The following is a 72089-nucleotide window of genomic DNA, read 5'->3' as shown; positions in this document are numbered from 1 at the left end:
CATTAAATGTAGAATTGTGTATCATCAATGCTGACAGCGACAAAGAGACATGATCCTTAATTTATCAAAATTTACAAACATGTGTTTGGTGCTTTACATAATTGTGTACCAGTTACTGATCTCAGGTTGTTTTGGTTATCATTTCACAGAGCACCTGTGCAACCAGGACACGTCTGCATTAATAAGGACCTAAAAGACACTTAATCAGAACATTCATTTTAAAGGTAAGGCAGCTGAGGCACAGGAAAGACATATGACTTCAGCAAAGTCACACAGTTGGTGAGTAGAGGCCTGCAAATAAAACCTGGATTCTCTGTCTCTATGTCAAGTACACCCTAACCCCAGCTGTCTGCCAGCAGCGAAAAGAAACTTTCAAAATAATAGGAAACTGTTGTTTTACCATATATATGGTAATGGACTGAGACAAATTCTTGGAAAGGCAGTTGTTCATAGTTCTAACAAAAGAACAGGTTTTAGACCTAAAAATCACCATTCATACAATTCTAAAACTTGTCCTCGTGGCACCTGTTTCTGTTTCATTTTTTCCTAGATAGAAAGAAGTTAATGTATAAAAGAAGCAATTCAGTAGCCTCAGGTAATGATAAGGTCTATATCTAAGTGATCTTTGTTATGTAATACAAACCAGACTGTTCAACTAATATGGAGCTCAGCTGTTAGTTACTTATCCAAACACCACTCACCAGAATTCAGAAATGAAAATCAAAAAGAGAAAGATGGATTCAAGCTGAACACATCTAGAAAAGGGCAACAACTGTACCCACTGTTGCACTGGAGTTTAGTGGATGTTAATACAGTTATTCTGTGAAAACTAATTTGGGTCCACAAAATCAAATGTACAAGTACATCATTTGTATTCATCCCTAACCAAAATTAATTTCCAAATCAAGGTCACAGACTCCCAGGTGACAATACTTAATCTTCATCCAATTATGACTCCCTACCAGGGTTGCATCTAAATTTCAGGGTGGGAGTGGCTGACAAAGTACTGGACCTCAATGGGTGCCGTGCATCGTGGTTATTGATCCACACATCTTTCTGCCACACCTGTTGCACACTGACCATCAAGCTACTTGAGGTCTTCCAGCTTTCTGTGCCATATTTGCACTATTCTTAGCAGCATGGGAAAATGGCCTCCTTCTCCTCATGCCACGCTGAGAGGTGTGGGGATCCTGGGAGTCTACTGCCTGAACATCGCTCATGACATTTCTTCTGTTCCTGAGCCATGCTGCTTCCCCCAGCCTTGCTCAGGAAAGGTGGCTCCAGGCTCTACTGTGTCTCAGGTTTCCAGCCTCTTCTGGGTTCTGGGCCGTGGGCCAAGGAGTATGGGCAGAAGGGTTTCCAGGGAACAAGTCATCCTCTACTGTTCTCACCTCCCCAAGCCACATGCCTCCCGCAGTCCAGACTCCATAATTGGGAAAACTAACCCTGGCCAATTAAAACTTCTTTCAAACTTTGCCTTATGTTTTGACCTTAACTATGAAGATCCCCAAAGCCAATAATTTTACTTTTTTCTGCTGTTCTTCAATACTAATGGATTAGTTACTAGACTGGAGAAAGTCACAAAATAATAACTGCAACAACTAAAAAGGCAAGAAGAGCAAATTTCAGTTTTTTGATTTGTAATGTGTGGGACCCAGACCCAAAAAGCAAGATGGCAGCAAACCTGGGACTGGGTGCAGTTACATTTATTTAAGTTGTGTGTTTGCTTTAATTAGTTTATTTTTCTCGTTTTGACTCATTGGGCCATGCTGATACCAGTGTTTATCAGAGACTTGATCCAAGTGTACCTTAAACTGAAGTAACTCATTCTTGACTTCTTTAAGAGAACTAGGTAGCCTCTTGGTAGATGAAGACATTAGATTGGAACCTGAGAAAATTTTATTTGAAATTTGTGGGAAGACATTTTTCTATTCAGTATGCATCAGCATTCAGTGGGCAGAGTTAGTTTTCCTATAGATATAACAATCTTATTTAGCAAGAGAGCGTTTCTTAGAAAATAATTTTTAGACTAGAGACAGAATTTTAATTAAGTAAAAACCATTCAATATAATAGAATCTACAAATAACTGCTCTGTGGATATCCTTCTCTGGTCAAAAAAAGTTAGTATAACACCTTCCTGAAATTATATCCATTTTGGGTCTCACTACATCACACAGTTGAAAGCTAAATGAAATTCTGATTAGTAGCCTGCTGCTAAATGGTACAACATAAAAGATTAAATGCCACATAATTGATAAGAAACTGAAAACCCAACCAGTCTGTATACCTTAAACAAATGAATATACTTCAAAAACAATGATGTGATATTTCATCATTAATCTCAAAATTACACTCTAGCACATTGAACGTGCTAATTTTTTTTTCCTTTGTGCTCAAATGCCCCCCTTATCAACTTGAGGAAAGGCTTATTCTCTCTTATTAACCAGTGTTTATTGAGGATCTCCTTGGGATGAGTTACCATTATTAAGCTTTATGGGTTCTTAAAAGGGACAATAAAAATTGTCCCTTTCTTCAAGTAGTTTACTAAATATTTGTTTTAAAAAAGATGTGTAAAAAAGTGCTAAATTTTTAAAAATAAGTTCTGGACATTAGAAAGAGCACCTTGATAAAAGTGAAAGTAGCCAACTCTCACAGGCATCTTTTCTCCTGATGTTCCACTTCTCCTTGGCAGCCTCTGGCTAGCAGTCATTGTCACTGCCATTTTGGGTGGAAAAACTGTTTCCCCTTAGCTCAATGACCCAATTATGGTCATCTTTTCTTTAATAGAAGAACCAAAGTTAAGATAGATAGATAGATAGATAGATAGATAGATAGATAGATAGATAGATAGATAGATCGATCGATCCTATTAGTATCTAAGGGATACAAATGGTTGATGTGTGTGTGGCACAAGATCATGTAGCTTAGAACATATAACATATTTATCTTCAGTGAGAGAAGTTGTCTCCCTGGTTAGCTGTTAGTCTCATTCTATCTGGAAGAGGCCACCTTGGGAGCACACTCAAGGAATTCCAGATTCAGTGAGCAATGAAAAGTATGATCATGACCATGAGCTTTAAGATCAGCTAGATATATGAATTCAAATCCCAGTTTGGCTACATATCTGTGTAGATTTAAACCAGTAAATATCTATTATCTTTTGGAAAATAGCATTAATAATGTCTTCCTCATTGGGTTCTTTGGGGAATTAAAGGAAATAACAAGTACTTAGCACACTGCAGAGCATAAGTGTACAATAGATGGTTATTATTATCATCATTATAACAATGATCATTTAAAAGCCATAAAAGATAATAAAACTCAGAGTGAATGGAGTTCCCTCTACTTTCCTCAAGACTGACATCTCATTTTTCATTTTCTGTCTTGGGATCTTCTCATCCTAACCAACTGACTCCAGGAAAGTCCAAATCCTACATAACATATACATTTACCGAGTGGAGATAATTTAGTTACAAATACATAAAAGATTGAGCAATAATTAATGTAAGAGATAGTTCAAGGCTTCACATGATTAATTAGCAAACACAAAATATATAGAACAGGTTTGAGAGAGAGGAGAGAGAGAGACAGAGAGGTGTTGATAAATGTTATGCTTTTGAAGAAGGCTCTTTGGTCAAGTTGATGTGATGGTCGTGTCCTGGCTGAGCCCAAGAACAGTAGTGAAATGAGGCGTAACAGAAACAGAGCCTGAGGCAAGGAGATAACAGTTCCATGCAGGCCTGCATGGGCAAGCAACAGCCCAAGTCCTCATACCTAAGGACAGGTGAAGTCAGCTGACTCTGAAGTTGGCTGCCCCATCTAAGGGGTCCTTTTAAGGGGGAAGCCCAGCAACAAAAATTATTCAAAGGTAAAGAAGATTTGGGTTAATATTCATAAGCCTCTAGAAAATAATATTAGCAATGCTATTTTCAATATGATTTATTAACAACTAAGGGATAACAAAAAAGAAATACACACACAAATCATGGCACACACTGGTGTGGCTTACGTGGTACTTCTGGGAAGCAGTGTCTTTCTAAGTGAATCAGAACCACAGCTGTCAATTTTAGCCTGTCCCAGCCCCATCTCCACCACCCCTAATGATTACCTGCCATCTGTGTTCTCAGCTACACCCATCTGGGCACCAGTGACTGACTCAGCCTAGCAGAATTAGAAGCTTTGCCCCTGCCCACTTGCAAGTGAGGTCTGGAAACGGTCCATAGCTGTCGTAAGTCATAGAGCCTAGAGGCTGATGGAACCCTCTGTGCCAGAAAGAATATTACTTTTCAAGTTCCCTAACTAAACCCTCACTGTCAAAGCCAGCCTGTCTAACTGCAATGTTCGGTTTCTCTTGAGAGTATCTTCCTCAAGGTGGAGAATCAGGAACTTGACCCTGAACACCAGCCAGCCAATTCAGGGGTTGGAACTTTCTCACCTAGCAGGGAAAAGTAGGAAGATGGGAGAGGATAGGAGAATTTTAATCCCCAAGGAGAAGGAGGCAGATAAGGGGAAACAGTGCATTTGGGAACTTAGCAGACTGTGGTTTCAGGCAGGGTCCCAGTCACAGTGAAGACCTGAAAAGTAAAAACACACACTACAAAAAGCAAAAATTAGAAAATCTAAGCTGAAGATTGCGAGGAAAGCCATAGTTTAGTGAGCCCTTGGATACCTGGGTGTTTTATCTAGACATGTCAGTCACCAGGCTGAGGTCTATAGTGAGGAAGCTTTTGTTATACTTGTTCCTAGGGCAAGGGATCAGGCAGGAAGCAGGTGTAACTGTGTTCAGGGGTGGAGATCCTGGGTACGTTTGAAAAGAACTGGGTCAGACTGGGACTGACTTTAACAATTTTGTGGTATTAAAACAGCAACACTTGCCATTAATTATTCTTTGAATTTTAACATGTTTTCTCTCCTACTTTTGGCATATCTATCTTCTCACTGCTTTTTCACTGTGGTGACTAATGCACATAATGGTTAGAAGAAAATCATAAAACTACACAATGCTGGGTTAGTTTTTATTGCAGCCTTGACATTTTTTTTGAAGTTTGATGTAATAAGACTATCAGTCACGGGCGTGTGAAATGAGTGCCTGACAGACATGGCACAGTAACTGAATCACCAACAGTTCCTGGTCCTAGAAAAGGGGTTAAGCTATGACCTGCTTTGCCCCCACCCCTCCCATAATGCATCCTTCAGCACTTCCTTTAGCAGTCTCATGGTTCTAAGCTTTTCATTTTTCTATACCCTTCTTCAGCCTTCATTTCTTCCTAAGTCTTCCAGAATTCCCCTTTTGCATACCTTCCCCCTCACTCACTCACCTGCTCCCAGTGCATCATGGCCTGGCCCTATGCTCTCTTTGAGCAAAAGTTTATTACATTGTGTGTGTGTGGCGGAGGGGGGGTGGCTGGAGGAGGGTCCTGCTTTCAAAGCTTTTACTGTGTAATAGAAATGCAAGAGTTGACGTTTCCTAAAATAGCAAACGTTTGCTATTCACTGTGCTGGGTTATCTATACCAGTTACACCACTTAATCTTTTACGTTTTTTAATAAAATAGATATTATTATCCCCGCTTTGGAAATAAAAATAAAAGATAAAAACCTCAACAGAGAAAGGCTAAATGACTTGCATCATCACATAGCAAATGTCAGGGAGTGCTTTTGTTTTGGACCCACGTTTGCCTAAATTTTCTCAAACAACTCACTTCCCCACCACCACGTCCCATCTTTCCAATCCATCCTTAGTGCACCTACTCACTCAATCCTTCAGCTTCCCTCAAATTGACAATCCATTGATCCCGCCACTTTTTCACTCTCCTCCACCCCTCTCCATCCCTCCTTACCCAGTTTAAAATCCATGGTCAATCACAGAAACACTCCTTCACAACACCTCCGGTTTCCCCGTGCTTTGCTTCCTCTGCAAGCTCACTTGGTAAAACTCCGACCCCGGTTCAACCTAACACTCCACCTCTTCTGTGTCTGCTCCCTCCCAGCTGCTTGTAGTTGGAGAGAAATACACAGCCAAGGGGACTGGTCTCTTATGAGATGCAAACTTCAGGTCAGCCCTAATATGTTGCTGCAACATGTGTTTATATGACTGGCTACAACAAAAAACTGAACGAATTAAGTACTACAACTTCTCAACTGCTCCCCAAAATGAAGCTTCGCTTATACATAGATTATTAGTCATTGGCTGTAATTGTATTAATTGACAAACGCTATTTCTTCTGCTTTCTGAAGCTTTCTTTGTTCTTCCTGGTAACATGTGAACCTTACTTTTAGAACCAATGTCCTCACCTTTGCTGAAAAACAAAAAGAGAAACTCAAATGGCTATGACAGAAGTGTAAATTGTCTTTACCTTGCCTAACAGTGTTGCATACAAGTGTCATCAGAAAAAAACTGGCTGACTGCCTCCAGCTGTCTTCACATCAAAAACGTTTTCGCTCTCTGTCTCTCAGGCTCAAATTTTAACATTCTCAGGGGCTAAGAACAAATACAGTCTCTCAGTGTAAACTCACAGTAATAAAACTCACAAACAGATGTATAAAAACAGAATCCAACTACAAACAGACCTATCACAACGTTCCCAGTATTGAAATTGGTAATAATCAGGACTCCTCCCCTACATAGGAAGCCAAATCATAAGTAAAAGTTTGGCTTGTGAGCTTGTAATCAGAGGAAGAGAAATTAATTGAGTATAAAATGGCCATAGTTTAAGGTAGCCTGAGCACCCAGTGTCACGATGGGACTGAAAGTCTGATTTTCAGTGCCTTCCTCCTCAGCACAGTGCTCAGATGAACACTTATAAATATTGTCCTCAGATCCTCCACACTTCCATCATTTTTATAATGATAAAAATATCTTTAATAACATTAATTCATTCAATCTGGCTACTGTTAAGTCTCACAGACGTGAAAAACTTTCTGTCTAACTTGCTCTAACTCTGAGTTTTATTTATTGATTTCATAGGTAAATTCTCAGGGTTGAATTTTGTATCACATATTTACAAATTCTTGGGGAATCCCTCTCTGTAGCCTCCACACGACTTCAGTGGGGGATTCCCACTGAATAAGTAGGAGGAAAGTGAGACCTGAGGTCTATTTTCGAAGATAAAAACAAATAGGCAGGATGTTTATGATATTTCATCTCCCTTCTTCACCTATGCATAGGGCTGGTACATTTTATATGTGCCAGTAAATGATTACAGAGGAAAATTCAATTAATGATAGCAAAGATTCCCCCAAATTGCCCATGCATCTCTGATATTTTTTCAAAGAGTTATTATTATAGAAAAATGCTACTGTTTATGTCATCTCTGTGTACCAGAAAATCTGTAACAACAAGGAAACTATTTTATCTTGTCTTCTCAATTTAAAACAATCTAAACTGTCTCTGTCATCAAAAACATTTGTGATATCCATTTTACTACAGTGTAATAAGCAAGATATCAAAGATATTGTTTTCTCTGCTTTGTCTTTTCTGCACTCTCTTTGAAATCTGGTCAAAAGAATGTAGCTCACTGCCTCCAAACTCATTATTAGCACAATAAGATAATCTTCACAGAATACAGTAACTGTGGATGAGATTCAAACTACTGATGTCTATATTAAGATCATATTTTTCAACTAAAGTAGTCTCTTTTAAAATTAATTACAGAATACCAGTTAATTCTTCTGAGCATTTAGATTTTTTAACATAAGTAATTAACTCATCTGACCCTCCCTCATTTTTATAACCGTATGAACTGTGCTTTCTTATACTTGCCACACACAGATACAAATCTCAGCCACAGTACTCTGATTTCTAAATGCAGATATACATGACTCTGCTGAGATGCCCCTTCTCACTGGAGACTTCCTGCACACAGGGTCTGATGCCTGATGGAAATGCCACCAAGGTGATTTTCCCCATCTGCCCAGCGTTTCTGGGGAGGCATCATGGGCACATTCTGGAAGGAGGGGGAGTCGATGTTTCCCTCATGTTGGTCTGTGCTATTTTTTCCACCCACCCAGCCAGTAAGCTGCACAAATCCCTGGCATACGGCCACTTTCAGTTTTCTCTAAAGCCAAGAGAGTGGTTCCCCTGTGTTTTAAAAAAGGCAAATGCTGCCTTATTCAACCTAATCTTTACTTAGAAAACAATGGCAAAGAATCAAGCCCACTGCTCTTTACGCCTAAAGAAAAAGCTTAAAGATCATTCTAAATGCTTCAACTTCTCTTTTCCAGAGGACAAAAAAGCAGTATAGAGAATGGGCTTTCCTCCAGGGAAGCCACCTACCTTCTGACACTCTGAGTACAAGAATGTGCTATTCCTACCTCATCCTGGAACTCCCAAGCAGTCTGTGACCAAACCCTAGTACTAAGTGGCCTTCCTTGAAAAATACGCTTTTGTCATCTGTGTGTAACAGGATGCATTCACTTATAACAGAAGCAGATCTGAAATTGTTGACTATTCCTTCTGACACCTGTGACCTGGGTCCAGGGCTGATGATGAAGTGTAGGCATTTGGAGGAAAGTCTGGATGTGGTATAGAAGCAGGAGACTGGGACACCGACCTGGAGGAGGGCTTGGGAGAGAACTCTAGGAGCAAGGAAAGAAGTTCCAAAGGAGGGTGAACAAACAAGAAAATAAACCTTCTACTGGGGGAAAATTAATGAAAATTCCCTTTACAATGGATTTAGGTGGTCAACAGTTGCAATGCTTTTTTAAAATGATACTATTAATATTACATTTTAATTTGATCTGCCCCAAATAAAGTTGTTATCCACTCTCATTTCCGAGACATAATTTGTTAATTCATTTCTTTCTTTAAAGAAAAAAACTGTATTGAGTGACTACTCTTTGTGAAATACTTTGCTATATGCCATGGCAGATGCAAGATTAATAAAACACTACACATTTTATTAATAAAACAAGATCATTAGAATATGATAAGAATACTCAACCAGGAATGAGAAAATAAAACAATTTTTTAGGGCAATTGTTTGCAATTGCAATTTTCAAGCCTTGACTTCTTAATCTAGCAAATGAGAAAGTATGTCAGGGTGTCTCAAAATGTGTTTACAATGTTAACATTCCTTCATAGGTCTTTATTCTCTTTTGCTAGCTCTGCTTTCTTTAGGGGCATTTTTTTCTTCTATGCAACACTTTCTCTTTCTGAATCAGTGTTATTTCCCTAAGCAACTTTATCTATTCCCATGGTTTAATTTTCACTTATACACATATGATTCCCAAATGTAAATAAATAGATGATAGATTGATAGATATTCAGCTTTCTACTAAATGTTTCCATCTATATGTCCTAAATTCATCTCCAAATTTATGTGTAAAATTAAAAATTCTCTTCTGTTTTTGTACCTCTCAAGAAATAATAATACTGTCTACTCAAGTACTGAAAAGAAAAACTGGGAAATGAAAAACAGAATTTTCCTGAGTAGCTTGTATCACCAATTCAATTGGTACTCTGAACAATCCATTCTTTCTCTTATATCCTTATGCCTCCAAACCATGTTCAAGGCTACAAGCAAAGTGACCTTTCCGAATTCCAACAGTATTAATCCATTCCCTAAGTTTGAAACATTTAACCACAAGTTTGTGGCCACCACCACCATCTTACAGTCCACCAGTGGTTGCCCATCACCCAGTTTTGCTTCTCAATCTCGAATACACATTCCCTAGGAATCTTGGCAATGTGCCAGGGGAATTGAAAACCCCCGGATAATATTGCTTGGAAATTCAGTTTTACTTAATAGCAACAAATCTAAAATATTATTTTAGCATTGAGACTAGTAGAATGCAGAGTAGAATGCAAAATATGAATGGAAACTTCAAATAAATTTTTCACTTGTGATGGCCCACTTCAGGATATGCACCCAAATCTATGGTGGGGGGCAGGATGTATTTCTTTCCTGTTTGGAATATTTCAGAAGAGACAAAATGTTTGAGAAGTACTGTGAGTGCAGAATAGAACCAAGACTTCTTTGAACAGTGTTTGCAATTCATCTGGTCCACATCTAATATCTCAATGTCCTCAGCTTTTTCTCCAGCTTCCCTCCCACCCAGAGCTCCAGCCATAGCAGGTTACCTGTATCTGAATATGCTGTGTTGTTTCATGCACAAAGGCATGAGTTAGACAAGGGTATAGAATATGGGGAAGAATGAGTAATTTGTGATCATGTAAGGTTAGAGGATCTGGTTGGAAGTAAAAAGAAATCAGTTTGGAAAAAGATTGGAGAGCGTAATTGGGGCCAGTTTGTGAAGAGAACTGTTCCCCACAGTAGGACTTAATCTGGCAGGCAATGGGGAACCTCTGAATGTTTTAAGTAGAGGAATGACAAGATCATCTTTCTTTTAGAAATAAAAGCTCTAAGCTACATTATAATACCTCTGTGTGTGGGTCAAAGACTGGAGTGGAGACTCCGAGTAATGGTCCAAATGAAAGAAGAAATTTTTAAAAATCACTGAAGAGTTGACCTGTGGGAGTAGAAGTGACACATTTCACTCTAGGGGTTTGAGGTTAAAAACAAAAAATTCAACCACAACAGGAACTGAGATAGTGATTCATTTGGTAAACATCCTGTAGTAGATGTTACAGATACCTATATTAGTGAAAGCATGTTCAGTTTTTCTAACTCCAATATGTAATTTAAATACAATGAGACAGAGCACAAGGCACTTGGTGTACTAATTTTAGGCCTCTTGGCATTGCATGCACATTCTATTCCCATTGATTAGGATGCCCTTATTATGCCAGGCCCTATTCCAACTATGGAAACTTTAACTGTATTTCAAAATTCAGGTCAAAAGATACTCCTTCAATAATGCCACTGCCACCCAGGAGCCTCCATCTCTATGTACCCAGAAGTTCTGTGTATGCATGGCTCTCATGGCCTCTCCTCTCTGTAATATAATTATGTTTTATCTCCCGCTGTAGACTGGGAGCTCCTTGAGAGTAAGGCCACACTTCTTTCCCTTTGTATCACCAGCAGACTGTCCAAGGCCTGGCACATGTTAAACATATTAGTTATTAGATGAGTATATTAAAGAATTAAAATTCATAAAGAAACAAGCCTCACTACTTTGTTACACCTTATGTATACACATATATGTCAAAAAAACTACAAAGACATGTCAACTCATTTCAAAGAAATGCCTATTTACAAGATTAAAATCTGTTCAACTGATATGTACTTCCTATGAGTAATAATATCATTAGCTAACATTTTATATTATGTAACATGAATTTAAATGCCTCTGTGATTTATGGCATATATCAAAACAAGAGGAATAAAAGCCCAAATTTTAATCAATAGGGTTATGATATCCTCTATGGCCCTGAAAGCTCTGACATGCATCTGCCTTTATGAGTTTGGTAAAAACACTACCAGTTACCGTCTCATTAAAAATTGAGGAAGAAATGATCATTGAATCCATTTTGGTTTCGTGCATCCTGGATTATAGTATGTCACAATTTAAACTTTATATTTAAAGTATAAATATAAATACATAGATATATATGTATACCCTGTAATACTCAGAAGAGGACTGGAGAACTACCTCTAAGTCTCCAACATTACATACCGTAAATGTAAACTTTTTCACAAACTAAAAAAGTTGAAGGGGAATATGGTCAATAATATTGTAATAACTTCACACAGTGACAGATGGTTACTAGACTGAATGTGGTGATCACATCATAAAGTATATAAATGTTGAATCACTATGTTATATACCTGAAACTAATATAGTAGTGTGTGCCAACTATACTTCAATTAAAAAAAAAACTTTAGAAAAAGAGAAACATATTTCAACTGAAATCCAAAATACAAGATATTGATACATATGTGTGTGTGTGCATATGTAATGTGTGTGTGTATATCTTGAGCAAGGAAAAGATATTTTAGGACAATATCTCTGAAGCATTTTTCAGAATTATGAATGAGTAACAAAAATCTGCAAAGCTTAGGTGGATAAATCTTCTGAATAATCTTAGACCATATGTGTAGCCAAATTAATGACTTTTCCTTTTTTTGCATAATGATTTTTACTTTTCTCCAATAACTTTCTTATTTCGGGCATAATTCTGTTAGATTTTGAAACTTAGACAGCTTTTAAATGTAGCTTTATATATTAAGCATTGGCTTTATTTATTAAATGTAGCTTTATATATTAAGCATTGGATACTATTGGTTATTGGACATTTACAGTGTCCATTAGCATTTTATGTAATTTGCCAATATAAACTCATTTTAATGAGGTGGTTATTCTTATCCATGTTTTATAGAGGATAAAATAAGGTTCAAAAAAATAAAGCCATTTGCTTCTATTCATACAATTTTTATAATTTACAGAGGTCAAATTTCAACCTAGATCTTTCTGATTCTAAAACCCGAATCTTACCCATTGTGTTTTGCTGTTTCTCAGAGAATTATCTTAACATGTACTATTTCTTAGGATGCATTTTAATCAATGTGTTATATTTAATACAGCAGCATTCTGACTTATATATTCCTTAGATGGCACTTATTTTTAATAGACTTTTAAAAAAGCAGTTTTAGGTCTTTTGAAAAATTGAATGAAAAGTATAGAGAATTCTCATATACCTCCTCGCCACCTCTCCACCTTAATTCCCCCATCACTAACAACTTGAACTAGTGTGGTACGTTGCTTACAACTGATGAGCCAATATTGTTATTTTCATCAGAGTTTTGTAGTTTTCATCATATAGATCTTATACATATTTTGTTAGATTTATAGCTAAATATTTCTTTTGTTGTTGTGGCTAACATAAATGGTATTATGTTTTTAATTTCAAATTTCAGTTGTTCATCATTGGTGTATAAGTAGGCAATTAACTTTTGTATATTAACCTTGTATCCTGCAAACTTGCTATAATCTTTTATTACGATGATATTTTTAGTATTAAAATATATCCTTATCATATAATGATCCAAAAATGCCCATAAGGTGACAAGGTACCTTATTGTAAAGGACCCTCTGTTTTTTACATCTAAAGGGTATATTCTAGATTCAAGATTAAAATTATTTTACCCATCTGTCTTCAAATAGAATATTTAGTCAGCTGAAGGATCTCTATATATTTTCTAAGTTATTTTTAGTTGAATATTATCATGCTTTTCCAAACTATGATACATAGAAATGAAGGAATTGCATTTAATTGTTACAGATGATGAATCTGCATGGGCAAATATGCTTCTGGAAGAACTGTCAACAATAACACTTTTTCCATTGCTTACAAAATTCCCTCCCCTATGGCACTGTCATGTTCTTCTTGCTGTATATATGTGGAATAGGCTTCTGTAGGGACAATTGCCTATTGCAGAAATACTTTTGAGGGTATGTAGTGGATAGAGCAGGTCAGGGTTGCCAGACTGAGGGATCATAATGACCAGAGAATCCCTGAACAAAGTGCAGTGTCTTGTGCAAAAAAGTCTTGTCTCACTGATGACTGTAGTTATTCATGTAAAACCTATGAATACCAAAAGAGTAGCTTCATCAAAGTGTGAGCCTGTGATTTGTTCATCTGTTTTGTTTAATGAGTGATTTCTTATCTATAAGCAGTGTTGGTTCCCAGTGGTCCGGGCAAGAACTCGGGAATCAAAGCTCCTTAAGGCTAAGCAGAGGAGCCCCATTATCTTTGACAATGACTTTGATGAGACTGTGTATTCTGTCATTTTCACCTGCTCCTAGAAAGAGAACATATGATTATATTGAAATTTTTGTCAACCAACCTGGAATGGGACAAAAAAAGTTTTAATGTCATGCAGTGGATGCCCCTATACCTTTAAAAACATTTTTTTGAAATCGTATGTGAAAATACTTTGTGACTTTTATTCTCAGAGGTTAGAAACCCTCAGACCTAAACAGAACGCTCTTCTTAGAATGTATAGTAAATTTCTCAAAAACATTTATTGAGCATCTTTTAGATTTAGAAAATTATTTAGAGAAGTGGGAGCTTGTTATGTACTATGAATACATAACATAAACAAAAGTTTCTTATCACAATCTCATTCAAGCAATAGGACAAACTTACTTGAAGGAGTAAACTATCAAGGTCAACTTTATGCGGCAGAAACAGAAACTGCTAACGGTTTGGCATGACAGAGGCAGGATGCTAACAGAGTCAGTTACAAAGAATCATGAAAGTCTCCTTGACCATGGCTGTCAATTTAGAAAAAGAAAAGCTGTTCAAAATGTATTTCAATGTCATCTTATTTTCCCGTATACTTTGGAAATGTAGAGTTTTGTTGTTGCTGTTGTCACTTGTTTTTGTGGTTTAATGACCCATTCTCTAGGAAGCACATAATGAAATTAACTCTGACTCTCTCTCCTCTTTCCCATACTGCCATACAGCCTTTTTCAATGCTAGCTTTGGTCTGATGGAAAATGATTATTTACAAGGTAAATTAGTTTGTTATTCCCAGATCTTGTTATGAATTTATCTAGTAAACACAGCTTCTAGAATTTTAACTTCAACACTTTATATTATCAATTAAGACAAAAAATTAAATTTCTTTTGAATATCTGATTTTAATAGGTCGAATGATTTCTGGTAAGTTTTCTCCAGAGTATACAGACCTAATGTAGTAATGAAAACCAATAACAAAATCAGATTTCCTAGACAGCAGACCATCTTCATTCACAGACTTAGAATTTCGGTTGAGACAGTTTGCAAGTATATAATGATGATTCCTCTTTCCAATTTTATATACTGAATGATACGTTCTTTGGAGATGATATGCAGGAAAAAGGCTCTTAGAAGGATCTAAGCTGGCTGCCTAGCTTCCATGTCCACCTAACAGTGTCCTATAATGTCAAATTTTGGCCTTCCCAGGAGACATTCATACCACACCTTGGGATAGACAAGCCTGGAGACTCCCAAACTCGTATGTGAAATATGACATGCAGAATGAGCATGTTATTTGGACAAAGGTTGAGTTCAAGCCCAAGATCCCAATCTCACTGCCATTGTGACCTTGGGTACATCCCTTAACCATTCTGGGTCTTAGTTTACACATCTATCTTACCTCTCTAGATGATGATTTTGTTATCAAGTAAAACAATGCGAAGTTAAGAACAAAATAAGGCATTGTTACAGATATTCAAGTGATTAAGAGAGGATGTGACAAGTAATTGGGATATTGCTTCCTCCTCTTTCCTCTTTTAGTTTTTAATTGCTCAGCAAAATATTTATTGAGTGTCTGCTAAATTCCAATTATAAACATTAGAGATTTATAGATAAAGTAACATGGTCCTTGCCCTGAAGCAGTAACAGAGTAACATGATCTGACTTTGGTTTATAAGGGTCACTGGCTGCTATTTTGAGAATACGTAAGAGGGAGGTAAAAGTAGAATAAACAGAGATACCTGGTTTGTAAAGCATTGCATTATTTCAAGCAAAAAATCATGGTGCCTTGGACAAGGGTGATAGCAGTAGAAGTGGAGAGAATTCAACTAAAATGAAGACTGATAGAACTCTGGTTTGGTTTAGCATGGCAAAAAGAGAATTGGTGTCTTTGTAGCAAACAATTCAATCAAAGCAAGATGACTAAGAGAGGGTTACTTAAAAGAGAATGAAAATTTCATAGGGCATATTGGAAAGATTTGAGAGGGAAGTCAATAGGAGAAAGAAGAGTAGGAGAGAGGAAAAAAGCACCAGGTTTAGACAGACTTGCTTTTGGGACAATGGATAAAGGCCTGACAGGCATGAATTCACAGCATGTCCATGAGGTTAGATCAATGGTGGTACAGTGCCTTAGAATATAACTCATCCCAGGTAGGTAGAGCAGAAAATCTGTTTTCATCATTACTTGCATCCATCCACAACCAGCTGCTAAAGAGAGAACTGAAGAGGAATGAACTGGAGTAAAAGAATCCTAGTCCTTGAATAGATTTTTTGCCAGGTAATTGAGGAGGAGGTGCGGTATGTACAATTATTCCTATTATTTATTGAGTATCTACTCTATTCCTGCCACATCTAATCCTCACGACAAATCCTAAAATATAGATGCAATCATTTCATTCTAAAGTGAGAAAAGTATGGTTCAGAGAAATTAATTTATTCATCTACCCATCTTTGTGCAGTCTATAAGTGACAAAACTAGGACTTGTCTCTCTCTCTCTCTCTCTCTCTCTCCCTTTTTATTATGCGTTTAAGGGCCATGGATGCACATCTCTTTTTAAAAGGTGAAGAGTTGGGATTAGTTGGAAACACAACATTGGGAACAGAAGGAAGATAGGACTAAAATAGTCTTATAAGAAATGGACTCAGCTGTGGTTTTTAGCCTTCCAAATCAATTCTTGTACCTTATTCAGGTTCAACCATTGGTTGTTAGTGGCTTCCAGGCTGCACTCAGGGACCTATGAAAAAAATTGCAAAGTAACGGTTACCTGTGAAGTTTGGAATCTAAAAGAAGAAATTATTTTAAATGACTTCCCATGTGTTAGTTGGAGTGAATAATTTTCTTTAATTAAGACTATTATCATAGGCTCTGGCCTCTTCCAAATTCTCACTCTTTTAAGTCTGACAGGAATAAAAATGTTACCATGCATCACACTCACCAGCACCTCTTTACATTTACAAGCAGCTGTGCACATCATGGGGCTCAGGAAAACACAGAATTATCGCTAAGCACAGGTTGGGCCTATGAACCCTGACTATTCAAAACCATGAATGATGAATCCGGACTCAGGATGTTTTTTTCTGGCCAGGATTTCACTCTTTAAGAATGTAGTCTTCAGAAAACTGCTTAGGGACATATTACTTATTATATATTTTTTGCCTTGGTTAAAGCTTTTGTTCCTGGAGGCTATCCCTCTTATCATTTCACACAAAGATTATGTAACTTTAATGGTGAGCTCCAAGAATCAAGAAGCCAGGAGCGTGGCAACATTATTTTGCTCAATACATAATGCCATCCCAACTAGCAATTCTAAATGAGCTTATTTGTTTCCTTGTTTGTATTATTTTTTAAAGATGCTTTGCATTGTTACATTTTTAGCATGTAATTCCCAGAACATAAGGATCCACTCTATTTAACTTGGAATGGCTTCATGTATTGAGATTTTTAATAATTGATGATGAAGATTCAAATGGTATTAAAATTATTCACAAAGTGTGAGCATCAGTGTTTGTTTTCCTTCATTTTTCTGTTTGGCCAATTTAAAGAAGGCCATAAAATTAATAAAGCACAAAAATATAATGCTTAATTGAAAAGGATAAATGAAGGGACACAAATAAACTTATGTGTTATCAAGTATCTGGATTTGGGAGGACAGTTTTGATGTCAAATGCACTGTCCTATTGTTTCCATTTAAGTCAAATCAAACTGTCATAATATACATCCTAGTTTTGAATTCAGACACTATAGATACTACAATTTGAGTAAAAAAAGACATCGATCTGGACTCTGATAAGTTAAATTCTCATTTAAGCTCTGCTACTGATTTCTGTGTGACCTTGGAAAGGGGACTGAACATTTCTAAGCTTAATATTTTCTTACCCATGGTGTGATATAGTTAGTCTAAATGACCTCCAAAACCCCATCATATTCTAAAATTATATCTATCTGTAATAATTTATGGGGAAATAATACATAAATACCATTTCAAGGATTTGAAAAATATAACACATTATTTTAGAACATAACATGTCCAGTTTTACTGTTTCGGTTTTCCAAAATATATTATTTTTATTCCAGTCCAATTTGTGACTCTTTTTCAAGTTAAGTCTTAAATTGCTTCTGCTATATAATATAGTTCCAGAGTTTTTGGCATACAGTGCACAAAGTATGACAAAATGCTCTATAGAAAAATGTATGAGAAAAAAGATAATATTCCTCAGACATGGATAGTTATGAATCTCATCCAAGTAGACAGGTAAAATAAACTTAGGGAGAAGAAAACTGACATTTAAAATTGGTAGAGATACAAGTATTTTTGCAGAAATAACATCTAATACTTCCACAGCAATCTGTCTCTTTTTCTTTCTTCCAACCACATGAAAAAAGGCATTTCAAGTTACTGATTAACTTCAACACATTGATCTTTAATTCTGTCTAAGCTCCAATAAAATCGACGAGATTTCCTTCTACCGGAGAGAAACACCAAAAACTTGAATGTATTTTTAAAGATTAGATTCTCTATTATCCTGATATATCATCCCAAATCTCATTTGATTAGACTGTATTTTTATTTGTTCCTTTTCCCAAAGAAATTGGGAAATTCTAAATGAGTTACTTTCCTAAATATGAAACTATATTTCATTATCAGAATAAACCATAGATTTCCATGGGTTATCCTTTTTCTCCTGATATTTTCTACTCTAGAATGAAAAGGCTAGGATTATTGGGAGTTGATTCTATAACCACTGGAATACTTATATATTCTTAGCCTTGGCTACAGATGGAGGTAAAGGGGGGAAAAACTTTAAACAGGTGTCACTTTGACTAAAATGGAAAAACCTTAATTAGAGAATCAAAATAAATATACCAAGTGAAAATGAATTATCACATATGACTTTTAATGTTAAAGAGACAAATATATGAGAGGGTGTAGACAACATCTACCATTATTACACAATCACTCTGTGAGAGGCAGCATGGTTCAGCTGGGGAAATACAAAAATGAACAAGGCAACACTTTTCTGGACAGTTTGTGAAACATAAGCCAAGAACACACTAATTTAAGACATAATGTAATTTAGTGCTATGACAGAGGTACAATACTACGTAGGAATACAGATTGCTGATATTTGAACCATTCTTGAGATTAAGAGAATTGTGACAGGTGTGGACAAATGGGAAGGGTGCTCCAGGAAGAAGGAACAAAAGTACAATGATAGGCTATGAAGAGAGCCATGTCTGAGGAAAGGCAATTGATGCCATACAGGATACATGGGAAAGAAAAGATTAAGAAAAGAATATCATTGAAAAGGAAGGGCTTTATGCTGTATAAAATGGGAAGTGGCTTAAAAGATTTTTGAGCCCAAGGATGATGAGGCATGATGAGATCAATACTTAATTAGGACAAATAGTCAAGCGATATTCAGAAAGCCTTGGAGTGGGGAAGACTGAAGGTAAGAATATCTCTTATGAGATTATTTCAATGGAATTGTGAATAACGAGTGCATATTATTGCTTCCTAAACCCAACCATCCCAGGAGAAAAGTGACACTTCTATATGTTAAGTACAGTATCAAACACAGAACATCCAAGAATGAAAGTTAAGGTCCCTTCCTCAGTCTAACTGCAGAAATATGAGTTGATCTTCTCTTTCTTTTCATTGAAGTCCTCAGCTTTTATCATGATCGATTTGCTAATAATTCTTAAAACTCCATCCCAGCAGAAACTCATATTTTGTACTTCCTAATTGTTATGTCCACATGGATGTTCCACAAACTTGTTAAATGGACACATCCAAGATCAAACTCACCTTGCTCTCTGATAATCTTTTTCTCCTACTGTCTTTCATGATTCACTTGGTTTCCCAAGCCAAAATTTCCAAAGATATCTACTATTAATTTTTCACTCTGGAATTCTCTACCCAAATCATTAGCAAGACCTGCCAGTTCTTGGTCAGGAACTTCTCTTTAGTCTCCCCCCTCCTTCTTTCCCAAGCTACTGCCTTTCCTTGCTTCAGAGCCCCACCAGCTCCCATCTGGATTATTATATTGATTTTCTATCTGATCTATTGCATTCTCCTCCTCAAGGATATCCTCCACACAGTTCACAAAGGTACCTTTAAGGAAAAAAAATCCATTCCCATCATTCTCCTCTTAAAATTCCAGATATTTACTTATGTCTGAGGGGGAAAAAACTCAAACTCCTGAATATGGCATGAAAGGATATTTTAAATGTGACCGAAATACAACTTTCTAACAGCTATTCCACATATTCCAAATTTCAACCACATTGAACTTATCACCATCTTCGATAAATTGTCACAATAAAAGATTGTTCTTCCATGGCCATAGCACATTTGCTTTGTCTTGAATATCCCCTTTTTCTTTTCTAAGCCTGGACATCTTTTCATCCTTCAAGAACCATATCAAAAAATCAGTTTTTTCTTCCTTGACACTGCTTAACAAAATTAGTTTCTCCTTATATTCACAGGGTACATTTTTCTACTTTTACTTTTGCATTTTATTGTAACTTTAACTATTTATATGTCAGAACTCTTCCAACAGAAAACAAGAGTGTGGGCTAAATTTCATTGCCTTTTTATCTCCCATGTCTCAAATTAGCCTGGTAAATGGCATGTATTTGATAACTTGTTTTCAAATGATTGATAATTATCACTATCACTGTCGAATACTATAAAAATAAGTAATTACCTATCAGGAATAATAATAATGTGGACCAGGACTATAATAGTTCATGGAAAAGCTGTAGGAAATAAATCTCACAGAAATTTAGAGATTCATCTGCAAGGAACGTTTTGAAGAAAACATAACTACATCCTAGTTAACAACATGATTTTGATAGCAGAGAATCAACTAACATTCTTAAGGTAGTGTGAAATCAAGACTGGTCCCAGAAGAGAAATTAGGGATAGTCATTCTAGACCCTGCTATATTCTTCATAGAGGTGATAATTGAAGCTTTGGAAGAGGATGAGGATTTCAAGGGATCAGGTGTAGGGAGAGACGAGTATATGCATAATCCATGTTGATGTTCAAATTCTTCCTGAATACGCCATAGTCAAAATATTACTGTTTCTGGATATGGTTGTAGTGTTATGTTTTAGTTTCTTCTTAATTCTGTTATGTTATGCCATCGATATTCTCCAATTTGTATGCAATCAAGGAAAAAGTAAGAATGCCTTCAGCTGATTAAAAGCCTCAGTTTTTCTGGTTATTTTGTTTAAATAAAAGATATAGTTGGATGCAACATCAAAATGCTCTGCCTTTCCTATTTTATGCACTTCTTTTCTCATTCACTTGAGCATGTAACAATGCAGATTTGAATCACCTGCCAATTCTTGAAATGGTTTTCTTGATGAAGTTAAACTGACATCTTGACATGCTTGGTAAAATTACAACAATATTCATCTTAAATTTAACATGTTCCTCATAGTATTTATTCATTATACTAGTTTTGAAAGACTGGTTATAAGATAATTTGAGATTTTTTTTAAAATGACAGAATCTCAAATAGTACTTCTTCTTTTGTAGAGATTTCATGCATTTATGTTCCCAATTACCTAATGGAGATTTCAAATAGTTCCAAGTAGTAATATGCTACAAAGTGTCATGGGTCTTAGTGTAATGAATCTTGAGAAGAACTCAAATCAAATTCTAGGGAAGTGGGAGTAAGAATATTTCCTCTTTTCTTAATCTCTATCATTTAGCATCAATCCATATCATTGTGTGGTATAACTGGTTGGTTGGTTGGTTGGTTGGTTGGCTTAATAGTGTGTTGGTTTTTCCCGTATAGAAAGTTTTAAAAAAAAGATTCTTATTTTTGTAGATCTGACTAGGTCAGTGTCAGAAATCCTGAGATAAGAGATTCTAGGGTCTAGGAAACATATTTGTATTCTTTCTTCCTTTATTCTCTGTAGGAAGTCTAATGCCTATGTAGATTGGTTTTGAAGTAAAAAATGGCCAAACTTCTTTTATGTTTTTGCAAATGATCAATAGAAATCTTAATCACATTGTCTTATTCAAGTCATTATGCATGTACACTCTTAATTATTAAGAGTCGCATCAGGTAGGATGAGAGTACTTATGGGAGCATAATACTACACTATAAAGGATTCTTTATCTTGGATGAAAGGACAAAGTGTCCGAGGAAGATATTGTTTCTTAGGGCAAATACACAATAGGAAGAGCAGATTGGGGGTAAGGTGAAGCTAACATTTTAGTCCTTTACTACAGCGGTCACCAACCTTTTTTGGCAGCAGAGACCAATGCTCCTATGAGAATCTAATGCCTAATGATCTGAGGTGGAGCTGAAGCTGTGATGCTAGCGCTGGGGAGCGGCTGCACATACAGATGAAACTTCACTTGCTGTCCTGCCACTCACCTGCTGTGCAACCAGGTTCTTAACAGGATACAGATGGATACTGGTCCACAGCCCGAGCATTGGGGACCTCTGCTTTATTACATAACTTCCTCTTCTGGTAAATGAATGAGTTTGCCTAAGAGACAAGACACCATAGGTTTGGTATTCCCTATTCCACAGATGGCAAATATGGGAAAGTTAAAACAAGAGAAATATGCACGTGCACATAATGCAGAGTGGTAACTGCTCACCAAACCCATGTGGCTATGGAGGCCCACAAAACAGTCGCACTCAGCTAGACCCATCATGGCAGGTTCAGCAAACAGAGACAAAACTCCATAGCTGAAAGGAGAGCAGAGAAAATCGACTGAGACTGATCTATTCTGGGACAGCTTGACATTGATACAACTCAGCATTGATTGCCCAACATAAAAGTGGTGAGAAATGACTGCTCTGAGTGTTTTGGACCATAAAGAAGTTCATCTTCCATCTCTAGTCCATTCAGGTCATATACCCGAAAAGACCTTACTGGATCCCAGAGACAGATCAATGGCAGATCTTTAGCCCTTAAAATAACAAAGTATAATACCTTACCATCATTTGGAAATTGTCTTGCTGTGTTGGGAAAGATCTAGAGAGGAGTTCTCAGCAGGCTCCAGAGTAAATTAATACAAAAGCTATTAACTATGCAGGGTTACATAAACTGTCAGAAGAGCCTACAGAGTTACGTAGGGGCTCTTAATAGATTTTGATAGTTGTACCCATAAACTCCCAGGTAGTATTTGCAGCATGTATAGTTTCGTCAACTCCATATAAAGCCATGCTCTATTAATAGAAGAACCCAATTGTGTATTGTTTAAACAATAATGTAAGAAACTGAGTTATTTACAATACTTTTATTCACTCATAAAATAAGTTATTCTTCATCCCCATTTTCCACCAAGACCATCCTAGCCAATTAAATTAAGCCATTTTAAACTTCACAAAGCACCATAGAAAAGATCCAGATGTTTACAGAAGAAAATAGGATGAGGTATTATGTGCTCGTTTTCTTCTTTTCTCAGATTATTTGCTTCAAAGTCCTTTTTTTGTTTGTTAAATCAACCAGGGTTAGCAGTTTTTTTCCTAAGTATTAAAGACCAAGAATGCTATTTCTAAAAAAGAAATTCACTTTTATTAAATTCAATTGTTGATTCATTCACTGTTGTTGAGTTCCTAGTCTATGTAGGATCTGTGTTATGTTCTGGAAATATTTTAAGGAACAAGACCAACATGATCTCTTCTCTCATGAAATACATATTTTCCTTTTTAGTTAGTTACAAATAAATTTTACCTTTTTTTTAAAGACTGCAAAATTTACACATTATTTTATTTAGCTTGTTGAATTTTCTGTTTGAATGAATGAGTTTAACAACAACTGAGAAATAATTAGTTGCTAGCGTGGAAGTTTCATCAAAAGAAATTACTGGAGTCATGTACCAAGAAACAAAATTTGGAAAAATATATAAAAGTTATAGTGAGAAAATTCCAGGAGAGAACTGAGGTAGCTCCAATTTTTCAAAGAGATAATGAAATTTCCAGAACTGATGAAACAAGTTAGATTTAAAGATCAAGTTTAAAAACAAAAGAAATCCACGCTTGAACACAACTGTAGAAAATTAAAGACAAAGAATTCTTAAAAGCAAGCAACGAAACAGATAAATTATCTTCAAAGAACAACAATTAAACTGGTAGCTGACTTCTCAACAGTAGTTTTTCTTAGAAGACTGGTATGTTTTCTTCAATGGACTAATCTAAATTCTATATAAATTATCATTTAGAATAAGACAGAAATAAAGACATTTTCAGAGAGAAAACCCACATTAAGGAATTTTTTTTAATGTTTAACATAAAATGTATTCACCCACATTTCCTCTAACTTCAGTTCTAAGTATTTATTTTAAAGAAATAACAAGACAAGCATGAAAAAATGTATATAGAAGGCATTTATTGTTACAGCTTCACTTATTTTACCAAATATTTGGAAACAAGCGAAATGTATATCAATAATTATTGAAATAAAATATACATTCAAAATTTGCATTAAACTATACAGTTCTTTGTGTATTCAAGTAGAAGTATGATATTATAATAAACAGAAAAAAGAAAAAGTAAAAAGCAGGGTATGATCCAATATAGGTTAAAATTTTAAATCTCTATTTGTTATAAGTTTGCCTATCCAGGAAAGCCAAAAAAGATATACACATAATTATTACTTTGGGAGTGTAGACTAAGGAAAATTTTTCACATTTTCTGTTGTATTTGCATTCTTTACTATCATCATTTTCACTTGGAAAAACAAAAGCTTTTTAGTCTTATCTCATATTTATTGAGACCTTTAGTATAAAAATTACATTTGTGCAGCTGACAGAATGATGTTTTAGATTAAGATTTAATCTCGTTTGAGTAGGCCATGGCGTTAATGAAGCCTGCCCTGAAGTTTTGTTTTTTGTGTAGGTCAATTAGCTCTGCACAAAGAACAAAACAACTCTTTTGTGCATTATCTATTAGCTCAAGGAGCCAGGCTTTCAAGTCTTTACCTGAGTCTCCTGGCAAGGGACATTGAGAGGATGTTGCAGAGCATAGAAATAAAATTAAAAAAAAAATAACTCAAACCAATGTGAAGCCAAAGGGTAGTGGCAGTTAGCATCACTTTCACCCACAAAGAATGACTCATATCTTATTCTCTTTGAAAAATCTACCTCTGATATTCCCAGGTTACAGTAAGTCAAATCAAAACAAAACTGCATTAAGCAAGAAACTCATTTCTTAGCACTCCCTTTCCATCTGCTTATTGCTTTCTCCCACTTTCTCCACTTAGGATTTTCTCTTTTTTCCCTTGTATCCACTCTCATAACAAATGACCTCAAGAAATAGAGGCCGACCTAACCACAATCTATTGCCTCAAAAAGGAATTCTAATTTTTTCAGTTGTGGTGAGAAGCACCCACAGTTTTAGGATTCTAATCTGACAATGTTCAGGCCTGCAGTTTTTACCCCTCAATTTTACAGCAAGTAAAGCCTTGTAACATTTTTTGGAGGCTTGTCTAATATGGAGCCTACCATATAAGCCTACAGCTTCATTCCAATCTGAATATATCACTGTCAATTTATAAGCAGAATCATGGAAGGAATCTGAGCAGCTTGTTGGATTGTTTATATTGAATATATGGAAGAGTCAAGGTTACACATTCCAGCACATCATTTACAATGATGTACTAGGTAAAATTCTAAATAAGTCATTTTAGAATTCTGGGTATTGGTTTTATCACTGGAAAGAATATCTTACATATGGATACACTATAAAGAGAAATGAGCTCTTACAGCATTCTCCATGTTTCTTTTGCATTAGCAACTGTCCTGGGTCTTTGAGTTAGCAACTAATAATTTTTCAGTTGTCTTTATTTTGTGAAAGGCATTTTATACTTTTATAATAGTTATACTACCAGTAGTGTTTGTAGGGCAATTTTTTCTTACAAAAAAAAAAATCTATTTTCTAACATTTAGTATTCTGATAACCAAGAAGAAAAATAAATAAGCCTAGAAATTTATGACTTGGATTTTTCTTTTAGAAATCCCTGGATATTTTCTGAATATTTTCTTCTGGAAACATGGAAGAAACATATGTGATAAAAAAAAAAAAAAAGTATTCTCCAGATATTCTTTCAGATATGCTGATTGCTAGCTAGATAATTAATATAAATCCATAAATTTCCATAGAAAACTACTTCAGAGATAAAAATGCTAAGAAAAAATTCATTGTCAATCAATCATATTTATTTTTAAAATTCTCCTTCCTGTCAAGGCTAGTTAAGACTTCTTGCTACAGGGGATTGTAATTAGGGTGAACATACATTCTAGTTTCTAGAACAGTCCTAGTTGGCTTAAATTCATTGTCTCTGTGTCATTATTGATAGTGTCCTTTTCATTTCTGAAGGTTGAAACAAGAATTTTATAAGCACCCTAACTATGATAGTGTGATAACCCCTTTTCACATCTTTCCCATCATTATTTCTCATGATGTGCACTTCTCTGAGAAAGTGAAGATAAATGAAGAATGGGTGCACTATTCTTACTGACCCTGGTCCTTCACCCAGGGCATCTACTAGGCTCAGTCAGAACTACCAAGTAGCCCAGTCCTTGAGGATACCAGTCACATTATAATCTATATGGACAGTGGCCTCCATTCTTATAACTATCTTGTTAGCAAAAACATATATTTATATAAATCCAGTTAAATAATTCTTAACTCTATATCTCTTTCTTTCTTCTCTTATATGCTACTGTCCCCAAACCCTCAATTCAATCTCATAGGGACAAAGTTTACCACCTCTTTGAAACTAATCCCATTACCCAAATGAAAAAGCCTTTTCAAATGTCATATGACTGGTAGAACCTGGTATCACATGAAAAAGTCTGCTGTTTATATTTAGCTATTATTTATTCTAATTTTCAGTGCAAACTAATACTGTTTTGTGTACTTGAATTATGTTCCTCCATTCTACTGATACTTAATTATCACTTACTTAGGTGGAACATTACATTAAATACATGTTGAATGTCGACTGAATTTCTCTATATGAGAAAATTTGGGTAACATACTTCTATATACAGGTTTCCGTTGCTATCTAAATATAGAACGTTCCTATCCAACCTTTCATAAACCAAAATGGCATAAAACACAGAAGAAATTACCATTAATTTATATGGAAAATTTTTTGAATATTCCGAGATCCAAAATTCAATGTATATACAATGTATTTATTTTGTTCACATGATAGAAATGCTTGCTTGAGTCTTGTTTTATGAGAGGCATAACACCCTTTTGGGCTTTTCTGATACCTTGGGACACATCTTGCTAACAGATGCACAAAAAATGAATTAAAATAAAGCACAGATGCTCACAGACTAGTTCAAAACTATGGCAGCTTGATGCTGAGATGTCAAATGTAGATCCTGGGGAACGAGCTTGGCGGGGCCATTCTTGCTGTTAGGGTACATGCTGCCTCTGTAATGGCTCAAGGCAAAACAAACACTGAAATCGCAATTTAAAAAAAATACATGAAATGTTGGAGCAGAAAAATAAGGTAATTAAAAGATCAGTTCAGGAGATAAAATAACAAATCAGAGTTTGAGAAACAGATTACAGGGGAACGGGGAGATGGGAGGGTATTATCAAAAATAATTTTGAGAAATTTTTTTCAAATTTGAAAAATAATAGTTTGCAAAAGGAATCTCGACAAAATAAATGAAAATATTCATTCTAATGCACATCTATGAAATTTCAGAGTATTGGGGATAAGCAGAAAATTATCAATTCTTTCAGAGAAAAATAGATTTTGAAAAAAAAGGATCTGAAATATCAGAATATCACCAGACAACTCTACAACCACATATGAAGTTAGAAGATGTTTAATGAATGCCTTCAAATTTCTGAGGAAAATTTTTATTCAACCTAAAATTTTGTTCTCTACCAAACTATCAATTAATCAATGTCAAACTATCAATCAAGTGTGACAGTGTATTTAAACATTTTCAGAAATGCAAGCCCTAAAATAATTATCTCCCATGCACCTCATTTGAAGAAGTTACTGGACAATGAGGACATAAACTAAACTAAGAGGAAGACACTGAATCTTCAAAACAGGGGAACCAGAAGAGGAGGTCCAGGTTGATTACTATGCAGTAGCTCTACAAAGAAACTATTCCATATTGGAAGAGGAGGATGGAAGGCTCAATGAATGCTTACAAGGGCAGGATGGTAAAACTGATAAAGCACAGGATGGTATGACCATATGGAAGCTAGAATTCAATCAGTTGGGGAGCTTAATATAATAATCATATGTAAACCTAGGCAAATAAAAAATAATAAAAACAAGGAATTACTAACTATGAGAAAAACAAATATTGCACAAGACAGGTAATGTGATTATACTACCTGGCTAAGCTTTGAACCATGCTAACATAGACATAGTAAGATAAACACTGATCAAAAATTTGACAAAACTAATTGATAACACTATATTGAAATAATAGAGAGGAAACACGACGAGATAAGAATGCTAAATCCTTAATTTATAGGAAAGAAATCTATAATAACTAAAACTGACATGTTAAGAAGCAGCACTATAAATTATAAGAAAACAAATGCCAAAAGATATAGCTAATAGAGCTTGTTAAAGAACACACAAGAATAGGAAATTTGGGGCTCAGGGAGATATTTTTTCATTATCAGTCCTGTAAAGGTGTTTTATTGTTTAAACTATGTACATGTATTGTAAAAAATTAAAATATTCAAATAGACTAGAAATGAATTAAACTTAGAAGAAATGGAAGGGAAGGGAAGGAAGGGTAGGGAAGGGAAGGGAGGAAGATTCCATCATGTATTTCATTATATCAACCAGTTGAAGAAAATAATATATATAGTAAGTTCTATAGATGCTGAAAAAAATTATAAAATTCTATACCCAATGCAATATAAATAAAAGATGAGAACAAAATGGGAATAAGAATATTTGCTCTCGACATTAAAATTCAGCAGTGTACACACAATCATAGTCAATGCCTCAGATATTGTCACAAAATATGGCCACAGTATAATGTTAAATGAAAACACAGTATGTTTTCATATATACATATGTATGAATGTATACGTGTGTGTATATGAATGTATACGTGTGTATATTTACATATACATAATACTAAAAATAGATATATGAAATTTAACATAAGTTACCTCTAGGTGGAAGAATTATAGCTGACTTAGCTTTTATTTCTTATGTATGTATTCAGTTTTTTACTATTGCAAAATTTTCTAAATTTTCTATGATGTCTACATATAAAATTGTATTTTATACATAAGTGATTTTTATTAAAACTAACCTCATTTTGATTACAGAAACTTTCTTATTTTTCTTACTTTCCTGAAAAACATGTTATAGTCTATCTGCTTTACTCTTCTTATTGTTTGTTAATAAATAACAAAAATATTGCCATAAAAAAATTGAATTAAAATATTTATTTTTGCATAACTTTCTCGTATTGTTCTGCACTTCAGAGAAGAACTGATCTCAGGAAAAACTGTGAAATTAAAGAGATTTCTTTTTAACAGCTCTTTGATTCCCGTTTTTCCTCTGCTACCTGCACTGCAGTTTTCGGGGGTTCTCTTTTGCTCCCTACTGTTTTCCCTCATGCTAACTAAGCAAGACAGATTCTACTAAAGCTATTACGATTTGAATTTTCATTGAGTAAGTTCTTTGTTGTTTACACTCAAGACAGTTTTTAAGTGTTTCATCCCAAAGTTGGTGCTTCTCAAGGTTCTAACCTGGGGCCTTCTTTAATAAACACTCAGTTGCTCTGAGACTGTGCACCCATAATACCTCATACATACCTCAGTTTTAATACTGCAGAAGTTTTCTTAATGGAACTCTAAATAGTACACCTAAACTAGATGACCGATTCTTCTTGTACAATATAATGGCTGATGCCCAAAGCATGTTAAAGTCTCCCAGCTTTCAGCTCTTTTCCAATGTAACCATGAACTTCTATTCCTGCCAAGTGAGTGTGTTTTCCAAAAAGTTGGTAACATTTCTCCCCAAACAAGTTGTCTTTGCTATTTTAATTACATGATTAAATTTTATGTTGGAAGAGATGAATGAAATACTATATGAAAAGAGAGTTGCTTCTGTGGAAACATATGTAAATATTTTTAAAAGACTGGATAAATTAAGTTGCTAAAAAAATACTATTGAATTAAGTGTTCGCAAGATAACTAAAATACTAGTTTACAGAACTAATATAACTTGAGGACAATCTACACCATTATTTCTCAAGTTTCTTTAGTTTTTCACTCTAAAAAAATACAAGCGTTAAACCGCACACCACTCATTGTGTATGTGGTTTACAAGGAAAAATAATGTGAAGAAAAGGCTTTAACATATCAAAAGATCAGTGAAAGAATGTACAATTTTGTTTTAAAATAAAACATTAAAAGGTATTTTAAAATTTTCTCCTATAACCAAATTTATATTTAGTTAATAAACCAACTTCTGGACCAAAGTGTATTAGGTGAAAGAGCTTCAACTGAACATAAAAATAATTTATTTGTATATTTGCCTCCCCTACTGGGATGTTATTCTTTGTTCTTCAGCACCAATGAAATGCCTGGGCACTTAATAAATGTTTGCCTCTTGAAATTTTTCAGCAGATCCTTTTCGAATAAATAATACACTGTCTAATTCTTTATTTTTACATTCAAAGTTTCCTATGAAATTTATATTAAACTCCATAAATCCAAATTGAAGTTCCTAGGCAAATTATTTTGCTTGACTTTCTTCAAAAAAAAAAAAAAACTATGTTTCTGCCTCGCCTCATGTGATTCATCTACTTGGAATGTTCTCTCACTAATTTCAGTATTCTATCCAGCCATAACCCTAATTGAGACAATTATTCAGTGTGAAGTGTTCCTCCTCTGAAATTACTTCCCTGACTCCTTCCAACTGACCTGGTAGTTGACGATTTTAATATTTTAGTATTGAAGTTCAGTCATGATAAGTCAGCTCCTGTGGAAAACTTTGGAAACAGCTGAAGACATTGAATTGAGGAAACGGGCTGGGCTCAGAGCTAAATGCACAAGTTCAGAAATGCTGTGGAGCAGCTGAGACGCAGCACCTAGTAACTTGTAAGTTAAATCATGTTTCAGAAAAGAGCCAGCGCAAGATTTTCAAAAGCCCAGAGCACAAGAAAAAGCAATAATAGGCTAAGGAACACAATCATGGAGGGCCATCATATTTGAGTTGTGTTGTGAGCTCACAGACCCCAACAAGAAGTCAGACACTGTGCAGGCTACAGGACCATGCCATTGGTGTGACCTCTCTCCTCCTAACCTTAGTTAGGCAGGGTTACCAGGCCAACTTTGGTGTCTGGTAACCCTTTTTCCATTGCAAAGACAGCAATGGAAAAGCCAGATCAAAATAAGTTATATGTACCTGTGAGCTGGCAGACAGCCAAAACTTTGAGGTAGCATAATAGGACCCAAAAAGAATACTGGATCTTAGGTCTGGAGACCAACAGAAATAACAATTTATTATGAGAGCCCAAGAGATTGACTAGATCACCAGGTTCCATGTCTGGAGTAGTGGCTTAATTTTAAACCAGGAATAATGAGGAGCTAAAAGGGAGGCATTCCCTGTGTTAGAAAATGCTTAGGAAATGGTTGGATTGAAACTTGCAAGGGGGTTATCAGACCAGTCAGATATTGTGAATTTGGAAGAGATGTAGATGGGGCAGGTAGCATAAAAACACTTAAACTTAGAAACTGGGCTAACATTATTTTGTAGCATAGTTAACCTAGAGATTAAAGGGCCAATCTCCAAAATAGATTTTAAAACAGAACAGGTTTTAGAATCTTTGAACAGGTTTTGGTAAGCACTTGGGTAGAAAGAAGCATAATTCTATTAAGCCGAGCTCCTCTTGAAAATCTTCTTTATTCTCCATAATATTTAAGATAAGTTTGTTAGTTACCAAGTCAGCATGTTTTAGGACCATGCTTTTGGATTGCTAGAGAATGTAGTTTCTATGACTTGACAAAAATAAGTCAACCACTCTTCAGATTCATTGACTACGAATTAAGGACCTGAAGGCAGTCTTTAGAAACTTATTGCATTGGTGTTTTGAGCATTTTTCATTCTCTCTTTTAGAATATTGTCATGTTCCACAAGTAATTTTATAGAGAATAAATTTTAACACAATTCTTAAATATGCAGCAAAAATCTACCTTTCTCCTCTGTAAAATATTACCTGGTTTGGGACATTTTTTAAAGAGCTACAAATCAATTTCATTTATTTGGTCAAAAAATTTGAAAAAGTCAGTTCTAGAAACTGGTTCTTATCTAATTGTTTTGTTTTATTATATCTGTTTCTTAGTTTTAATTGTCTCAAATCTTTTTAAACAAAGACGTGGCAAATAATAATATGATAGTTAATAATTATTCAGTGCTTATGTGTAAGAACTTATGCTGGACACTTTATTTACATTTTTAAATCTAATCTTCACAAAAATTTCATCAAATATATACTCTTTTTTAAAAAAAATACTCATATTTGCCATTTTTCAAATAAAGAAAATAATATCCATTTAGGTTAAGCCACTTTCCAAAGACCACACAGATAAAAAGAGGTAGAACTGGGAGTTTTAACCCACATCTCAGATTTTTAAGTTGTACTTTTTAACCACAACAATGTGTGCATGTGTGTGTGTGTGTAAGATACTAAAATGTTTTCTCTCTCCTTCTTTCCTTTATACAAAAATTTTGTTTTCTTTTACAGAAGTTTATTGAACACTTTGTGCATTAACCCACATATAGAGTATTCAATAGGAGTCAGAAATGGCTAAAAATCAATCCTACTGCTCAGAAGCCTACAATAGATATTAAATATTTTCCAATTAAAATGACAGCTTTTTCAGTGGAAAAACAATAAAAACTGGATGCTTGGCCCTCAAAGTTAGCCTAGGAAATCCAGGTGTCACCAGAAGGAAATTAAGGGGCTCTCACTGCACTTCACAGAGAGTGCTTGGACATTGTGAAGAACAGAATCCAATGTCTATTGAATACAAATGGAGTTTGTGTCACTATTCTTGGCTGTGGAACATATTTTTAATATGTTTGTCTATGTGATAAGATTATAAGTTTCTTAAGTGTTGAAACTCTTTTATACTTTTATACTGCCACAAAGCCTAGTGTACTGTTGTGTCACCAAGATTGTGTTTAATTGAATTGAGATAGGATCTCTTATCAGTATTTAGTCCTTTTTCATGAACTACTTGGGAAATTTCTCGTCTTTCTTTCTTTCACAGCACTTAGGCCACTGTAAAGATAAGCAAGATAAAGTTTGCCCATAATTCTCATTCCCAATGCAAAATAAAGTTCTGCCCCTTTTCTCTTTCTCAGGGAAGTATTTCATTTACTTTTTTCATATGACCATTTTTCTGAATTCTAATATAACCTCACCATTATGTTGAGAATTATTAATCACAAAGATTTTCTGACAACCCATTTTCATAGGAAAGTAGAAGTTTGGAAGATTATGTTTTAAATTTAGAGACTCTGCCTTTCAACAAAATAATATATAATATGTTTAATATTAAATATCACTACGAAAATATTAATGTTAGCAAAATCTCAGATAAAATATGCTTTTTTTAAATATACATTCAATTTTGTAGTACTATATTTTTCTTTCTTTGCTATTTACACATAGTTGGTGATAGACTGGCCACCGTAGTTCAAATTTTTGAAGTACCATGCTGCAACTCTCTGAATTGCCTGTGTTTGCAAGATCATGTTACAAGATGTGAGAGCCGTTTTGTTACCATTTGGAGTGATCGGAACTCAGGCACTGCCCCAGCAACGCAATTCTCGGTTCTTTTCACTGACATAGAGATAATTCCAGCTCAGCGAGATTTAGAAAAAGTGAGATTTATTAAAAGCAGATATTTGAAGGAGACAGGCCACACTAAGGAAGGTTATATAGCCCTGTGGAATTGGGAGGTGAAAAGATAAAAGACAGAGTATGCTGCAAGGGAGGAGCAGGTTTTCAGCAGGTAACAGTACAGAAGTGGGGACGTCTATCCATATTTGGGCCTTAATGGGTGGTTACAAAGGCCTTCCTAGGTGATTGGCATGTGAGGTCATTCCGATGGACATTTGGATGTTATGTAACACTTTTCCTAGTGTGCATGTGCTTACCAGAATACAGTCTGTTATAATTAGATTCATGAACTTCTGGGTATAGACTTGGTATTATAATGATGGCTGAGGTTGTGGGCAGGTTAGGGTAGTACCTTCTGCACAAGCATCGGTGGCCGGACCAAACCAGCTATAGATTTATGGCCTTCCAGTCCTTCGTCTCTTGGGATGCAAGAGGGATTCTTTTAACTACAAACAGGGCGAAATTTGGGTGGTCTCTAGGCTGTCTCTGGGCTGGGCCTTCGTTCCTTTGTTCCTCTGTCACTCATGTCTGACTACTTACCTAACATTTCTCTATTAAAAATTCAAAGATATACTTTGGATAGATTTTCCAAAGAAGAGATATTCTCTTTAATGTGTTCGATTCTAATAACTCAAATTTGTAGGATCACATTATTAACATGAAACAGTGTATATTTTCAGTGTTTAATACTTCGACCTACCTAACAAGGATCTTTAATATGATCATTTATTTTTTTATTTTTTAAAAATTTTTAAGTTTTTTATTTTTTTACTTTATTTTATTATTATGTTTTAGTCATTCATTTTTCCCCTCTCCCCTCTGATAACCACTAGTCCATTGTCCATGTCCATGAGTCTCTGTTTGTCCTGTTCGTTTGTTGCTTTTAGGTTTATATTCCATATATAAGTGATATCATGTGATTTTCATCTTTTTCTGTCTGACTTATGTCACTTAGTATGATTATTTCAGGGTCCATCCATGTTGTTGCAAATGGTAGTATTTCATCTCTTCTTATGGCTGAGTAATATTCCATTGTATATATGTACCACAGCTTCTTTAGCCAATCATCTATCATAGGACACTTCAGTTGCTTCCATGTCCTGACCACTGTGAATAATGCTGCTATGAACATCGGTGTGCAAATATCTTACAAATATGAATTTTCAAGTCTTTAGGGTAAATACTCAGTATAGGGATTGCTAGATCATATGGTAAACCAATTCTCAGTTTTTTGAGGAACCTCCATACTGTTTTCCAGAGTGGCTGTAACAATTTGCAGTCCCACCAGCAGTGTATGAGTATTCCTTTTTCTCCACATCCTCTCCAACATTTATTATTACTTGTCCTGTTGATTATAGCTATTCTAACAGGTGTGAGATGGTATCTCATTGTGGTTTTGGTTTGCTTTTCCCTAATAGCTAGCCATGTTGAGCATCTTTTCATATATTTATTGGCCATTTGTATGTCCTCTAGGGAGAAGTGTCTGTTCGGGTCCTCTGCCTGTTTTTTGATTGGATCGTTTGTATTTTTGTTGTTATTGAGTCATATGAGTTCTTTGTATATTTTGGATATTAGGCCCTTATTTGAGGTGTTGCTTGCAAATATATTTCCCCATTTGGATGGTTGTCTCTTTACCTTGTTGATGGTTTCTTTTGCTGAGTGGAAGCTTTTTAGTTTGATGTAGTCTCATTCATTTATTTTGCTTTTACTTCCCTTGCCTTTGAGGTCAAATTCATAAAATTCTCTTTAAGTCTAAGGTCCCTGAGTTTAGTTTCTATGTTTTCTTCTATACATTTTATTGTTTCAGATCTTATATTCAGCTCCTTAATCTATTTTGAGTTAATTATAGTGTGTGGTGACAGACAACAGTCTAGTTTCATTCTTTTGCATGTGGCTTTCCAGTTTTCCCAGCACCATTTATTGAAGAGGCTTTCCTTTCTCCACTGTATGTTTTTGGCTTTTTTTCCAAAAATTATTTGCCCATATAAATATGGGTTTACTTCTGTGCTCTCAATTCTGTTCCACTGGTCCACGTGTCTGTTTTTCTGCCAATAATATGATAATTTATAAAGTCAAAAATAGAATTAATTTATACTAACAACTATTTTTTTTTTCCTTTATTTCATTCTGTAAATTCTTCATCCTGTGTTTTTGGTTCATTTGGAGTAATCTTTAAAAATGTCCACTTTAGGGGGTTGGGGGTTGGGGACATTTGTGAAGAGTCAAAAGCTACAAACTTTCAGTGAGAAGTCCTGGGTATGTAATGTACAGTTTGCTCACTATAGTTAACAATACTGTACTGTATATTTGAAAGTTGCAAAGAGAGTATATCTTAAAAGTTCTCATCACTAGAAAAAAAGTTATAAATATGTAAGGCAATGGATATTAACTAAACTTACTGAAATCATTTCTCAATATAGACATATTTCAAATCATTTTATTGTACACCTTAAATTAACGTTATATGTCAATTACATCTCAATAAAATTGGTGGAAGGGATGTCTAATTCAATAATGAGTCAAGATCTGTGAAATACTTCTACAAAGATATTTACAATTCACTTAATCACTTGTAGAGCAACACAGTAACAGAGCAAAAATTATATTTTCTATTTTTTACCATTGGCTCAAGTGGGAAAGTGATTTGCCTTAAATTAAAATATCCTTAGAAATTAAGACAGGAACAATTAAATAGCATATGCCATAGTGGTTTGAAAAGTAAACAAGCTGTAACCTGATGGATGGAACCTTCTTTGTACCACTTCCTTTATGGCCTGTCTTGAAGAAGCAGGACTACTGTACTTCTCTGCCCCATATTGTATGCTGTGTATAACTTACATAAAGTTTGTAAAGCAGAACAAAAGTGTTAATTAGTATATTATTATTGTCAAAGAGGCAGATGCCAAATGTTTAGAAACTCTTGATAACTGGCTTTAGATTCTTAATTGTTCTGGTTTTTGTTGTAACGCAGAGGGTTAAAGGAATTGCCATGTGTTATATTGTACTTTGTTTTGTTTTCCATAATCCTATGCATACTGGGCCTCCTGCTTCACAAGAAAAACAAAGTAAAGCTTAAACTACCACTTCTTACCACAGGCTCATTTACTCTCATTCTAGAATCAACACTTTACATTTTCCTTGTTAGAATATAGCAATGCAGCTCATATTCCTTGGATCAGTAGATAAAGGGAAGAGATAATTTGTATAGATTACCCAATTTCCTGTGGGTAAATGGAAAAACAAAGAGAAGGAAGAACAGAGAAGGAAAATACCAGACTAGCCAGAGACAAATGGACCACTCAAAAGTGGTTGCCTGGAATGTAGAGAATGAAAGACTGAGGTAATTGTTTGAAACTGAATGAGTCCATTGTTTAATGCTATTTTAAAATATTTGAAAAGGCCATCACCTCTAAGTAAAGTCAATATTTTTATAACCAAGATAACCAGAGTAGTACAAGCCATGACTCCTAAAAATACTTGAATTATAATTATTATAGTTAGTGTTATAAGAAGTAACCACATATGTTGTATAAACCACATATTGCAAATTTTAAAATGTATTTTAAAATAGGAAGGGGCCTATAATGAATAATGAAAACAGAGGAGACATTCTTTCTTAGCAATTAGATCCTTGGATTTTATCATAGATGAGTACCATGGGATAATCTTGAAATTCTTGTTAATAAAATGGATCATAATCAAGAATAGAAAGAAAAAGTGATCTCTAAAGTATGACTATATTAATTCATATGTCATGTGAATAAACTTGCATCTTCTGTCATCTCAGCATCAGACATCACCTAGGAGACAATGGGAAATCCAGTTCACCACACTTGGAAGCTGTTAATTACTGGTGACAGAGTTCATATTTGACAGTTCTTTCCCACTATTATAATCTTAAAATCTACAATCTGGAGGGAAGATTGATCCTTTTACCATCAGCCCTGGCCCTTCACTCAGTGTAGGCTCCAAACTCAGCTAAGCATGTCCTCACCTTCTCTGCCCAGTAAAGAGTTTCAGTCTTTAGACTTGTTTTTGTTGACTCTTCTGTTTTCTTATAAATGATGTATGGAGAGAACCGAGTCCATTCTCTCTGTCCATGTGAGGGTCAGGAAAGTCTCATGGACAGGCCAAAGAAAGCTAATCCTTAATCATACATGGTTACCATAACTTTATGTGTCCGTATGGGTCCAAGAACATGTTTGCTGAGTCAGAGACAGTCAAAATCATTTTTAGATAATTTTTTCTTTACTCTATACACTTGGGTGAGAAGAAGGTCACACATTTCAGTGCCCACATGTCTGGATGACCCCCTCAAAAACCTCAATCTACATGTTAGTTTGTGGAAAGCCTAGTAAATCTCAAGAGTGATGATTACAATTGTCTTGAAAGAATGAATTACTTTTCATTTTACCTCAGGTTTGGTCATAAAGAACTTCATCTGACAACATTTTCTGATTCAATAAAACTACTGGTTGTTTTAATTAGGAATTTGTTAAATTGGTTTAATTTGACAAATTGTATTTAGTGATTTGTCTTTTCTCCACTCTGAGCTAATTTGCTGTTAGTCTATGCCCCTCAGGAATTTACCTTCTAGTTAGTGTAGATAACCACTAGAGAAACAACTTTTAGAATATTTACACAGCAAAATATAACCAAGGACCAAAATAATATAGAGCAGCTATGTCAAGGTCGAGGGAAGTTCACTTTCTAAATATAACAATAAAGGGTAAATGGGAAGATAACTCTACAGTCATTTTCTGTCATCGGCATATGCCTAGTGATTTATTTTAGGCTGGCTCCGGCTTTGTAAAAAGCCCAACAGTCAAAGGGTTGGGGATATGTCTTGAAGTTTGAAATAGCAGTAAAAAACTTGAAAGATGTTACTAGCAGGATGCTACACAGCCCAAACTAGCCCAGAAATCCCAAACATGCAGCAGTGGTGATGCAATCATCCACCCAACCATGAATTCCTGAAATCCCTTCAGATGCCACGCAGAAACCTGGGTTTCTGAATCATCTAAAAGCCAGATTCATACACAAAATAGAATCCTCAACATGTTTTTAAATCTGAAAATCACTTAAGATTTAAAGGAAAATGAAAGTCATTCAATTTACCCCTCAAAACTGTAGTGAATTCGCCTCAAGTGAGATTCCTAAGAATCTAAGTAATTTTGTAGGAAAGATTTTGTGGTTGACAGACTGAAACTCAAGGGAAATGAATTGGAAAGAATAATTTTATAAAGGACCTAGAAGAGTTCTTACAGATGTTTTTGTATTTACTAACAAAGTTTCTTAAAATAATAATAGCAAATATTTCAATATTTCCTATGTGCCAGGCACTTTGCATACATTATCCCAGTTTTTACAATGCTAAGCAACATTCTTATTCTACAGATGAAGTTTTAAAACTTGCCCAAAGTCGATACATATAGTAAATAATAAAACTAGGATTTAAAACCAGAGTTGCATCACTTCCAGCCATGCTACAGCAGCGATAATGGCAGCGCTGGTGGAGGTGGGGCAGGGGGTCAGACGAAGCACTGCAAAACCTCCATTTCCTTCCTCTATCTTCATGCTCTTTTGGAATTTCTCCCCTAAGCTTTTAAGAAACAGTGATGTCCATGTCCACGTAGTCTCCATGTCTTCTTTTGAAGGTCTTTCTGCATCCAGTCGTTCAAGTTTTGCTTCTTTTGAGGTTCTAAATTTACATTGCTGAAACTGGAGTCTTTGGGGACTGAATATTGATAAAGCTGTTTTACAAATTGCCACCTGCCTTCTATATTGGTCAGTGGGAATGGCTGGGTGATACTGTAGCTCTCTGTCTCTGTAACCTGAGTGCTAAGCCAGCTGTGTATTCCTGTGTCCTATGGCTAGGAGGAGGGCATTTCAACCTTCTTTGCCAAGGAGAGTTGCTTCCTGCTTATCCTCCACCAAGATGAATATAGATTTTCAAATTGCATAGAATCATAACATTTCCTGTTTTTCACCATTATACATCTCAATGTCACCTGCAATTCATCGGCATTACCTTTAATTACTTTACCCTAATAGCCAGTTTCTCTTAGATCCTATTAGGAATCATAGTGAATTCTAATTATTTTTTAAAAACTTTTTGTATGGGAATTAATGCTTGATTTTTACTATTAGTGCTAATTATTTGTAAATCTGATGAAGGGAAATATCTTTAAAAAGAAGCAGCATTCCCTCCAAAACTCAATTTGCCACCATCTTTTTGTATCTGGTCTTAATCCAGGGGAAAGAAGGTGTAGGTTTCCAAGCAATAGACTGAAATCTATAATCTATATGTGATGACTCCCAAGTCAGTTATCTTCAGCCAGAGCTCTGCCCCCAGATCTTGATTTGTATTAGTATTTGCAAAGAGATGTCATCTCCTAGATGCCCCACACATTCTTCAAACTAAATATACCTAAAAATAAATTCCAAAACCGACTTCCTCTTTTATATCCATGGTCTCTTTTATAAGAACCCCTTCTAACTCATTCATGTAAACCAGAAATCTAAGAGATTAATAATCTATCACTAAGGTCTATCCTGTCATTTCTACCTCCTAAATAGCTTCCAGTTAAACCCCTTCCTACCTTCTCCTACCACTTCTGAGGCTGTTGGCAACTTTATTACTGAACATGCTAGTCATGCTGCCTGCCACACCCACCCAGACCTTTCTCAACTTGCTTCTTTAATGAAAGAAGCATTAGTCCATTTTTTTCAACAAGGGCTGCCAATAAATGGACAGAGCAGACACACCTGTGCCAAGAGTCTAGCCAGTGATTAATGAGGTCACTTAACTCAGAACATTCTGTTCAAAAGAGGCAGCAGCATCTAGCAGATTAGTTCCTAGTATAATGTGGATGACGAATATGTGAGGGATTGACCTATCCATAGACAGAGGAGAACAGAGTAGACAAGTGAAGCCAAGAATTTTATGTCAGAAAAAGAGAGAAAGAAGTTCATCCTTGGAGGTGCTGAATCACAGACAGATTGACAATTGCAAATCTGGCACACAAATACGCATAAATGAACACTCATTTTTATTAAGAAAATTAGTCTCTATGCCTTGCAACCAGAAGGAGATGGTGAATATGGATAGAGGGGTCAGGAGTAGCTACACAGTCACGGTCCCTTTGAGGGGGTACAGATTCATTTGTAGGGGTGTTGAAGATTGGACAACCACTTCCAGGATGGAGGAATAAGCCATCCATGTATGGCAAAGATAAAGTGGAAACTGTCCTGGACAAAACCAGGTGTTGGCGGTTTTACTCTGGAACAATTCCAAGGACCTAGGAAATGCAAGTAAAATTCTCCCTCCCTCTATAAATTTCTCCCTCCACTGCATCTTCTAGAAGGATAAGCACCAATTGTTAAAAGTGATTACTTTTAAATGGAAGACATAAGACTTTTAAGATCTTTCAAATTACCCATATTTTCTCCCCACCCCAACAATGTACATGCATAGTTTTGGGATAAAGAAATAAATAAGCAAAAATAAAAGGACAAAATAAAAGAAAATTAAATTCAGGAGCACCAGAGCTGGATGTCTGCCTCCCACACGATGAGACAGTTGCAGTGGTGAAGCACATGCTCTGGTCCCAGGTTGCCTGGCTGAAAGCAGATAAGGAAACCCAGGGCCACTGCATGACTTGGCTTCAGGAAAACCTTTCTGTTTGTAACCGGTATTCTGAGACCACTTAAAATCAGATCCAAAACTAATAGTTCCCAATGCTGAATTGCAATGTCAAGCTGAATAGTCGGACTTGCCAGGTTTCTATGGTTAAAATTAATGCCCTGCTTGGCAAAGACTGTCATACGAGCAATTGGAACCATCTGAGAGGAGCCAGAACAGCCTGAATTTCCTGACTCCTGGGTCCCTTTGAATTATGTCTCTGCATTTATCTGTCTTCCCCAAGAATGGAATGAGGTGCAGGCTAGGTATAAAGATTTAATCACAACATTAGATCCCTTAATGTGCAAAATCAGAAAACGGGATGAAAAGAACAATACTATGAAAAAGAAATTATAGGAGTTGTCTCAGGAGTATGGGGATGAGCTTCATGAGATTATGTAGACATGAATTTAACATGTGCTTAACCAAGGAGTACAAAACACAATTTGAGAAGATGTTGCCAAATTCATTTCAAGCTTGAGATGAGAAAGGAAGGAGAAGAAGAAGCATGGCTTTCACCTATGCAAACACCTTCAGAGGTCTGTGTTACCTTGCAACCAGATGTGACTAACACAGAGGGCTGGAGTAGGCTTGCAGGCAACAGAAATTTAGAGGAAATGCTAATTTGATTGTAGGATTGTGGAAGGTTGAAGATCTATAAGGACGACCCCTCCCAAACAATGTGGTGGGATCTGCAATCTATATGCAATGCCTCCTAGGTTTATTATCTCCAGCTAGATCTCTGCCCTTAGCAGCATTCTGCTGTTCCAAGAGTTTACTGGGATCAGTTGTAACTCAACCAGTAACAATAAATAGCCACACCAGTAACAATAAAGAGCCATATCACCAATGACCAATACGGGGGGAAAAAAAAAAAAAGGCTTATAAACGATGCAGGGAATAAGAATGTTAGAACACTTCTGTATGCTTGTGTCCTACTCAACTGCTCCAAATGAGGTTCCCTATTTGGGCTGAAAGATACACCGTTCTCATTAAATTATTTGTAATCACTAAAATTAATCTAATAAGAATCCATCTTGGGATGAAAATTGCTTTCCTGACTACAATTCTCAGGTAGAGAAAGGAGACAGCTGTTAAAAAAAAAACAAATAGATCATGAAAGTATATCTGCATTAAATAAAACAGCAAGCAAGGCATTTCTACTGCTATAGAATAAAGCCAAAATCACTTTTATCTATGCTTTGGGCTCCAGAACTATAAGAGAACGGATTTAACAGGCAGTCCAGTATAGGTCATCTTAGTAGGGAAAAGACTAATACGCAAAACATCTTCTAGGAATCGTAATAACAGAAATTGAGGGAATGAGCCGTTCCGTCGAGAGGAGTGTATAACCACAGAAAAAAGCAGAAACCTTCTATGAGATTGGATTCATGCCACAGACATGAGATTAGCCAGTCTTGACGATTTCCACATCTAGTTTCCATGTAAAGAAATCCCCTTTTTCTCAAGGAGATCTGAGAGAATCAGATTTGGGCAATCAGAAGATTAGGGCTATCATCTCTCACCAGGTCTTTTGCAAGCCGGTCTTATGTTCTTTTATCTTCAGTTTCTTCCCAGTCCACTCTACCTGCCATGCAATTTCTAGAATAATATTTCTAAAACAAAATCCATTTAGGCTGTTCTGCCTTCAAACTCTTCTATGACATTCTGCAGATGGTCTTGGTCCCAGTCACAAAACCATCTCAAGAGCCTCAAGCATATCAACTCTGGTGCCTTGGTAAACAAAGACACTGCTTTTTTCCCCCCTCTCTTTGCTTCCTTCTTCTGGCTTGCCTGATTCTACCAACCACTCTTGGTGCTCTCTGAATCATGTAAGATTCAGCCCAAAAAACCTCTGCCTTCTTAAAGAACCTTTCACTGAATAGACCTAGAAAAAGATGTCTCCTTTCCTCTGGTCTGTAGCTCCCTGTTCTCTTGGTTACAACACTGATTACACTCTTATGTCTCAATTTACACGTGTGTTTCTTTCACTGTCTTATAATCTCTTTAAAGATGGGTGAATCTTTTTAAATCTGTAAAATTGCCTTTAAATATCTTTAAATCCCTAGCACCTGACAGGCATAATAAGTAGGATGCTATAATGTGTACTGGAAGAATGACTAATGATCATTACCTACTAGATGTCACCAGATGTCAGGGCCAATACCTAAGAGAGACTTTCAGATTACTAAGATAAAGTCTCTGGGTAGAGTTAAGTGGCAAAGCTTGTCCCTCCTGTTGTATCCCATCCTTTTAAAAAGCTCAGAGTCTTTAAAAGTGGATTAAATTTGACTCCCTTCCCCTAAAGCATACTCCCATGATTTGGAAAACTTCCTATCTGAAAGCTTGCTGAGGACTTTATTGTCCATAAATATGGTCATTATGCTCTTATATAATTCATTTATTTTACCTAAGTATTGGACGATGGAACTGAAGCATTTGAGCCACCCTATAAGTGGAAGAGAGCATCTGTATAGAGATCCTATAACATCCTAATTCTGCTTAAGTGTCTATTTTTGAAATATAACATTCTTAAAAGTTTCTTTTAATATTTCAACAAGGCTTTATTGAGTGTACTACATGCCAGGCATGATTTTTATTGTCATAATCAATGGGGTATATGGCAGGGTCAATAATTTATGCATTACCAGTCAGGTGTGAAATAAATGTAGTTTCTTTATTTTCTGCATCTAATTTAATTTTCTTCTCAAGTTATCACACTACTGGGTAATGGGAGAAAACATGACTGTTGAATGATAGGTATAATCTCTTGGGCAGTCAATTTGCAGTAAATCCTCAGTCCTTTTGTTCTTCTCCACCCCCATTCCCAAGATGGTTCCTGGATGTATGGGGAACTTTCAAGACCATGAGTTACTGGAATAGAAGGTACCTTTGGGCCATGCCCAGAGATCCCAGGTATGAGTGGCCTTTGGATCTTCATTGAACTCTACACTGAAGTCCTGTCCGAATGTCTTGTGAGCCCATGGTGCTGAAGTTGGGGTCGAGTGGACTCATTGGCTGTTCTCACGCTGTTTTCATGAGCACACCGTGGCTCACCCTGCCACTGTCAGCCTGAGTATCAGTCGACTCTCTTCCAACTCTGGTTCAGGCCATCTACTCTGCAGCCTGAGCAGTGGGGTCACTTTTTTCTTGTTCCCATAGCTGGATCATGGAATCTCCATCCAGGTATTTCTAGATCCCCTCTAGTCAAACATACTTACTTCTGGATTCCTTCCATAGCACAGGAGACTTAAGAGTGTGGAGAGAATTGAAAGAAAAGTGAAAAGTCTGACTTCCAACCTCTATCTGACCCTCACTCAGCCACTTGTAACACATCCTCTAGGACAATACTTCTCAAACTATTGTGAGTCCTCCCATGTCTAATCCATTTCAGACCAGTATTTTTGTAAAATTATAATAAAAATTAATCACTAGAAAAATAATATAATAAAGAAGTATACAATACAAGCTTCAGTTTTAAAAATTATTATTTGATTCAGTTGTCACAAAACAAGTTGTCTTAATTTGTGCTTCTTTAAGAAAAATAGCATAGACCAGTGATCCCCAAACTTTTTAGCACCAGAGACTGGTGTTCCTATGAGAATCTAATGCCTAATGATCTGAGGTGGAGCTGAGGCGGTGAGGCTAGTGCTAGGGAGCTGCTGCAAATATAGATGAAGCTTCGCTTGCTTGCCCGCCACTCATCTCCTGCTATGCAGCCCAGCTCCTAACGTGCCACAGACCAATACTGATCCATGTGGCTTATAAAGAACAAAAATTTATTTCTCACAGTTCTGGAGCCTGGAAGTGCAGGATCAGGGTGCCAGCATGGTCACGTTCAAGCAGGAGTCCCCTTCCAGGTTACAGACTGCCAACTTCTCATGGTATCTTCACATGGAGGAATGCTGAGTGGAAGCAAGCTCTCTCCTGACTCTTATAAGGGCAGAAATCCCATTCATGAGCTCTCTACCCTCATAAACTCATCTAATCCTAATTACCTTCTGAAGGCCCCACCTCCTAATGCCATCACATTTGTCGGGGGAGGGGTAGAGTTTCAACAAATGAATTTGGAGAAGGGGGATATAAACATTCAGTTCATAAAACTAGTCTATAACATTTCTATCAAAGTTTCAAAATGCTTACTCCTATTTTAGAACTACACTTTGAGAAATGCAGGCCTGGAATGTGCCATGTTAGACAAAGCACTCTAAAGTGCTCTTAAATCTTCCCAGGCAGTGCCCAAGTCCCACTACGCTGGATTCTGCACAGTTTCTCTTTCATATTTTTTCTTACAGCCTTCAAATGCCACACCCAGCTCTACTTGCTGTGACCACACCCGAGGGCTTTAGCCTCAGGGGTAAGCTAGGACATCCTTCTTTGACTGCCTTGGTCTCTCTCAGTGTCGGCCTCTCCCACAAGGAATGTCTCCACTTTCTCCTCTTCCTTGGAGTTTAGAGACAAAGTTCTCTGTCTTTACTTTTGATATGTGAACAGGAAGCAATTTTTCCTTTTGCTTTGTCTTCTTTCTTTCATTTTTCTTTCTGTCTCTCTTTTCTTTTTGGCATTTTAGAAAACTCTTTCCACTCTCTAAAGGCTCAACTCTCTTTCTGGAATTTATTTTAAAAGTTGGCTGCAGGACTCAAAGTCGATCAATGCCTTCTTTGTTCCAGATGGAACCCGCCCTCCTTCTGGAAGGATAACTGCCATTGACAAAATGGGTGAGGAGCCTCAGAGGCAAAAAATATATATACAGGATATGAAAATATTTCATAAAACATTTATTATACTCACATCTGGGTGACACAAATAGGAATAATTATGAAGGATTTTAAAACTATCACTATTACATTATACTTGTTTGATAATTCCATAAAATGATGCTTTGGATGGAAACATTTATATATTCCTTTACTATACATTCATCTCACAATGAGACAAAGATTGTTTCCATGTTTTACATCTTTATCTATGGAGCAAAAAATAATATAATTAGAAAAATAGTTAAAATTGTAAGATTTATTCAGTGTGTGTGTATGTATGTGTTTGTGTGTAAACAATTGCAGAGAAAAATAGTTTTAAACTGAGTGATCTTTATACATTCTTGGAATTTTAACTTGGCATATGAATTAACCTCTGCTTTACGCTCATAAAAATTGATTTTCCCAGAGAAAATTGGACGGCTCCTTCTCAATACTCCTATATTTCAAAAATTATAATTTTGTAAAGATGCCTGCAAAATTACTTTATAGAATTCAAAATAACCATCAAAAGAAACCAGAAAATCTAGACAGGTTTGTACATTTTCTCTCCCTGTTATCAATTATTTATTATGACCACATGAATAATTCTAGTCATTTTTTCTATTTCAATAGCTATTATATTCTTGAAAGTTGCTGAAAATAATAACTTTTACTTTTCTGAGACCTTATCTCCTTAATACTTACAGCTGAATGCTGGTCATATTCATTTTACTACTCGAAATTTTTGCTCAGAAACAGTGAAGAAACCAAATGTTCTCCAAATTAATTAATTATTGGAAGTGAAAGCTCACCTTCTCCAAACTTCTACTGTCACCATCTCTATTCTCACTGTGCCTCCATATGTATGTATTTTAAATTAAACCAACTTAATAACATAGATGTAGGAAACACAATTTTTTAAACATTCTAAACAAACTGCTGTGTGTGTGTGTGTGTGTGTGTGTGTGTGTATACATACATAATATCTTTCAATAATGCATTTTCAGGGTATCGATCAGAGTCCAAGGAGGAAAGAGATGTCATAGTCAAATTGTATATTTGGGGAGAATTTAGTTAAGGTATTACTTTCAAAGGCATAGTTTGAAGGTAGGCTAAACTACAAAAGATAGTATGTACTACGGGGCCGTTTACCGGGGACACGGTTACCATCCTTGGGCTAACAGAAGCTGGTGGAGCAGAACCCCAAGATGAAGAATGCTTGGGTAAATAAAGCTTAATAACATACCTTCCTCAGAAATCTCTACCAAAAATTGAAGAAACCAAGCTAAAAAATACACACATGTATTTCTGTTACAAGATCAAGTAGCATTTTAAATGACATAGAGTTTATTCTTCTTTCTCACTACTTACTGTCACCTCTCATTGACAATATTGTAAATATCACGCGACTTTGTGTCAAGGGATACAGGCAATCCTAAGTGATCCCTGTACCCTGCAAGTAAAGAGCCTGGGGAATAAATACCCCGTCTTTGCTCTCCTTCTGCCTCTTATCCTCTGCTCGTGTTCCCTTTGGCAGACGCAATCAGAATTCAGAGGCTAAAGAAGCCTGCCGCTGTCGATCAGAGTCCTAGTCTCCAAGGTAGGGTGGAGAAGGGTGGGAAGTAAAAGTAGAAGGGTAACACAAGACTCAATGCGTTGTCTTGCAATTTACACATAGCTGAATATGTGCTCTTTAAAATATTTCGCACCTGATGCATGCATGAAAAGTACGAAAGAGCTAATGAAAGGACATATGCATGCATATCAAGAGTATCATAATTTCTCATTTTCTTTTCATAATACCGTGTGATAACAATACTCAATACATTTTTTGAGTTTTTATTATGTGCCCAATACCATACATTCTCAGATAATAGTAAGTATGTCAAGCTTTGTGGCCAGCAGCTGTAAAATGCCTCCTTAAATGTATGGCGTTTTCCTCTTTGAGTCTTGCATCCTATGGTAGAAACCAGAGCTGAGTTTCCCAACCAGACTATCCAAGGGCAATTAGGTTTGGAAGAAAACAAGGAGGGGAGACTGCACAAAAACTCTCTTTTCCTGGCACACATGGTGAGGCATGGCGCAGAAGCAGTAACTGTTCAGCCCTTGTTCAGCCCTGCAGTGTCCACGCTCAGCAAGGGTATGACATCAATATTTTTTTTGGCTGAAGCCACTATATCTAATTTTCTGCTCCTCCCAAAGATTCTGTAAGCCATCTCTGATAATTTTCTTTTCTACTAAAACTAGCTAAATTAAGTTCTATCGTTTTTTTAAAAAATCTGGTGACACACATTTTCAACAACATTTTAATACAATCCTATGAGATATTGTTGCCAATGAAGAAATTAAAGCTTAGAAAAGTTACTATCATGCAATTTATAAGTAGCCAAAGGACCGACTGCAGAAATCCACTCCCCATAGTGGCCTTTCTGCATCTGCTAGCTAATTCACCTACAGTGTCAACAACAAAACCCTCAAAAGAAAAAAGTCCTGATGGAGATTCTTAGAGAAAGATAGGCAAGCAGCTAATTGTCATTTGTGAGGCTTTTATAGATCCAATTGTATCTATGAAAAAGGAATAAAGAAATCAGATTTTTTTTTTCTATGTAAGTAGTAGAAAAAGGGGGGTGGAGGGAGCATCTGGGAGTGACAACTACCTGAAATTGAAAACATTAGAGTTTCTTTTTTGTTCTCTCCTCTCTCTGAGCGTCCAAAGCGTAGGTGTCATCTAGACCCCTTTTGGCCTTTGGAGCACAATATATATCTGGTTTTGTTTTCATTAATTCTTAGATAGGTGACTGACAAAATTTTCTGTAAAAATCTACTTTATTCACTCTATTTTGGTTCCTGAAATCAAGGATTATGTCCTCTGCACACAAAAATCAACTTCACCTGTTTTCACAACCCCTCTCCCCCCACCGCCCCAACACCTAACTTCGTTGGAGATTTGCAGAAACAATAAGGAGTTATATTGTACATTATGCACCTTTCTCACATCTTGTCCTTTCTTTCCCCATCCTCTCTTCTCTCAACCGTCCTTCCCTGATTGCCCCCCAGTTCTCCAGATTATGTTCCCTTCAGGAAAAAGAGGAAAAAAAAGTCTTTCCCTGACGACAAACATGTATATTCATACCCACTAAAATGTTCAACAAAACGAAAGATCACCATCCACTTTATGAAACCCACTGTCTGAGAAGGGGATAACTATAGGTCAAAGAAACCAAGCTAAAGAAGAGAAGCATACATTTCTGTTACCAACATAAGTAGACTTTTAAATTATTTAATAAGAACATATTAGCAATCACCAGGATTCTCCTCCTGACGGAAGGGACCAAAGAGAGAATAGGAGTCCCGAGGGGGTATGGCCAAGTGAGGAGGAGCTGGGCTTGGGGGCGAAAACGAGACAGAATCCTGGCCTCTTCCACATCCGTATTCGCTCTTTCAGAAGGAAAATTTCTTAAAACTGTTTTCTATCTGATTCTAACCTGGAAGGCTATCTATGTTGTGTGTGGGTCTGTGATAAGAAACAATTTTAGAGGTGCCAGCAAGTAGTGTGTGGAGGGGAGGGAGGTGTGAGAGTAAACTTTATGTCAGCATAGGTGGTTTTCCTTGAAAAATCTATGTATTTTTAAGAATTTTAAAAATTATAGGGAGAAATCCACAGATTTCTCTAGCTTCTCAAAGTGTCCATGGCATGAGAGTATCTCAGTAGTGCCTCTTTTTCATTGTAAGACATCCAAATGCAGATAATTTTGCCATTGAACTGGCAACTTAGACCTATTTTATAAGTGCGTCACACTATAGAAATATAAAGTCATGAAACTGATTTCTCACACCACATACAAAACCCATTTCATTACCTTGTAATCACATCTCACACTATGTGAAGCCAGAGCATAATAAACATTCATAAATCATATTACAGAGCCTCAACACCTTACAAATTTATAATATCTTTTTAACAGATCCAATGGGTAGTCATAGATTGCTAAAAAAGTGATTTTTTAAAAGGAAAACTAGGGGCTGCAGTAAAACTTGGAAAATCAGATATCCTTAACTAGTTTAAACTGTTACTTATACTTCTAGGAGTTTAACAAACTGTGGTTTTTAAATACACAATGTAGTATGCAAAATGAATTGAACTGGAACAACCAGTTATAGGCAGTATTTGAGGCAGAGGAAGGCTACTCACTAACAGATTGCTTGGTTTGCTTTTATTGCAGATCTGTGTTGGTAATTTGCTTCTATTTTCCTTTTTTTTTAAAAAAAAAAAAAAGGATTAAAATGTAGTCAATCTTTAAAATACTCGACTTGATTTGTTCCTCAGCTCTTTGGGAAAGGATGAGTTCATCAAGTGCTCATTAGTTTACTGTCTTTTGTTTACAAGGCTTAGTTATAAGTTTGAGTATGTCTGTTGAGGTTTTAAAATGGATAATGAACCAAGAAGCCATGATGTCCAGTAAACTTAGGTGATTTTAATTGAAAGAAGAAAATCCCAATGCTTTATAATTTCCTTCAAAAATTGTAATCATAAACATTTAAAAGCGGGAATTCAAATCAATCCTGTTTTTAAAGTGGAACTGATGAAGGTAAAAATAATTATTGGGGGAGAGAAACAATTTACAGCTTATATATACCAAAGATCTCTCCCTGATTTGACCAAGCTGACACTCTCAGAAGTTTTGCCTCAAAGGTGTGAACGAATGACCCACCTGTGCAAGTCAGGCACTCTGGACGTCCTCAAATCAGCCCATGTGGGCAGAGGCTGTGCAGCCACCCAGGGAGAATTTCTGCAGGGCAATCCCAGGAAAATGCCAAGACCACTGATTTCCTTGTAGCAAGAGACCTTTGTCTCCCAGATGCTGACACACATGACTCTCCTTAACCTACAAAGAACCTGGCTTTTTGGGAGCCAGATATTGGAGACTCAGAAGCAACAGGGGAAATGAGCTACTCCCAGGATTGCATTAGAATGCTTTGGAGCTAGTTTGTTAAACATAAGTGGAAAAAACGCAAATTTAACCCAACAAAATAAAAACTGTTTTAGGCACTTTGGGTGTTTATATGCTGTGGCACTAAGAGTAGTCAAGAAGAACCAAAATCCTATCTTGTGATAAAACAACAGGAAAGGAGCTTCAGATGTGGCTGGGCCAGATAGGAAATGATAAATCAGCCACCTGTATGCCACAGATGCCAAGCTCTTTGAATACCATTGCTAATTCAAAAACAGAATATACTGCTTGTCACATGCTTCACATAAAATCCTTTGAAAAGGGAATTCATTAGAGAGTTTACAATATAATGAAGCAGACATTTATTGCTAAAATGATTGCTGACCTGGCTTTTTAGTTATTTTTGGTTCGCATTAAGATACTCCTAGCTTCAGGCTTCAAAAGCATATTGAGTGTAACGTAAGGTGGAGTAGTGCCCTGTGCTTCCAGAGGTCACATGTCAAGTGACCTCAAACCCCAAGGACACATCTGGGAATCCAAACATAGAGAAAAGGGTCTTTGAACAGTGGGGAAAACAGTTGTCACAAAACTCATACACTTTCTGCTGGAGGGAAGAAAAAGTTGATATGGCTTGTAGAATATTGAATCCCAGCTCTCCTATTTATAAACTGTCAAGAGCCTGACAATCAGAAAGATCTATCAATAAGATACAAATAATAATATCTGCCATATAAGGTATCTATGAAGATTTTATAAGATAACACATAGAAACATCTACCTAAAACATAAAAGACACTTAAGAAATGGTAGCTATTATAATTATTATTGTGAAGACTAGGAACCTCTTTCATTCTCTCCTTCAGATGATATAATATCAATTAAGGAAACAGATTAGAAGCCAAGAGGATATTCACGCACATAAAAAGCAACCGCTGAAAGAAATTAAGTAGCCAGGAAAACAATAGCAGCATAGTATTCAGAACCGGGTCCCGCTCCTGGCAAAAGCCTCTAGTCATCACTACCCCTTAAGTTATCACTGCATTAGAGCACAGAATTGATGTCCATATGATAACATCAGAGAAAGATTAGGAGAATTAACTTGAATATAAGCTGTACCACGAAGCAAGGGAAGTATGTAATATATTCTTGAATGATTTCTATAAAAGTTTTTTCATTTAAAAAATATTGTTTTTTCAAGGGATAAAGTCCAAATTTAAACCATACTACAGTATACTTTTCACATATTAGATTTGCAAGGATCAAAAAGTTTCGTATACTGTTATCATGAGTGTAGGCTAAAGAAGCACTTTTATATATTGTTGGTGGTGTGTATATTGGTACAACTCTTGTGGAAGGTAATTTGACAATATCTATGAACTTACTAATGCACATACTTTTGACTGAAAGTACACTTCAGGAATATAGAGTACAGATATACTCTCAAGCAGGTGAATTGATGGATGTGACAAAGTTACTCTTTGCAACTATCTTTGCAATAACAAAATTTTTAAAATAATAATGTTAATAGTGTACTACTTAAATAACTTATGGCTCATCTATTGACTGGAGAAATTTGAACACATTAAGCAAAAACAATACGTGGAAACTCCTCAAGGACTGGTCAAAAGTAAATTCTGATAGAACTTGTTAAGGGAAAAAAGAAGTGTAAAAAATATGAATAATATACATTGGTGGATGGAGAAATATGTACTTGCATATGTCGCTTGTATGTATAAAATATTACTGGAAAGATTCACCAGAAATTAGCAACATTGTTTGTCCTGGGTGGTTGGAGAAATGAGGTGGGAGATTTTTACCCTTCTGTGCCACTTGAATTTTGAACCATGTGAACATATTACCTATTTCAAAACAAAAACAAAAAAAATTATTTTGTGTTTCCATAGCTTGCAGTGTGAACAAAGCCTAGGAAAGGAGGATGACTGACAAGGAGGATGTGGAATGGGAGATGTTGAGTGGGGGCAGTCCCAGGCACAAGGTCAGGTACCTGAGGTAAGGGAGCCAGGCGCTGGAGATTTGTCATTGCCATCCATGGAAAGAGTGAGGCATCTCTGCTGCCTCACCACTGTGAAGAAGAACATGTGCCAGATATAGACATTCTTTAGAAAGGAAAGCTATTGATCTAGGGTACATTTTTTATTGTCCTGTTGCTTGTCTTACAAAACAAGATGAAAAATTGGTTCTTCGATTTTTTTCTATGAGCCTACCATTGTCTATAATTCCTTTATGCCTTGAAAATAAATTACAGAAGAGGCTTAGCAAATATTTTTTTTTACAAAATGTGTTTAGTAAAACAATTGTCCAACAAAAGGATGCACCAGAAAGAGGTTTCTATGATCAAATAGATTTGAGAAACCCTGAGTATCAATCTTCATGCTTGGATATTCATGAGGCACAAACGTATTTCCCAAATTATTTATGCAAGAAAGTCACATTTTGCTTTTGAGCCGAATACCTATTAACAGCCCATGTAAAATAATATTGAAAATGCTGGTTTAGAAAAACTAGCCCCTGTTAAATTTCCCTGATTTTACCATCACGTTTTGGCAGATATAATAATTGAACTATAGTTTCACAGATATATTTTTAAAAGAAACAAAATATTTTGATTATTACAACTTAGTAAAGATAATGAGACTTACAGCTTCCGGTTATTAAACTTGATTATCAACTTCATGGTATTTTCAGAAAAGTATTATTACATTGAAGTAATATAATTCTGGTGTAAATTTTCTTTAAGTTCATTGATATAATTTTGATCTGTTCTGTTCACTGCTACATCCTCAACTCCTAGAACAGTGCCTGGCATACAGTAGGTAATTAATAAGTATTTGTTAGGTAAATAAATGACAGCATGAATAAAATACACAAATTAATATACTTAGTAATACCCTAATTATCTAAGAACTAAGTACACAAAACATCAAAACTATACTAAATCACTTTTTCTCTCCTTTTTTTGTTATTCCAAAGCTACTCCCAGAACTTATGCTACCTCAAAAGGACAGTTTTATAAACATTGCATTTGTTATAAAGACATTTTTAAAAAAAGGAATAATTGTCAGCTAGTAAGGTCTAGAGATTAGAAAGTCTTGCATTTAGCAAACATAAGTTAAATCACTGTATTTTCTTCCGGGCTACTCCCCAATCTGCAGCAACTCTCAGCACCTCAGGACTGACCTGGCTTGGGTTTGTCAGTATCTAAAACCATGAAATGTGTCAGAGTTGGGATCATATTAAAGTCAGACAGTGCCCAAGCAGCTTAGCATATCACTGTCAGATGCCAGAACGAGGGTTTGCTGGGTCATTCTGGCATCCTTCAGGGAGAGGGAAAATATTATACAACCTCTCCAGCCCCAAGTCATGCCTGGGGCAAATCAAACGAGCAAATTAAGTCATACGGCCATTCAGTCATGAAATATTTACTTACAGTCTACTGTGTTTCCAATGGGATACTGGGTATTAAATCAGTCCATATAGGCTCCAAAATAACAACAAAATTTCGTGAGTGGTTACTATGTACTGAGAATTGTGCAAGAACTTTACATGATATCTCATTCAATCTCATAGCAACCTTGGGAGATCCCTACTCTTGGTATCACATTTCACAAATGAGGAGACTAGGCACACAGAGCTTATGTAGCTTGCCCGTGGCCACATAGCTAAGAAGGTATGGCAGGACTTTGAACCCAAGTTAACTAACTGCTGGGCCTACCATCTTAACCTCTGACAATAATGGAGTCTGCCTTTCCTAGAAGTAAGCATATACATTTTTACACAAGGGAGCTGAAATTTGTTAAGCATCTTCTGTGCACAGGTCCTACGTTTTATATTTTTGAGTGGTATCTCATTTAATAGAGCTGCACAATGAAGCAGTAGATGGCAGGAATTAGCACAAGATCAGTTAGCTAAAGTCCTGGGTTCAAATCACAGCTCTGCCACTTAGTAGAACAACTTATTTCATCTCTTTGTGCCACAGTTTCCTCATCTGTAAAAGGGGAAAGTGCATATCTTATAGAATCAGTATTATTAAATGAGTTAATGTATAAATAAACACTTAGGCCATGGCTGGCACATAATAAGGACTATATGTCTTAACTATTTTTCTAATGTAGGTAAAATGTCATTTAAATAAACAAGTAAAGTCACTTAAAAAGCACATGGAGGGATCGGAGGAAAGAAAAAAGATTAACTGCTCTGCCCTACACCTCATCATGGGGTATCATGTAGTCAGTATCCTCGCCTCCCAACATTACCTAGACGAGGTGACTCTGAACCTCAGGACACTTCTGGTCTCCAAATGCACTCTCCACCATCACCCTTCTGAGGATATTCAGCCACTTTTCCTCAAGCTGTCTCAGAGTCCAGGGCTACTGCTTTTGGTCTTCTGGGGAGGACTCTAGCCCAAGACCCACCTATCTGTTCTATTATATCTGAAAATAGGGCTTTGGTTAGGCTTCATGGCCTCATATAAACATTTAGGAAGGGAAAGGTGGCTAAGTAAGAAGAATTTAGCTTACTAAGTTTTAAGTGAAATATATTACAATTGTCACAGATTAAAATGAGCATATGCCAGCAAAATAAACTATTATAATTTTAAAGAATTTACAGTTTTTCTTATCCTAAGAAAAAACTTTCTGAAAAGATGATCATTAGGATTGTGTTTCTGAGTTATTTGTTCTTTTTCTGCAAGAGTCTGGTAATCGCTATATGATTGCACATTTAAAGGATAAAATATCAACTAGTGTATATAAAAACTTCACTACTTTAAAATGCTTCACCAATCATTAGTCACAGTAACAATCTTAGCTCATTTCTGTTCTGACTACAGAAGTCCAGATGACCTACAGCGAAGTTAAGAGGTCTTACGAGTCAAAGTCATTAGGCTGGCCAGTGTTAGCACCATTCCGAGCTAAAAGTTCCAAGGCTGTTACTTGACCCTTGCTACCTCTTCCCACTGTTCTTTGCAACAGCCCAAACTTCTTTGGCCCGAAACTAGGCCTGTCAACTCACAGTGCATAATAACCTGCCAATGAAGTTAAAACTACACTCCAAGTTGTTCTTGATCAAGTCGGAAATAAATACTGTTGACTGACTGATGTGTTTACTGGTGAACTAGTTACTGTATATGCCAGCCTCTCTCTGTCCTTGATCTCATTTGTCGTTTTTGAGGCCTCAGTGATTTCTAAAGTTTATTGCTACAAATTCTAAGACTATTTAAGAGCATCTGGTGATGAGTGATAAGGACCTCAATAAGGCATTTCTTAGTGTATTATTCATGGAACAGGAACAAATATTTATTTTGTTATGATGTGGTATAGTTTGTAGCAAAAAATATATTTTATAATAATTTAATGTAGTTTATGACAAAATTTAATCTAATTTAATACAGTTTATAATCAAATATATATAACTTTGTTGCAGTTTGTTTCTCAACATTACTTATAGAACATATTGGCATACACATAAACTCTGTTGGGAAGCCTGGCTCCATCTTGCTTGACCTGAACTAGAATAGTAAAGATAAGCATTGCAGAGTAGATACGTTCCTAGTGGATAGGGCCATATTCTTTATTAAGAGGCACTTAATACATACTTTTTATGATGCTAAAGTGTTTATATCAAATATGTAAAATTAGGGTCAACTTCATACTTCAGTCATAAAATACCAATCTGCAATACATTTAGTAAACAATTATACTTCTAGATAAATGCTACAGTTTTTCTACATAAAAACTGATTGCAACATTAAATATTGTTTAAAAATAAAGCCAATAAAAATATTTTTATTTTTGGTTAGGCTTACTGCTGGTCAGTAGAATTCTATTGGTTATTGTGCTATGGAGTACTGTGTCCCTTAGCTCCAGTGAATTACTGTGGTCTTTTCTGAATGTAACTCTAAGCTTACTGTGGATTGTACCCAGTTTGCATGCATAATTACAAAGTCTCCAGTAATTATGTTTATCTCTGCATACTTTTGAACATTTTATAATAGAGAAAATATTTGCTGGAGGAAATGCTCATCAAAACATTATTTGTAAGAATATTGCTTACACAGATCTTTCTCAATGTGTATTACTGTGTTCCATAAATAACAGTGTTAAACACTACAGTATCCTTGGGAGGTAGTCAAGTGGGGATATTACATTCATTTTTTTTTTTTTTTTTTTTTTTTTACAGTTTGGGAAAACTAAAGCCTCTCTTGGTTTACCATATTGAGTTCGCCACACTCATTTCTGGGCTTTCATAGAAGTTGTCATCCCTATAAGTTTGTGAGCTCTAAACTAACTGAGACTGTATTTTAATTATTTTTTGAAATAATATTCGGGATTTTCTTAGCAGAAATCTTAGCAAGTGCAATATAAAGAATAAAAGCTGTCAGCAATTCCACTAAAAATATTTTGGTGTTTAAAAGCCTTTTTATGCTTATATTTAGTGCTTTCTACACATTACTGTACACATGAGTTAACTATAGATCATATTAAATGTAGATTCTGATTCAAGAGTTAAGGCCTGAAAAATCTGTATTTCTATCAAGCTCCCAGGGGATGTTGAGGCTGATGGTCCATGCATCACACCTTGAATATCATGTTCTATGTTATTATCTGCTGCTATGGCTGTATTAGAATGCATTATAAATGCTCTTTAAAAATCTTTGACAGTCTTCCCCAATATATTTGTGGAAAGCTTTTCTTTCTTTCTTTAAAATTATCCTGAAATGGGGACTTGGTGCCTAGTTTGGTGGTTATGATGGTGTTTTCATAACCAAAAAAAAATTGTTTTATGATTCAGGAAAGAACATGGAAGCCTTTTCTGAGTGATGATCAAAGAAAATTGGTGAAGAGTAACATGGCTGGTAAAAATGACAGAATTTAGAAAAGAAATATTTTAGACAATCACTGCAAATGGCAGAGGTGTGAGGGCATCATTAAAGACGAAAAGCATGGAAAGTAGGGTCTAGATAGATGCAAACTTATGACACATCAAGAAAACCTGGGAATGGGAAAAAAATACAAGGCTTGACAGAAGGCTAGGTTTTTTTGCTACTGTGTTCTCTTAATGAAATGTTATCTCTTTGAGCAAATCACTCAGGGCATTTGATATTCCAGCTATCGCACTGAGTGCACTCAATATTTATCAAAGGGTCATGGTGATTTCAAAGGATTGGTTAATACTTCTCTTCTACTTTATGTATAGATTCTTTGATTTAATACATTTCATTTTATCACAGTAAGGAAAGTGGTGTTAGTATATGTTGTCACCCAGACCTAGAAATAATTACTATCATGCACTAAACTTTGACATATAAGTTTTACTAATAAGATTATTCTTGAACTAATATGCTTTGCCTTTGAATGAATGAGAGAAACATACTGCTTAAACCCACTTACCACTTAGCTTGCTATATATATCTATAATATCTTTAAACAAAATGGAAGAATTATAATATTAGCTGGAATTGTACAGATATTTTAGCAACTGTGTAAGAACGAGAAATAAACTAATTCATTCTCTCTTATATTTAACATGATCTATTGAATATCTACTATGTAACTGATAAGGTGCTGGGGAAACAAAGATGGAAAAAGATTGCCTCTGTCCCTACAATCTAGCAGGGGAAGAGCTTCAGAAATAAATGAAAGCAACAATGTAATAGCTGTGATAATATTATGGGTGCACAAGAGGAGGAGTGACCACTCTTACTTGGGAGGAATCAAGAGTTATGCCAAGATGGCATGAGACCTGAGAAGTAAAATATGAACAATTCTCATAATTCTGCTATATGTTAGGCATTGTGCTAAGAACTGCAGGAAATGGGGTATAATGTGTAAGTTTAATATTTATTCAACAATGTTTACAAAGTACATTATTCCATCTAATGTAATGAATTATAATCTCTATTTTTAAAAAGTTTATAGTCTCATTTACAAGATATATACGTTTGTGTGTGTTTGTGTGTGTGTATGTGAACACAGAAATATGTAAGTGCTAAGTGAACATAGTGCAAATAAGTGGTAAAGGAGGGACAGAGCACTGTGAACTCAGCTGATCCAGGAAGGATACAGGGTGTGGGTAGGATATGAGTAGGACCTAGGTTAGTGGAAAGGTGGCTATTTTCATTGGAGAGAAGGACAAGGCAGACACATGGGCACAGGAATACATCACAGGATGTTTCTGTGCAAGAAACAGAAAACCTAAGAGAAACTGGCTTAAGCAATAAAGAAAATTTGTTACTCAGAGAACTGAAAAATATAGCGGTAGGGTAGGCTTTAATGTACTTAATCCAATGGTCTTTGGCTCATTTCTTTGTGATTCTCTCAGCTCTGCGCTCCTCTATATTCTACCTTGTTCCAGGCTGTTTTTTACTCAAAGTAGCAGACAGAAATGGCTGCAGTATATCAATAGGCAAGAATTAAGGCTCACAAAATTCCAGGCGCAATTCCTGAAATTCACTCTTACCGGACTGTCTCAGCCTATTCTCTGCTCCCGAATTTATCCTCGTTATAACTAGATTAGCACTGGTAGAGAGTCAGCTTCTCAAGAAACACAAGAAGTTTCCATTTAGAAATAAGGGGACCATTGAAAGGTGGGGAATGGATATCAGATAAGCAGGCAGTGAGTGGCAGCTACACCTTGTTCAGAGGATGTTCTGCCCTCAGGACACATTTTCACCTTTTTTGTGCCATCGTTGCTGAGTGCCATATTCATATGGCTTGTGAACACTTAACCTGCTCATTTTCATCGTGTCTGGTTCCTCAGGTACAGTGTAAACTTTTTGAGGGTAGGACACATGTCTTAGTCATCTCTGTATCTCTAGCCCCAAGCAGAGAGTAGTCACACAGTAGGCAATAAATCAGTGCCATTTAATAAATCAATGTACAAAAGAGCTTGAATATGGCTATGGTAGGCACAATAAGAAAGAGAGACTGAAGTTAGGAGCACATTGTACACTTGAGGCTTGAGTTGAAAGTAGTTCGGTCAAGGGCAGCATTTTCCAAAGCGTATTCCAAGAAATACTAGTCTCACGTGATGTTCTTGGAAAAAGAGTTAGTGATCAAAACAGTTTGGGAACTATTACATTCAGTGTTCCCCACACATGCTTCTAAAGAGTGTTGTCATATGTATTAAGGTGTTATACACATATTATCTTACATGAAAAAAAAAATGCTTATTGTATTTAACCAAATAGTTCTCAAAATCATCTGCCATATGCCCATTCCTCATGCTTCTCCACGTAATACCTACTAATGTTTTGTGGAAGAGTATCATGGTTCTATAAGGAAATTATCACTTGTTCCTGTATGAGACCAAGAACATTTCTCCCTGTACATTTGTAACAGCAAAAATAAGATCGCTCTTCTTTCTCTCATCCACTGTCCATAGCAGTTGGAATGGATTCCTGGGTTCCTTTGCAAAAGGTAAGGACAGGAAGGGGCTCCTGATCACAGCCATTTCTCCCTCTAGTCCTCCCCGCTACGAAGGTAACAAAAAGGCATCCCGCCCCTCAACACACACACACACACACACTCTCAGCCCCACAAAGTAACAGAAAGTGAAGAAAATCCTAGCACTTCCCTGGATCCTCATAGCCTGGGGCACCATCACATCCGGTGTTAGTAGACTGCTTGAACTGATTTAAACCTAGTGTGACAATGCTGCGACCTGCTTGTCCTCTAATTCTCTACCAACTGCGGACAGAGAAAATAAAATTATTCCTGGACAAAAGTGACTCTAGCTTTATGTGTGTAACTCTAAGAGGTTTCTTGTTAAGAATGCCTAATGTAATCACCAATACAAGAAAAGGCAGTTTCTAATTTGTATATCTGTTCATTCGTAAGGCAATGAATTGAGATTATAATTTTTATTGTGGAAAATTCTCAAATATTAATAGAAGCAGGAAGAATAATATTGAAAATCTTTGTACTCATCACTCAGCTTGAACAATTATAACATTTGTCAATTGATTTTTATTTATACTCTCCCATCCTTTCTGTTTATTTTCTAAACTATTTTAAAGCAAACTCCAGATGTTATGCCATTTCAACAGTAGATTCTTGGGCATATATGTACACCTTATCAGTTAGAGATGGATAGCATGATATATATATCATGCCATTATCACACCTAAAAGAATTAATAGCAATTCCTTAATACCATCAGATACCTAGTTCATATTCATAATTCCCAAATTATCTCAAAGCTACATTTGTACAATATGCATGGTCAAGTCAAATCAATATCCAAACAAGGGCTCATACATTGGGTTGTTATCCCTTATAGCTCATTCTCGATTTTTAGTCCCCTTTTTCCTTTTTTCACTTTTGTTGTTAATTTCTACTTTTTTTCTTTTATACTAGATGTACTTTTAATGTCATTTTTTTAGGACTTATTGTTCTAATATAATCACAGGATATGGAAAATCAAATAAGTATATCATCATTTAAAATTTGGGTAGAGTATATACTAAATTAAATGGACCTTACATCCTTAATGTGCTGAATGTCACTTATTTATCCCCATCTCCAGCTATTTCTTTGTAAAAAAAAGCAACAGCAGCTCAGGAAGCATAGTTTCTGAGTAATAATTATATTTTATAATTTTATATTTATAATTTATTATTCCTATAAATAAGGCAAAAATATCTACTGATTTCTGGCCATAACAATGCCCATTTTTCATGAAATGAGTCAAAACCTTAAGTGTTTTTCTCAAAAGTTTTGCCTATATTCACCTAGATTCCTTAATTTATTATTTTAAATTATTAGAGCAATATTACCCACATTTGTTTCTTCTTTCATATGCCATGATTGGGAAGAAACTTACAAAACAAAATCCAAGGATGATTTTCAGAAGCAAGATTCAGCCTTCTTAAGAGTTTTGCCAGTCAGTCATCCCTTTTTCAGAAAAGCTACATGCTAAATGGGTCACTTCATTGGCAAAGGCAGTAATTTCTGAGCCTTTATTTAAAAGAGATGAGGAAAGAAAGATAAATTGTATGGAGAATTAGTAATGCAATCTTTCCATTGCAGGTATTTCCATTGATTAACTATCAGACCAAGCATTTCCCTAAATTCAGCAAACCAACTCAATCTGTCTTTTGACATATTTTTTGCAATTTGTTAAGGCTTCTGGCCCAATCAAGAACGCAAAACATTGACTATTAGTGTAGGTTTGATTTGCAGGTTGGAATTATTTTACATAGAGAAATCTATACATTGCATGATAACTTCACAACCCAGTTAATCAAAATATAACAGCCAAGGAATGTGCCAGGAAGTCTTAAATTGGCACACAAATGATTTATAAAGAAATATCTATCATTTTTCTTCCTGCTTTGTTAAAACCGTGATACTCCAGAGCATGAACGTGATACTCTACTCAAGTTCATGCTCTGAACTTGAATAGAATAGCTCCCCTGTAAGCCATATCTTTCTAACATAGGTTAGAAAATTTTTTCTCCTTTTAAGTACACATTAATTATGTAATCATTTGTCATCACCAGCTGCTGATTTGGGGACTATTTAGAAGAGTGAGATTGTCTACCTCCAATCTCATTTCTTAGGACATCTTAAAGTAATTTTGAGTTAAAAATTCTATGCACTCACTGAAACAAACAGGAGGAATAAAGCTGTCAGTTTTCTAGCCACATGGAACATGCTATTCTACAGTGTTATCTTGATAAAGAACCTCTGTTTCATAAACCATCAAAAAAACTAGAATTTAAATGGCTGGTGGAAGAAACATGGCATCAATATGTCTTTAAACAGAGGTCGGAGAGAAGTTAAATTACTGACTGACTGGGTAAAAAAATCTTTCCCCTGACATATAGCCTAATTTTTCAGTACATCGTCAGACAAGATGGTGTGGCTGTATTCATTTAAATCATTTTATATCTACATTTTGCTTTATACTAAAAGGGGATGGGTAAAATGTGACGTTGGTGCTCAAAAGGGACAGTTATATATAAGTAAGAGCCCCTTTCTTGACACATGGCTATTTTTCAGAGAAGAAACCATCTTTCCTGCAGGACAGATGAAACCAATCATGTTGAATATATACATGAGTCATCTCATGGTTTTATTCATCTCTACTAATAGGCATATCTCTCAATCTGCAACTGTAATGGCTTCTGTCCAAATGGGCTCTCACTACACACATGAGGATTTCTTGCCCCTCTCTTGTTCATAACCAACGACTTGTGGGTCATGGAATTTAAGCATTTGGCAGGAAAAACCAGACTGGTAGGCTGATGGTCCTGGCTGGCAGCCTAGGTTCGGACTATGCCCAGAAGAAGGAAAGCTCAAAGGGTTACAGAAGTTTATAGCACAGTAGACACTTATTGACATAGTACATACTTATTGACTACTGTCTCTATACACTAACTGTAATCTCATTTTCTATTGATAAGGCAGAGGTTATATTTTTAAAAGACAAAAAGAAACTGGTTAATTATAAAATTTTAGTAAAACTGGGGATGACACAAAAATGTGACACCAGTACTTCCACTGGGTTATTAGTGAAATAAAGTATTGCACAAAAACTCTAGGACTGAAGAGGGTCAAATAGAAGAATGGCCCCTGATAAAGGGGCTGCCCTGGGCTCCATTTCAGCTTAGAGATTGAGGTCCATAAAGGAACAGGAGAACGGTGTCTTCAAGAACTAAGCAGATGAAACAGTCTCTGTTAATAAATGAAAGAAACTTAGATAGGGTAGTTATCTCTCTTCTGTGGAATCCTCATTCAGTTTCCTGAAATTTAACATCAACTTGAACACTCTATTCTAGGAGTACCAGAAAGAAGCACCAGGAAAACCCCTGGTGTTCCTAAGACAGAGATGGTCAAAACCATCACGGAGTGCCGCCTCCCTTTACATGCTATGGCAGACACTGCTGATGGTTGCCTGCCTGTGTTTGCTCAGCCCTCTTTCCCTTTGAGAGATCCCTGGTTTGTTTTGTTGTTGTTGTTGTTGTTGTTGTTGTTGTTTCTGGCTTGCAATGTGTGTCATGAAAAACCAATTTTTCCCCAGCCATATTAGCACCAGAGGACAATGTGATGAAGCAGCTGCCCATTGGATGGAGCTTTTAAGACAACACACAAGGAGACAGAATCAGGCCGTGCACACCCTTGGGTCCTTCCCTTTGTCTTTCATGGAATATGTACCCAACTCTGGTTGGTGGCTATGAGGTGAAAGCCATACTGTCTTGGTTTGTTCAGGATGCTATTACAAAGTACCACAGACTGGGTGGCTCGTAAATAGCATAAATTTATTGCTCACAGACCTGGAAGCTGGATGTCTGAGATCAGGGTGCCAGCTTGGTTGGATTCTCCTGAGAGCTCTCTTGCAGGCTGCAGAAAGCCAACTTGTGGTGTCCTCACATGGTAGAAGTGGAGAGGGAGCTCTCTGGGGCCTCTTTTATAAGGGCACTAATGCCAATCACAAGTGCTCTGCCCCCGTGACCTAATCACCTCCCACAGGCCCCATTTCCTAATACTATTACATTGCCCATTAGGCTTCAATATTTGAATGTTGGGAAGACACCAACATTCATCCTATAGCACATACATTAAAAAAAATGACAAAGCTGAAAGCTAGAAAGAACTGACTCCTTCATGGCACTGTAGAATGCTATACCAGTCCTGGACCTGGCTCTAACTTTTTTGCACTAGAAAATAAAGACTCAATGTATTTAAACCTAAGTTTTAGAACTTTCTGTGGCTTGAAGTCAAACTCAATCCTCAAGTGTATTTAATTCATTAACATAATGTATTGCATACATTAACTCATTAACAATTGATGATATAAAATCCTCTGGGGTAAAATTATTACAAAAGCAAAGTGAATTTCCTAACATCAAATCTTTTTGTTATGTGAAATTTTCCCTCTCCTTCTTAAATCACAAATCCAATTTTCCCCAAGTCTTTCTGGCCTCTCCTCTCCACCTGCACCTCCACGTTTTTATATCAGATTTTTCTCACCTGAACTATTTTCAAAGGCCTCCTGATTCTTCGCTCAACATTCAGTCTCATTCATTCATTTATTTATGCAATAACTCTTTACTGAATGTAAAGTGCAATAGTAGGTGCTAGAGAAGGAATAATGATGTAGATAGACGTGGCTCATGTCATTAGACATTTTGGATTCTTCCTACTTACTGTCATCAGTGAGCCTCCAAAAATGTATATGTTTATGATCATGGTGTTTCTTATTTAAAATCCTAAAATAACTTCCCATGACCTATAGATAAAACTAAAAACTCTAAGTTTTACATAAGATCTTTCCGAACCCTGCACTATGCTAAATTTTCAGTCTCATCTTACCACCTTCCAGCATCTTCTTTCTCCCAGGTTCTCTATTTTCAAGTTCACTGAACTTCTTGGTGGGTAATGTATTTAAAGTGCCTTATGCAAGGCTGGCTTAAATAGGCACTTGGAAGATGTGGCTTGCTTTCCTCAGCCCTTTCTCAAAGACACCATACACTTTCACGCCTTCTGAGTTTGTATATCGTTTTGCCTGAAATTTCTTGTTCACTTTAGCTCCCAGAAGATCTTCTATTCAGAGTTCAAGATTTAGCTTCAATACTGTAAGCTCTCTAGGTGTCCCCGATGATGTGGAGAGTCCATTGTTATACTCTGTAACTTCCTTCCATATCCTGGAACAGAGAAGTTACTAAAAATGTTGAAAAGAATTACTTATAAGTACACTTAATTCGCTTCAAATAAATTAAGTTTCTGGTAGTTGACCATTGGTATTAACGTACTATTAGAAAGAGATGAAGGAAGACCCCTCAGAATTGCCTATCGGGAAGTTGATTATAACAGAGTCTCAGCAACCCAAAAGCAGCTAAAATGTTCAGCTCTACAATGGTCTGAGGCAATGAGAGCAACTAATGCAGCAAGTGCAATTTTGCAACAAATCAAATTAATTCAATATATATTAAGCACCTAATGTGTGGACCTACGTGGAACTGCAGACCAAGTAGATAGATTGGGGTTTACCTAGGGAGATGAAGGGAAGGAAAAGGTGTAAGTATAATCAGGCAAGAAAATAGAAAGAATAGATAAGAAAATAAGCTTTCAGGCCCTTGGATTTAGATTAGATATGGAAAGAAATGAAAACCCAGAGAGATTGACAAAACTGGGAGAAAAATCAAGAGATGAAGCATCTTTATGTCTCAGTGCAGTCAAAGAATCAATGTAGCAGATATAATGAGTGAATATACTGGAATTCAGGAGACCATGATTAGGAAATGAGAAATCTGAGTTAAAGGCTTCAGTGAGGAAGCCGTCCCTGGGGATGACAACATCCCCTGAGAGCAGTCAAGGGTATGGAGTAGAATAAGATTGCCAGTTATTGAGGTGAGAAGGACAAGGGACCGTGAGCCTGGAATGTCGGGCTTGTCCACATGGACAAACAGGTCATCTAGGAAAATGGCTGGACTAGGGGTAAAGATGAAAAATGTAAGGAGAATAAAGGACTCTCTGTATTTGTGGAAGAGGGTAGTCAAACTGAACGATTTAACTCTACCAGGACAAAGGATATTTACACAATGAGGGGAGAACGATACTTTGGAGCAGTCCTGGGAATTTCCTCCCCTCCATATCATGTGCAGACAGGTACCAAAGCCTAGTGCTGAAAAGGGCTAAGAGAAATTGTATTCTTGGGAGAAAACCAGGTTTGAATCAAATCAAGAAGGCGTGATAACTTTTTTGTGAAGATAATTAAAATGATGGAATTTGTGTTCATCATGAAATGTAATTTCTTAAAAATATAAAATATTGTAAGAAAGTTGAATAGTAGGAGGCTGGCCAGGGGTGAGGAAACAGAAAATTATTAGTATGAAATAATAATGGAAAATGGATAGCCGGAAGAATTTGTTTTATGTTTTTGGGGGTGTTGTTGTTGTTGTTGTTGTTGTTGTTGTTTTGGTTTGGTTTGTTTTTTGTTGTTGTTGTTGTTTTTTTGCAAGAATGATAGGTTGTGAGTTAACTGACATCAAAGTTTTAAGGAAAGAGTGGAAGCAAGTGTTTTGAAGACTGACTTAGGCTGAGTATATCCTAGAATAGGGAGCGCTTGCCTTCTGTGGGCTTTATTCTGGATCTGTAAGTAAGCATTGTTGAGAAGCTGTTGTATCTTTAACGAAATTCTAATCCCAATGGATTGGAACTAAAATTACAAAGTCTCCAGGTTCCTACCTCCTGGTGGGAACCTCCTAATGGAGTGGGGGATGTAAGCTTATGCAGGAATATGCTGTGGCCTGGATTGAATCTCATCTTGGAGATGCACCTGACGGCATTAGCCATGGATGATGCCCAGGAAAAGGAGACTCTCACTGTCACTTCCGGCTATTTTCTTCAGATATTTTATACTGATCTCATTGAAAAGATCAGAAAATTAACTAATCATCGTGTCTGACACATGAGAAGCACAAAACAAACATTTGTTGAAGAATTAATATGAATTATAGGTTTTAACTTTCTGTGAAAAGTTTCGATAGCACATTTTCAAATTGCTTAAAAGAATCATAGGAAATACTTCTCATTCTTTCTGACTGCCCTGTATCTGAGCCACTTCTCTACTTGAGGGAGTTCCCATTTTTTGAGTTAGAGTTAGAAACTTATGCCAGCTCCTCATTTTTCCAGCCTGCCTTGCAGGTCAAGAGCATGCATGAGACCTAAGCTTAGCCAGTGAGATGCAACTTCCCAGACTTTATGCTGTGATCCAGAATGTGAAATGGCAAAGAAATGTTTCTTGGGGCAAGGGCTATGGCAGCAAGATTAATTTTCCAGAGCAGTATCTGTAGCAGCACCAGTTCTCTGTGCTGGTGGTGTCAGCAATGTGAGCTGCAGAGCACTGTGCTTAGTGACAAAGGAAGTCATGTTCTCACCCAGCCAGTTCTGCATGAGATTTGTTCCATCGTAACTGACTATGCATCCTCTGGCCCTGTTTTTTCATCCCTACATGAATCCTACCTAATATCCTTTCAGTAAATTCAATTTCTCCTTAAATCCAATAGATTTGGTTTTTTATTCTGGCAACTAAAAATTTTACTGATTTTGATGCAGAAGTGGGACGTTGAAAGTAACAGAGCCTAAAATGAGGAAATGAGTAAAGGAGGAGGTGCTGCACGTGGTGTTGAGGGACCTGACTGGGAAGTTAGTGACTCTTTTTATGAGATTGCGATGCAATAGGGTAAACTAGCAGTTGCTCTTGAACACAGATCATGGACCTAGGGAGGCTTTGGTATTAGGGAAAATTGTAGAAACATCAATGTATGGCTTTCAGTGAGGGTCCATGGGAAAGAAACAAGTTAAGATGAATGACGGACCATCTTAAAAAGGAAAATGGGAAATTCAGCAGAGCAGATCAATGTGAGTCAAAAAAACAAGCTTAATTTTCTAGGCCCCTCTTAAACAATTTTTATAAAGTGGTTTCTGCCTGACAAAGTGAAAAACCCAGATGGCCAAGATTGGATTATGGATATTGCCTTCCCACCCAAGGTTATTGTTTTGAATCGCCTCAGGGCAGAGGTCATTCATCTGAGGTCTAGGAGGACGGGCATCATGTAGAAGTCCCTGGCGCGGGTCAGGAATTCTTGGGCCCACAATCTATTTCTAGAAAAGATCGTTGGCCGTGTTCTTAGCCCGTGGAGTTGACTGGAAGCACCTGAAGCCTACTGAGTTCTTACAGGAATTGTATTACCAAAGAAAGCCCAAGGTTAATAAACAATGGCCTATGGGTACTCAGTCACCAAGGCAATTCCCCAAGTTCTTGAGCTCCCACCAACGGGATACGGAATACTAAAGCTGTCCCACCCTCAGAAAGAGCATTTACCCCCATGTTTATCTCCAACACTACCATAAAGGAGAATTATGTTGGCCTGGATGGGGTGACTGCCATAGCAAATACACTCGATATTTAAATATGTCAACCACAGTAGACATTTTATTCTTATTTACATAACAGGACTGAGCAAGTGAAGAGGTAGGTGGCACAGCCTTTATCCATGCAGTAAGTCAAGGATCCAGGCTGAAAGAGGTTCTACCACATTTGATACAACTTTTAAGTTTATCATATAGGGTATCTCCACTTCAGTGAGCTGAAAGGAAGGAAAAAAGACATGTAAGCATGCATGCTGGTGGTTTTATGAGCTCAGTCTGGAAGTGATGCATGACATTTCCACTAATATTCTACAGGCTATAACTCAGTCTACATGGTTAAAACTAAACACAAGGAAGCCTGGGCAAGATGGCCTGTGTGCCCAGGAGGAAGAAGAGAACGGTGTTAGAACAGTGGCTAAGCACATCTGGGATAACGAAAAAAGAAAGATCGTTTCTGAGAGTAGAACTCGGGCTGTACAACTGGGTGACCAAGTACCTCTCTCTACTGCTGGGATAGAAAGTCCTTGCTACTTTCACCCAGCAGAATACAAGTGCTATAGACAAGAGACTGTTGTCAGTTGTTTATATCGTTTCCTTTTTAGAATCATAATTCATTGGGGGGGGAGGTGTTAAAAGGAGAATTTATCCTATTTTATATTAGATATGCTAATGATGAACATTTGTTTTTAGCCATATGCGCACAAACTATAATGGAAGAATTTAAAAATAAAAGCCCAGAGATCCTAGATATAGAATTGACTGATGAGACTTTGGGCTATCTTTCTTTAGGGAGGTGGTGGGTATATTTTACAGAGATGTGAGCACTTTGCCAAGTGTGAAAGGGACAAAGAGTATATACTTAAATTTTGGTTGGGCAAAGTATGGACCTTAAGAACCAGTTTTGATTGCTAGCCCATCAATTCCTGTTTCCTCCATTTTAACAGAGCTAAAATTTTGTTCAGATAGCCCATACTCTTCTTGACTTTATTTAGTCAACCATAGTCATATCATTCCCTCTGCCTGTGGCATAGAGAAGGACATGTGATACAATTCTGGCCAATAAAACATTAGGGGAAATCGGCAGAATGTCTTCAGAAAAAGATTTTATTACTGATAATAAAAGATTCATTGTTAATAAGGAATCTTCTCCCCCGCCCCATTGGACTTTATTGTGCATGCATAGGATACTGTGCCAACATTCTGTGACTGTGAAGAGAATTGGACTGAGACTAAGTCAACAGGAGCATAACAGAGCCAAAAGATGGAAAGAAATAATCATAATACTGCTAAGTCACTAAATTAACTGGCCTGCAAGCCACCAACTAAGAGCCTTTAAACTTTCTATTATGTAGGATAATACATTTTTATTAGTGTTTAAGACATTCTGAGTCAGGTTTTCTATTACTTTTAGCTGAAAAGCCCTTAACTGATTTGTGCTATTGAGTCCAAACATCTCATATCACACATGGGGAATGTAAGGTTTAGTGCCTTGTCATAGAAAATACATTGTTTATATCTGATAAGTGTGCACTATCCTTTGTGAATAAAGGTAGTATTGGACACATGTCGTAAATAACGTGTGTGTGTGTGTGTGTGTGTGTGTGTGTGTGTGTGTGTTTCATGAGGATGATAAATTTAGCTTGATCCACCTACATTTTCTCAACAAGTTTTCCTTGTAACTGAGGACATACCTTTGATAGCCAGTTGGCTGGAGTCAGTGATAGTACTTGGTTATGAAATGGATTGAAGTTACGTCAGAGTAGAACACATTGTCTTGGCCTCATTAGGATGGTGGGCTAACCATCAGAAGTTATGCTCACTCTCAGTATAAATAAGTTCATTAGAAGCCCTATAACATGGAAGTAATTGAGAATTCTCCTTCAGGTTCTGTTTTACACTAGCTCTATTGCTTTGGACAAATAAATAGCAGAAATAAAGCTTTGCAGATGTGGGTGGCTTACATGTTATTTTAAGATCCAGTGTCTGGTTTTTGTTTTGTTTAGTAGCCCAAAATTTCTTGTGAATGCTTCTGAAGTTACTGCAGATTATTTTCTTCCCATTCTATTATATTATACTCTACTTCCACCTTTCAATTATTGTGAATATGTAATGACAAAAATAACTACTATAAATAATGCATTGACTTTTTATATCTTCTTTCCAACAAAGAAAAATTCATGCTGAGCTGCAGGGAAAACTGGTTGGCAGCTGCTGCAGAATCTCAAGAGACAAAGATGTATGGACTGTTTGGAAAGAAGCAGTTTTACCTCCTATTGGGATGAAATGGGAGGAAATATGTATAGCAGTCGTATCGATGTTCCACAATTGCACCCCACTTCCATTTCTTAACATGGACAGTCTCCTAACTGAATGTGAGGAATATCTAGAAATGCCAAAAGCAGTCTTCCTTTGCTTTTTCTTCTCTCTAGGGAGTTTAAGGATACTCAAGACAGTGCAGGCAACAGTCTGGACTTGCACAAATTTGGGCAGAATATGTAATAGTTTTACTCCTTGAGGCAAGGCATTCATTCCATAAAATCTTAGCTCACCTTCTCAAGGGATGGATCATTCTGGAAACAAGATGGGGTTTGGAACCAAGAGACCTGGGATAAAGGCCCAGCTTGCCACTTAAGAGCTTTATAATGTTGCTTAGGTAGCTTTACCTATCTCTAAAATTAAGATAATAATAGCCAAGTTATTCATTCATTCATTTCCTTGTTTTCTCATACCTTGTTCAAAACATTTGAAGCAGATTCTGAAAAAATTATATATGCAATAATCACCTGAGGCTGATGAAACAAAAATAGAAAATCAGAACAAAGGAAAGAGCGAAAGCACGCTAACTATAAAGGCAGATATAATAGCCATAGACATTCATCACATTAGACTCTGAGGTTCCTAGAAGCCAGGGCATGAAGGGGAAAATGAGGCTGTATATATTTGGGTTTCATTAAGGAGAGTGAATATCAGTTCCTCTGAGGACTTATAGGATTTTCCTGGCACGGCATTCTCAAAGAAATTGAAACATAAGGATAATAATGCCCAACTCCCAGAGTTGTTAAGAGTATTAAGCATGTATAAAAGTCTTTATAAATTGCAAACTATTATTTAACACTAATTAATTAAACATATTTCCAGAAACTGAATTTGAAAGCAGATAGCAGAGTTTTAACATCTTAATTCTTTTTAGTGGAAAGGATTTCTGTAATATACTCTGTGCTTTCCTGTCTTCTCAAGCAGATCACACATGTCATAATATCACTTTTGAAAG

General features: G+C 36.3%; 2 long non-coding RNA genes across 3 annotated transcripts in view; both read right to left on the bottom strand.

Moving 5' to 3' along the window:
• Nucleotides 1-14649: 14649 nt before the first annotated feature.
• On the bottom strand, nucleotides 14650-45161 carry LOC120621506 (uncharacterized). The gene is made up of 4 exons (XR_005658176.1): nucleotides 45021-45161; nucleotides 22270-22360; nucleotides 22040-22154; nucleotides 14650-16377 (listed from the first exon to the last, which is right to left on the bottom strand). It is a non-coding gene; the product is annotated as an uncharacterized LOC120621506 (long non-coding RNA).
• Nucleotides 45162-63908: 18747 nt separating this feature from the next.
• Nucleotides 63909-72089, bottom strand: part of LOC120621505 (uncharacterized) — a 13724-nt gene continuing 5543 nt past the window's right edge. For both annotated transcript variants that reach the window (XR_005658174.1, XR_005658175.1), the window contains exon 3: nucleotides 63909-65589. This is a non-coding gene — a long non-coding RNA (uncharacterized LOC120621505). The remainder of the gene's footprint in view (nucleotides 65590-72089) is intronic.

Source organism: Pteropus medius, unplaced genomic scaffold (assembly GCF_902729225.1).
Source record: "Pteropus medius unplaced genomic scaffold, Ma_sr-lr_union100, whole genome shotgun sequence".
NCBI classification, from domain to species: Eukaryota; Metazoa; Chordata; class Mammalia; order Chiroptera; family Pteropodidae; genus Pteropus; species Pteropus medius.
The sequence above is the reverse complement of the archived record's forward strand: the minus strand, read 5'-3'. Positions and strand labels throughout refer to the sequence as shown.